The following is a 72,089-nucleotide window of genomic DNA, read 5'->3' as shown; positions in this document are numbered from 1 at the left end:
GGTGTTGTGGACGTGTGCAGAGGTGCGTTCTTGCCTCGAATTGAAGTGTTGAATCGTTGATGATTGAAGATGTCGTTTCATTCAGAGATTGATGAGCGTTATGAAGTTTCCCGATTGAGCTCTTGATGATCGGAGACGAATCGTGCGACGATTATTCAAAGTCGCGAGTGATGATCTCTGAAGGTTTATGAGGACTAAAACGCAAAACCAGGATCGATTAAGTTCTTGAGGTTTTCTTTTCTGCGATGCTCTTTCTCTCTTCCTCTTCTGAATTATTACTGTGTTCCCTCTTTCCGAATTCTTTATGATGATTGCAGCAGAACAAGAAGGATGATGATACCAGTGGCGTGAGGAAGCGGTGAAAATTTGCAGAGGAGAATAACGAATGTCTTCAGGTGAATTCCAACTTCTTCTTTTCTTTTATGTCGATTTTTGTTCTTTTCTGTTATCTTCCTCCTCTGAATTCTATTATGCTTTTCCTGTTAGCTTCTTTTCTGATGATCATCGGATTGGAGTGTGAAGAGGATATGTGATAAGGGTGGAGATTGTAGAGAGAGTTGAAGAAGGTTGAAGAAGTGTGGTGAAGAAGATGGAGAGAGGTTGAGAGTGATGAAGAGTGAAGTCTTTTTCTGGTATGGTGGTGAATTGAAGATGAAGATGAATCGTGTTTGTAAGCAATGGTGCAGATGATGAAAGTGCAAGGTTCAGAGCCCCTGAAGAGTGAAGGAGATTCTGATTTATAGTGATTGAAGGTTAGTTAAAACTCCTTGATCTCTTTTCTGAATTTCTGTTATCTATCTGTTATAGGTTTTTGAAACTGTTAGAAGTTTGTTACAAAATCTGGTTAGATGGTGAAACTGAGTTAGTTTTTGGTTTCTGTTAGCTGTTTGTGGATTTATGGTAGTTATGGTAGTTAGGTATTGTAACTGATTTTGGAGGTTGTTAGGATTGGTGAAAATTCTGTTATGGTTTTCTGTTAGTAATTGTGGAGGTTAACTGTTAGTTCTGTTAAGTGAATGCTGAGTTTTGGTTATTGTTTCAGAATGCTGGAGGGCTGTTTGTGAATAGGGTTGATATGTATGTGTGTATGCTGCTGGGTTTGATTGCTTTGTAATGCAGGGGCCTGTTTTGTGTGTATGTAAGCATGTAGTACGTGGCTTGGATAAATGTTGAATGTTGAACCGGTTTTAGTGTGGCTGTGTTTGAATGTTAGAAAATTCTGTTTTTTGCTGTTAGTAAACAAGTGGTTAGGGGTTTTATGGCGGGGCTTTTGGTTTGATGAAAAACCGCCAGCGTGTTTGTGTTTAGGTCTTAGAATTAGGGGAATGGTTGTTTGGTAGGACTGTTATGGGATAGGTTTTTTCTATGTAGGCGATGTGTATGGTGCTGTTGTAGGTTAGCACTGGGATTCATGAACTGATTGGAACTGGTTTTGTTGTATGCAGGGCTGACCTTGGTTTTTTTATGTGCAGGTGGATTGAGCATGAGCTTGAAAGCTTGAAGAAGTGTGGTGTTATTCAAGAGAAACATGGTGACTTGAAGTTAAGGTGTGAAAGCTAGGAAGTTGATGAAGAATAAAATTAGTATGAAGAAAATCCTATGGAGGCTTGTCTTTCTTTTTGTGATGATAGGGATGTACTAATTCTCATAGTTTGTGTTGTTCATTATGTGGAATGTATGTAATTTGGGATTTTTTTTGTTTTGTAATAGGATGATGGTTGGATAGTGTAATGAACAAAACTTTTTCTCTTTGAGTGAATTCCCATATTTTCAGAATTTGAACTTTTCATGCTTCGGTGTTTGATATTCAATATGATCCCAATGCATCTCAAAAGAAAGCGATCATAGTCCATCTTGAATGAGGAAGTCAACATGACTTGGTCAACAAAAATCAACATTCCAAGGTTGACTTGTTTATGAAAAGTCAACTTATGCCCAATGAGATCATCTTTAATTTTCTTTCTTGTTCCAAATTTACACTTCTCTCCATGCTTGATATCAATAGAACTTGCACTTCAAACTAACCATTAATCCCATGTATTGTGTTAGAAGAAACAAAATTCGAACAATAACTTTCGCCAAGACTAAGTGAAACTTTCAATTGCTTCATGACCCTTGATCCCATATTTTTAGCTGTCTTATTAAGTGGATGAATGCACAGTTTATGCAAATGACCTAATGGAGAGTATGTACATGAATGCAAAGCCTAAGTCAGTTAGAAATAAAGGGGTAGGACAAATTTGGGGTATGACACACAGCACCATTCATCTTTGGTCTATATGGAGAAGAATTATGGTGCTTGATGTTGAACTGTGTGCAGAGCTCAGTAATCATCTTGTTGTTCAGATTGGTACCATTGTCTGTGATAATCCTTTCGGGGATGCTGTACCGACAAATAAGATTGTGCTTAATGAATCGAGCCACCACATTCTTGGTAACGGAGGCGAATGAAGCAGCCTCTACCCATTTGGTGAAGTAATCAATGGCCATGAGGATGAAACGGTGTCCATTGGAAGCGGTAGGTTTGATTTCTCCGATCATATCAATGCCCCACATTGCAAAAGGCCAAGGAGCCGTCAGAACATTCAGAGGAACTGGAGGTACGTGTACTTTGTCGGCGTATATCTGGCATTTGTGGCATGTTCTAGAATGTTGGTGACAGTCAGTTTCCATAGTGGACCAGTAGTAACCCGCTCTTAGAATCTTTTTAGCCATAGTATTTCCACTAGAATGGGTTCCAAAGGTACCATCGTGCATGTCTTCCATGATCTCTTCAGCTTCCTTCTTGTTCACACAACGAAGCAGGGTTGAATCATGATTGCGCTTGTATAAGGTTCCATTGCTCAGAAAGAACTTGGATGCGAACCTTCTTAAGAATTTCTTGTCATTGATGGATGCCCCTTTAGGATACTCTTGAGTCTCGAGGTATCTTTTTACTTCGTGAAACCACGGCTTTTCTTCAACCTCGTCGGTAACTATTTCGTAACAGTATGCTGGTTCGTCATATCTTTCAATAATAACTATAGGAGCCTCGTTGTCCCATCTGACCTTGAACATGGATGACATAGTAGCTAATGCGTCTGCCAGTTGATTCTCTTCTCGGGGAATATGTTCAAAAGTACTCTCTTCGAAGTGTGGAATTAAAGATAGCACCAAATCTTTATAAGGCATGAGATTAGGATGCTTCGTGTACCATTCTCCTTTGATCTGACTAATTACTAGGGTTGAATCCCCATATACTTCCAAGAACTTGATTCTTAAGTCGATAGCAGCTCTGAGTCCCAAGATACATGCTTCATTCTCAACCATATTGTTGGTACAGTCGAAACATAGTCTTGCTGTGAACGGGGTGTGTCCACCTGCGGGAGAGATAATTACAGCGCCAATACCATTACCAAGTGCATTCGAAGCTCCATCAAAAACCATAGTCCATCGGGATCCTGGTTCAGGTCCTTCATCCGGGCCAGGTTGTTCATAATCAGTAACAAGCATAACATCTTCATCTGGGAATTCAAAACTCATGGATTCATAGTCGTCCACAGCTTGTTGAGCCAAGTGATCTGCCACTACACTTCCTTTGATTGCTTTCTGTGTTGTGTATTGGATGTCATACTCTGTTAATATCATTTGCCATCTTGCTATTCGTCCAGAGAGAGCGGGTTTTTCGAACACGTACTTGATAGGATCCATTCTAGAAATCAACAAAGTGGTATGGTTCAACATATACTGTCTCAGTCGGCGAGCAGCCCATGCCAAAGCATAGCAAGTTTTCTCGAGCCGTGATTATCTTGTTTCACAGTCAGTAAACTTTTTGCTAAGGTAGTATATTGCATGCTCTTTTCGACCAGACTCGTCATGTTGCCCCAGTACGCACCCCATTGAATTCTCTAGTACAGTTAAATACATGATTAGAGGTCTTCCTTCAACAGGTGGTATCATGATCGGAGGTTCTTGCAGGTACTCCTTTATTTTGTCAAAGGCTTCTTGACATTGGTCGTTCCATTTTACTACTTGATCTTTCCTCAGCAACTTGAAGATTGGCTCACAAGTAGCGGTCAGATGGGAAATAAATCTAGCAATATAGTTCAGACGTCCCAAGAATCCTCTAACTTCTTTCTCGTTTCGTGGAGCAGGCATCTCTTGTATAGCTTTTACCTTTGCAGGATCGACTTCAATACCTTTACTACTAACAACGAAATCCAGCAGCTTACCAGACCTTACGCCAAAGGTGAATTTGTTCGGATTCAGTCTCAACTTGTACTTTTTCAACCTATCAAACAATTTCTGCAAATGGTTTAGATGTTCTTCTTCAGTGTTGGATTTTGCAATCATATGTCGACATAAACCTCTATCTCTTTGTGGATCATATCATGGAATAGAGCTACCATTGCACGTTGGTATGTTGCCCCAGCGTTCTTCAACCCAAACGGCATGACCTTGTAACAGAAGGTGCCCCAAGGCGTAGTGAAAGTTGTCTTCTCCATGTCTTCGGGTGCCATCTTGATCTGATTGTAACCTAAGAAACCATCCATGAAAGAGAACACCTTGCATTGTGCAGTACTATCAACTAGAATGTCAATATGCGGTAGTGGGAAATCATCTTTAGGGCTTGCTCGATTCAAATCTCTATAGTCTACACACATTCTGACTTTTCCATCTTTCTTAGGCACGGGTACTATATTGGCGATCCATGGCGGATAACTCACAACTTTTAGGAAACCACCATTGAATTGTTTTTCAACCTCTTCTTTGATCTTTTGAGCCATGTCAGATCTGCTTCTTCGTAACTTCTGTTTAACCGGAGGACTATTTTCTTTGATCGGTAGACGGTGGAGCACAATATCAGTATCGAGCCCAGGCATATCTTTGTAAGACCAAGCAAAGATCTCAACATTGTCTCGTAACATCTGAATTAACCTCTGTTTGACAACATCTTCTAATTCGGCCCCTATCTTGATTTCTTTCTTTTCTTTGTCAGTACCTATGTTCACAATCTCGATTGGCTCTTCGTGCGGCTGTATAGTATTCTCTTCTTGCTCTAGTAATCTGGCAAGTTCTCTATGCACTTCACAATCTTCCTCACCTTCATCCTCAGCTTGGTAGCTCGGATTTTCAAAGTCATATTTAGCAATAGCAGAGTCGTTATCAATAGGATCCAGAGTGGATATGGATCTGCAGTGCATTATGTGGGTGTGTGTGTGAGAACGCATAGCTATAAAAGTAAAGAAAAATAAAAGCGAGCACACAATTTGAATACAAAACGTCCAATGCTTTATTGAATGAAAATATGCTTATGAAATGACAAGCCCTAACAATGGACCATTGTGCCTCGGGCGGGACACACGGCTTTAGAGTTTATTGTTTATTGAAGTACAGAATTTAAAATTGGAAATATAAAGGAAAGCAAGAAATAAACTAAGAACGGCAATTACTCCTGACTATAGGAGATAGAAACAATGTCTTCAGTCTTCCAGTTGTCCAACCCTTTGTCTGATGTAGGGAAGATCCACTTGTCCAGGTTGTAATTATCTTCATCTTCTCCAATGGCATTGACTCCCTTGCTGATGAAATGATGCTTCAAACCTTCTGGACGAGGATGTTGTTCTCCCTTCTGATCCTTAGCGGTGCAGCCTAAACCCCATTTGTTGGACTTGTATGGAATATCAGGTAATTGCCCCCAGATTGTGCAGCCACCTTCTTCTACCACAGCCCTAGCGTCTTTCAGAGAAGCCATTGTAGGAGGAACCCTAGTAACTTTAGGAGGAGTGTAGACATGCTTAGTCTCAGGAACCACTTGAGGGACCAATTCGAACGCTTGACGGGGAGATTTAAAAGCTTCTCCAGTGAATTCAACATACTTGGTTTCATCTATGAAGCTCACCACATATTCTTCTTCACCATACACAGTAACAATCTTGCCTTTTACTGGATATTTCAGTTTCTGATGGAGAGTTGAAGTTACAGCATTTGCCCCATGTATCCAAGGACGTCCAAGTAGACAGGAATAGGCGGGACGAATATCCATCACATAGAACACAGTGTTGAAAGTCTGGGAACCTACTCTGATCGGGAGCTCAACCTCGCTATATACAGTACTCATTGTACCATCGAAAGCTTTTACTATCACATCACTGGATTTCAGCTCGATTCCGTCAACATTGAGTTTGTCCAACACCAGCTTGGGTAGTACATTCAAAGATGAACCATTGTCCACCAGCACATGGGCCAGAGTGGTGCCCCCACATTCAATGGATATATGCAGCGCTTTGTTATGATTCTTTCCACTAGGACTCAGATCGGCATCAGAAAACCCAAGGTAATTCTCTATCGTCAGGTTTGCAATACAATTCTCGAGTTGTGTGACAGAAATCTCTTGTGGCACATGTGCGGCCTCTAGAAACTTCATCATAGCTTTGGCGTGAGTCTTGGAACAACTCAGGAGTGACAGCATAGAGATCTTAGAAGGAGTATGCCTCATTTGTTCAACAATGTCATAATCACTCTTGCGGATGATCTTCAGGAACTCATTCGTTTCTTCAGATGGTGGATTTTCAGTGACGGTCTCAGGTTCATGCAACGGTTTTTTACCATGAGCATCAACATTTGGAGTAATAGTAATAGCAGGTGAAGCAGTGTTCGGAGAGATCTCTGGAGAAAACACCCTTCCACTTCTTGTCACTTTACTAGTTCCAGCAATATTACCTACGTCAGGATTGGCGTCTTCAGAAACTTTATCAGATTCAAGTTCTTGCTTTACTCCACGAACATAGACTTTGGCACCATAATTCCAAGGGATAGCTTTATCAGAAGAATATGGCATCGGACCAGGTTTAGTAATAATGATCGGAGCCACACGGGGTTTAGCATAAATTTTGAAAGGAGCCTTGGTAGGGATCTTCAATGGGACTTTGGAGATGACGGAGACATCCTCGATTTTCAGGCCACGAGAGAAACCTTCACACAAATCTTCAATAGAAGGGGTCTTCTCAAATCTAATAGTGCCACGATCCATCCAGCCTTGGATACCTCTTTTCAGATTCTCACAACCATTAGGTAGGGATGCACAGTAATAACAACCTGGGTCGCAACCTGGAAATAAACCAGCTCGCAGTAGCTTTCTCTTGATGTCAGGGAGAGGTGTTGATAGATCTCTCACATCATAAACATGGATGGTGTCCATGATAGTATTAACGGTCTTGTCATGTTTTGGCATAGGAGCAGTGATGACATTAGGAGTCTCTGGGGCGTCGAACTCGATTTCGCCAGCATCTATCATGTCTTGGATCTTATTTTTCAACGCCCAACAATTATCAACAGTGTGTCCAGGGCTATTAGAGTGATACACACATTTTGCATTAGGATCATAGTTTGGAGACGTAGTGGTGATGTTCTTTGGAGGATCTCTTATGGTGATCAGATTGGCTTTCAATAGATGTTGCAGGGCCTGAGATAAAGGCATGTTGATTTTAGTGAATTGCCTTCTAGGTGCGTCTGGCCTACGCTGATATCCTTGTCTAGGAGCTTGTTGAGGTGTTGGCCTAGAGATGAGGACAGCTCCAAAAGATTGGTTCTGATCATTCTTATTACGGCCCCTCTGACTATGAACAACATTAGACTCGTTTCTTCCATGATATGGCTTCTTTGCAGTACCAGAAGATGCACCCACTTGAATCTTCCCACTTCGAATACCATTCTCAACACGTTCTCCAGTCAAGATAAGATCAGTAAACCCAGACGAGGAACTACCCAGCAAGTGACTATAGAACGACCCAGTTAGCGTGCCCATGAACATGTCCACCAACTCCCTATCAGTCAAGGAAGGTTGGACTCTTCCAGCTAGATCTCTCCACTTTTGCGCATACTCCTTGAAACTTTCCTTGGGTCCCATAGACATGCTTTGTAGTTGCATGCGAGTTGGTGCGAGATCGGAATTATATTGGTATTGCTTGTAGAAAGCAACAACCAAATCTTCCCAAGTATGGATGCTAGTACCCTCCAGTTGATAGTACCATTCGAGTTGAGTTCCAGATAAGCTTTCTTGAAAGAAATGGATCCAGAGCCTCTTATCAGCATTGTGAGGCTAAATCTTCCTTACATAAGACCTCAAGTGCATCTTGGGACAGGAGACTCCATCATACTTAGCAAAGGCGGGAGTTTTGAATTTTGGAGGAATAACGACCCCAGGAATGAGTCCCAGCTCTTCAAAATCCAGCCCAGGTACCTTCTGAATTTCCACGCTTCTCAGACGCTCTTCCAGTAGCCTATACTTCTCATCAGAATAATCCTCGTCATGAGGATACTCTTCTTCTTCTTCTTGACCATCAGAACCTACATGGCTTCCATGGTTGTTCTTGACACTGAAATCATCTTCTTCCTCTTCCTCTTCCTCGTCTTTAGGAATCCCAGTTTCTTCGGCCCTCTTGGGACAAACTTTGAATCTTCTTCCCAGGTTGATCACTCCTTTGGTTTTCTTAGTCTTCGTCTTCTTAGTCAGAAGAGCTTTCAGTTCATCTTGCCCCTTGGACAAGTTCAGGATCAAGGCTTGATATGTTTATGCATATGCAATGTTTTCAAGGAATTAAAAGGATTTTAACACATACTGAAACAAAAGAAGAAAAAACATTATTATTAATTATATTACGAGCTTATAAAGTCATAATCCTTTGGTTACCTCAGAATGAAAAGAAATAAATAATAATAAATAAAAATAATAAAAGTCTAAGCTCTGGTAATCTTGTCTTCTTGACGACGCCTCCTTTTCAGAACTTTAATTTCTTCATTGTGTGCCTTGATCATTTCTTCTCTTTCTTGAACAAGCCTTGAAATCTCATTTTCCCATGAGTTAATCTGATCCGGGGAAACAAAATCTTCAATCTTCCATTTACGAGAAAAGTAATCAAGTAAAGTCTCTCGCTCTTTAGCATCTTGTGTCATCACCTCCTTTTCAGCTTCAGCTTTTAGCAAGCGTCTCTCAAAGTCATCCCTTTCCCTCTTTAGTTGGTTAACGGTTGCAACAAGATCTTCATTTGGAGCAGGAACATATGGCTCAAATGCAACTGGGACAGCAAGAAGAGCTACCCTCGGTACTATGGGCGTATCAGAAGGGTAAGGCATCCCAAACTCCATAACTCGATCATAAACCCATTGGAAGTACGGGTCCCATGGCATGTACTTTCTCTTTCCTATATCTTTTGCACCAACTTTCTTTACTTTCGACCAAGCTTTGATGAAGAGATCTCTTTTCTTTGATTCATCTGAATCATAGCTGAAATATTCTGAACTGAGATACAAGGAACGTGGCTTATCTTTCAAAGCAAAACCAAACTGATGTCGAGCTAGAATAGGATTATAAGTTATTCCTCCACGAACACCAAGAAGAGGTATATTAGGGAATTCTCCACAACTATCAAATTGCAAAGTTCTTTCAAACTCCTTTTGGTACCAAATGACGTCGTCAAAAGAAAGCTTCATAATTCTTTGAGCCCAAGTTAAACCTTCTTCATTCTTTCTTACGGAGAGCGGTAAGTGCGAAATAAACCACTTATGCAATAGCGGAGCACATCCAAGGACACAACCTTTCCTTTTCGATACTCGAAAGTGAATAGAATGTAACAAATCACCAAGTAAAGTAGGAACGGGATTCTTACTGAGAAATATCTTGATAGCAGCCACATCAACAATTTTGTCATAATGAAAAAATAAGACTTGTCCATAAATCAAAAGAGACAAAACAGCTTCCAAAGCATCCATACTCGAAGCTTTAGCAAAAATCTCCGCTTTTTCATAAAGGAAATCAAGGGGTAATCCAGAATATTCTTTCTTACTAATCCAAACCTTCTCAATCTCTGATCTTAGCAAGTGTAGGGCAACAGCGATGACTTCCCACTTAGGATCTTCTTCTTTACCAGTATAAGGAATTTGATTGAGCACAGGGAGCCTCAGCAAGTATGAGAATTCTTCCAAAGATGGTACCAACTGAAAATCTCTATAAGTGAAGCAATGTAGTAACGGATCATAGAATTGAATCATGGTGTTGAGAAGAACTTCATCCACATTAGTTCGTACCAAACCGATAAGCATGTTGAGAGACTCACTGAATCTGAGAGAACCAGAAATGTTGTCGCAGAAAACCTTTAACGGTGTAGGTACTTTCTTGAAATTGAGGAAAAATGGTTTACGGCCTTTGGTTTCCATATTTCAAACAACCTACAAAATAACATACGGTTAAAAATCCCCAATTCCTTGAAATGGGTTAGTCATGCCATGTATGAATGATGCTCAAACACAAGTAAGTCCACACAAATCACACAATTTCCTTAGGCTTGGCTTGCATGGAGTTTAAATCATGTGAGATACCCTTCCCAAAGGTATTTCTAAGGATAAAGAGATTTCAGCAACGGGATTCTACCAAGTTACTCAGAATTATCAGTCCCCTCTAAAGCACCCTCGAACATGGTACATGCATACCACGCAATGATACTTTAAGAGAAAACCTATCTGAGTTGTAGTATCGGGTCGCGACCATAACTTGGCATGCACCAAGAAAAGCCCTCCCACTACGTTCCTAAAAGTCAGGATGGGTTAAAGGTGACTAAAGGTCCCTGAGCTCCGACGCACCCAAAGATACATGCATAAACCTCTCTCATGCAAAAGAGATATACAATAACCAGTGGAGGCCTAACTCAAGCGCGAACTTCATTTTGACCAACCCCAAGCATGCACAAGGGGGGTCTCCATGACTATGCCGCCCCTAATCTTAAGTGTTCTTGAATCCGGGAATAGGATTCGTCCTTTATTTATTTCCCAAAACAGCCCTGAAAAATAAAGCAAACAAAGCAAATAATAGAAAACATTTAAGTGATTCCTAAACTTTTAAGGTAACCCCTCTTTTAATCGAAAAATCCCCAGCAGAGTCGCCAGTTCTATAATACGGTGAACTGACTTTTATATCGAAATGTCGCGGTAAGCAAGAGTCGCCACCGACTTTTATTTTATCCAAATTAAATAGAAAGGCTAAAAGAACAGGAAAAACCTTTTAAATAAAAACTGAGTTTGGGGGGTAATTTATGCAAAGGGAAGGTGTAAGGCACCCTTTGCATCCATGGTTTTCCATGGGCTCTTAATTGCTTTGCTCTTTGATTTCAGAAATGTAGAAGAAGTGAATATGGACTTTAGCTCGTAAATGAGCGTAGCCATTTTGAAGGTTTATGAGAAAGAATATGAAAATGTTTTAGCCAGAGCAAGGCAATTAGGGGCAATTACCTTAATAATGTAGAAAATCATTTCTTTTAGCCTTTCAGGGTGAAAGGGTCTATCCATGCCATAAGAGGGCAGGAAGCCTTTCATTTGGAGGTTGAAGGGTCTTCGCAATATCATTCGCCATAAGATTATCCCATGCCATAGAGAGGCAGATAGTCTAAGAGAATGATCAGATTAGCCTTTCGTAGGCAACCAGAGGATACCTCAGCCTTTCGTAGGCAACTTCCGAGGGTCGAGATCATATTGGTGTATCGAAGGCAGCATCATTAGGGACTTATGATCTTAATCGAGGCAACATGGTTGAGGTATCCTCGTATTCGAGGGACATGGCTATTCTGCAAAAAAAAAAAATACAAGGCAACAAGGCAACAGGCAACAGGCAACAAGGCAACAAGGGGGGTCACCAAAAAGTGTGCGTGGGTGCAGCAATCACGTGATTAATTCAGATATTTATCTTATAAAAATTAAATGATCTAAGTTCAATTTCAAGGTTATCACTCCTTAGGGTTACTAACCACGCAATAGTATAAATAATATAATTAAAGCAATATGGGGAAGGGGGGAAAGAAACCAGCGGGGGGAAAGGGAGAATGAAACCAGCGGGTTTGACATAAGTAATAATTAGGCAAAAAATAAAAAAAAGGATTAGAGTTTAGGGTTACCGACTATTTGAGCTTTGGCGGTTGGCAAACCCTGAAAAATCAAAAAAGAAGAAATATACAAGAAGGAATGAGTGTCTTATCAATTCAAATAATAATTAGGGTTAACCCTATAAAAATCAAAAAAAGGGCAAGGAAAATAATAATAAAAAAGGTATGAAAAGGACTTAGCTCTTTGATTTGATCTGATATGGTTGGCAGTCGGAGGTAGCCTAGGGGTTAACCCTGAAAAATGGGCAAAAAAAAAATAAAAGACGTGAGTGCAAAAGAGTCCATTGACTTTCGAGGTTCTTACCCTAATAATTATTTTATAATGCAAATAAAATTTTAAATAAATAAAATAAAAGAAAATGGAGTCGGGACTTAGCTTCGTAAAAGGCGTGGCGCGTAATCGGGAGGTATTTGAAAAGTCAACCCTGAAAAAGACACAGAAAAAAAATATTTTTAGTGTAGGGCAAATTCTCATAGGGCATAAATTGAATAAAATAACACAAATCGATTTAATTAATTATTGGTTTTGCAACCTAATTAATTAAATCGGAGAAAGGGAAATAAATTAATCGGACAAAAAGCACTCTCCTAAATAGAATAAATATGATTTATTAATGATATTAAAATAAACAAAATAATGTAATTAGAACTAACTAAAATAATAAATAAACAAAATTAATACAAATAATAAAATAAATAATATAAATATTATAAATAAAAATAATTAATGTAAATAATGTAATTAATAAGTTTTACAAAACAAATAAATATTATTATAAAAAAAAATTGTTAAAGAAAAAACTAGTTTTATGAAAAGAAGAAAAAAAACTAAATAAAACAAATATATATAATAATAAAAATAAAGATTATATAATTAAAAAGAAAAAAAATTAGAAACTTAACGTAATTATCCAGTGTGGCGCATCTATGGTGGATCATGGTACACTGGCAGTTTTGATGCGTTGGATTGAATTAGATGAAGATCTCACGGCTGGATCAGAAGGGCCTATTGCAATTGTGTGAGCTGGGACACATTGGATCATTCCGTTCAAAAAAATCAAAAACGCGCGCACCCTGGCCAACAGTAGAACGCCACGTTGTAATCTTCTTGGCTGGGAATCTGCAATCTCCTTTTTACACCGCTTGTTTACAGAGGGCTATGAAAAGCTCGACCTTTAACACCTGTTCAAACCCAAAACACACATATGCGTACAAAAATAAAAGGTGAAGCCACCGTTGGCTTCGTCTTGTCCATGCGAACACACCTGTATAGGAATCGAGACCTGATTTTCCCTAAAACGTGAAGCCCTAATTGTAAACCCTACAATTCGTTCATGGCTAACATCATCCATCGGGCACAGTAATGCAATTAAAGCTCCAGATAGTATCAATACATCATTATGAATACAAATATGCAATATAAGTTCATGTAGGATGCGTAAAAGAGCGTAATCGAACGAAAGAAAATTAGTGCAAACCGTGGCTCAAGGTGCGTGATTCGTGATGTTCAAGGCCTTAAGTTTGATTGAGAAAGCTCCTTTGATGCTACCTGAACGTATTGGAATCAACAAAACAACTCGAATTGTCCTCTAATTCAGAATTGATGTTTGGAATTTTTTTGCTTTTTTGAACTCGGATTAGGGCTTCAATGGCTGCAAAATTTCGTCCCTTGCATCTGAATGTGTATGGTATATATATTGGATGGATTAGGGTTGATAGAAACATAAAAAATCTTGCTAAATCAATCAATGGAGATTTGATTAAAATGTGATTTTTTAAGTTTCTAAACATGGCCTTGATTGATTTTCTTGAACCTCAAGCTATGGGAACAAAATTTGTATGTTTTAATGAGGATATTTGATTGATATTTGGCTTAAAAACCAAGCAAAATCATATCTTTATTTAATTTATTATTTTATGTAGTTAAATCATGATTTAAATGTATAAAAATCATAAAATAATTAATAAAAATAATATAAAATTGAAGGATATGTTTTTTGGTGCGTGGACGGGCTTAGGATAAAGATTGGATGAAGAGAATATAGGCCCATTTGGAAATATTTGAAGTTTTGGACCTTTTTCTTTCATGTATACCCTTGAAAATATGTGAACTTGTGCCCCTTGCCATTTCCTCATATTTCAATATTTTTCCAAGTTCTTGGACTTTTTAGAAACCTTAGAGAGTCCTCTAACCAATGTTTTTGGTCTCATGTCAAAATGATTTTCCATGCTCCTTGTGTGTTCTTTTGAAAAAAATGTCTTTTGGTTGACTTTTGAAAAAGACCTATAATGTTTTGGTCCGTATCTCTCAAATGAGGCATTTTTAGACTTGGCATGTGAGAGACAAAGTTGTAGAGAATCAAATTTCCTTCAAAATGAGCTTTGGATGGAAAACTTCTGATGTTCCATGTGAGAGTTATTGCTGGTCAAAGTTCAGTTGACTTTCTCCTATACAAACCCTAATTTAGAAACTTTTTGAACTGTTGATTTTTTATCTTTCCTTGATGAACCATGATCAATTCTTGATCAAATGGTAAATGATACTTCAATGGAAGGATGTTGACAAAGAATCAGGAGTTTTGACTGTACTTTGACCACAATTGACTTTTAGGTCAATCTAGTCGACTGTTGACCTTCTGAACAATTGAGTGACCAATCCTTTGAGCTGAGACTTAAGACTTGTCATAGAGGTAATGTGAGACATCATAGACCATATGGAATGCCTTGGAGCTATTGATCCATTGATTTTCCTTGAGAATAACAAAACCCTAATTCTCTGATCTTTGCTTAGGAGAGTGTATCTTGGAGCTTTGTATCTTGATTTGACTTTTGAATAGGAGAAATAGTATGGACAAATTTTGGGGTATGACAGAATCGAACCATGTACCCTGGGGTTCAAGTACATGTTCATTCCATTCCCACTACCACTTGAGCTACTAGCTCAAGTGGTAGTGGGAATGGAATGAACATGTACTTGAACCCCAGGGCACATGGTTCGATTCCCACGAAAGGGAAAAACTTTACTAGAGAGGGGGTAGAGAAGTTCGTGAGGTAACAGTGTTGCGAACGCCGAAGGCTCGGGCTGTTACATTTGTGTTTTAGGGTTTTCTTGTACTCCAAACAATTGTCTCTTTGATGATTGTATTGGAATAGGGTGTCTTGAGTTGTAAGTTGTTTTTGTCACTCTAAGATTTGAAGCATGAGTGTTGTGTCCCTTGATTAAAGCTTTGAAGCAAATCAAGATTTTTTTGAAGTGTGTCTTCATCCAATTTTATTTGTCATTGATGTTATCACTGCTGTGATTGAGGGGGAGTGAGTGGGAACTCAGGTCTAGCACTAGATTGAAATTGCATTGGGTAGGTCTTAAGTGAAGAGTTGTTAACGAGGGAGTTTAGCTCTGAATTAATACTGCTTATAGTGGATTTCCTCCCTGGCTTGGTAGCCCCCAGAGTAGGTGTTATTTTACACCGAACTGGGTAAACAATCTTCTGTGTTCTTTACTGTTTTGTTTACTTTTTGCATAAATTCTATAATCAGTTCTGAAGTGGATGTCATAACATCCGACACGACATTGACCGTGAGTTACTAGAATTTTTAGGTCTTGTACAAGTCGCAAACTATAGTAAAATCTCTTTCATGTTGAAAGGGGACTGGAATACTCTCGGATTATGAAAGGAACCAGTATACATCACTGTGTTCTTTACTTTTCCGCATTTACCGCTTTCATCACAAATCAAAAACTAGAAAATAAAGAAACATATGTATAAACTCTTGCACCAAACCAGAAAAATAAGAACAAGTATTCTAAAACCGGATAAATTTTCAAAGTCCTAATTCACCTCCTCTTAGGCGCACTCTTAAACTTACAATATATTAAAATATACATATACATTTAAAATGAAATATTTAATTGTACCATATTTAACTTCACTACCATATATCCATATCAAATATTTAGTGAACTTCAGTATTATCTTAATAATAAAACAATGAAACCAAAGTGTTGTGAAAAACGATGTCAAGAACAAAATATAATAGGGAATTAGGGAAGATAAGAAGAACACAAGAATTGGTTATAACTGCTATTATTTTACTTTCTCTTAGGAAACAAGATTACAAGTTTACAACAATAACCAATAACCTCTCTCACCCTAAATTAGGATTTGCTATTTACAATGATGAGAGACTAGTATGCTATTTATAATAAAACCTAACATACTAACTAATGGGCTTTTTCCACAAGGCCCATTACACAAGCCAAATTAATAAACAAGCTAACTTAACAAATTAGGATTTAAACACTAAACCTAATTTAAAATGCTAACAATCCTAGCATCTTCGATACAAGCATGTGAACAACCTTCGACTTCATGCTTAATCCTATCGAACCAAGAAGCTACCCTTCGGCCATACTAGAGTTAGATCCAATATCTCACACAAAGAAAAAAGATAAGAATAAATTCAACATTGTCAAAGAATTCAACAATGTTAATGTTATATGAATTTGACAATATTTTGAATTAGTGTGCAGTTTGATTTGGACAGGTACTTCATACAAGCATTGCTTTTGTCACACGAGTTAGACCGTACAATCCTCCAATTTCATAAGAAAAAGAGCAGTAAGTATACATCATGATGTTGAACTTTGTGTATACCTGGATTATTAGAAAAAGTTCAACAAATATGTCAACATCACATGATAGTGTTTTATGCATGAAAACAAACGGAAAATCATAAAGTAGTAGTTATTCTTTGAAATAGTTGTAAAGTGTTACCTATGAAACATTGTGAAATACTTCTTTGAAAATTACATTATTTGTAGTTTTCAAACAATTTTTATCCTTGTCATGAATCGATATTTTGAGACCATCTTTGCTTTTCACTCTAGACATTGCAACATAAAGTTGACCATGGCTAAAAACATCTTTCGGCATGTATAGTCCAAAAAAGTCTAATGATTGACTTTGTAATTTGTTAGTATTCATAGCAAATGAGCCAACAATGGAAAATTGTCTCCTTACCAACTTGAATGACCAAGGTGATTGTGAAAGAGACATGGACGTCTGCGGAATGTAAATGATATTCCCAATATTTTTTCCTGAAATAATTTTTTCCTCGATCACTTGATTTGCAAGCTTGATGATAGTGAGTCTTGTACCATTGCATACCGATTGGTCTAAATTACACAACAACATAATAGTAGTGACAATTTTTTAACCTGATGTTTTAAGAGAATATAAGAATTCAAGAGTCAAGTGTTCAAATGCATCAAAGTCAGTGGATTCATTCCTGTCGATTGAATCACTACTTAGATATTTCTTTTCTTCTCCTTTAATAGAAAATCAATAATTAGTATGACATTCCAAAAATATACAAACAAATTAATGATTGATTTGATATATTAATAGTGAAATTAACTACATGGAATTAATTTTGTGATATAATCAATGGTATCATCAACTACTTCAATAGTTGAAGCCACCGTTTTTCTATTTTGAAGATAGCTTTAATATTTGTAGTTATCAATTAGATCTGGATAGGTACATGATACAATTGCTTCAAGAGGGTATGTAAAATTGGATATCAATAACTCACCTAAAATGGTACTGTCACCATAACCATCATTTGGCTATGAGATAGTTCCATCATCAATTTGTAATATCCATTCTGAGAAATTTCTGATATCTTCAGTGGTGGAAGATGAAAACCCATTTTGTAACATCATGTTCTTTGTAAGCTTAAGAACTTTGCAATGATCCTAAATATATGAAGCATTTATTGTTGCATGTATAATATCTGATATAGAACCTCTAGATATAACTAGAAGTATTTGTCTAAAATCTCCACCAAAGACAACCACTTTACCTGCAAAAATATTTTGACAAGCAATCTTGTCATCACTCATAATATCTTTCAGGCTTTTATCAAGTGACTCAAAATAAAACTCGTGTGCTATTGGTGCTTCATCCCATATAATGAGATTTGTTACTTTAAGTAAGTAAGTAAATTCATCCCTTTTCCCTATATTGCAAATGGATGTTTCAAGGATAGGAACCGAAATCTTAATTTTATAATGAGTCGTCCTTCCAAATGGTAACAACAAACTTGCAATGCCATTTGAGGCAACGTTTAAAACGATTTGTCTTTGTGATCGAAGTGCTGCAGAGAGAGTGTTCTAGATAAATGTTTTGCCAGTTCCACCATAGCCATATAGAAAAAACACACCACCTTTTTTTATTTTGAACGAATTCAATGATTTCATAGAAGATATCTCTTTGCTCATCTAAAGAAAGAGATATAGGAAGTATAATCAGTAATAGAAAACAACAATGTATATTAGAATAAAAATATAGATTAGTAATGTACCTGTCAGGGAGGTAAATAATCCTTGGAAAACGTCATTTTGTTCATTTGGATTATATTGTCTATCATTTGGATCATATTCTCTTTCATACCCTCATAATTTTTTATTCTCTTATTTTTAATTTAAGGGTTAAATATGTTTGGTGTCCTCCTAAATATCTCATATTTCACTTTTAGTCCTTCAAAATATTTTCTTCAAAGAATGATGCTCCTAAAATTTTTGATCCAAACTTTTGGTCCCTCCTGCTTAAACTGTCGCTAATTCAGTTGCAAATTAGTAAATAGTTGCTAAAAGTGTCACTAAATTTTGTTGCTAAGTTGTAGGAGGGACAAAAAAATGTTCATAAAAAATTTAAAAGGACCATTCTTTACAGAAAATATTTCGAAGGACTAAAAATGAATTATGAGATATTTAAGAGGATCACATACATATTTAACTCTTTATCTAATAACAACTAAATAATATATGATTTTAAAATAAATAAAATACAATTCTTAATTATATTCTATTCACTTATTCTTATATATAGTTATTTTAAAAAAATATCTTTAATATTTATTAGTAACAAACTTTATTATTTTTATTTCTATATGAAGTAAATTTAGGCTCAAATAAAAAGATAAATAGATTATTTTAAGCATATCATATTTAAATAAGAGGGAAAACCTGGTATACCAAAAAGAGAGAAGAGATCTTATAATTATTTACTAAATCAGAAAGAGAGAGGAGGTCTAAATTTTTTTTAACAACAATTAATGAGAATAAGTGATTTTCTTAAATATTTCTTATAAATGTAATTTTTTTTAAAAAATATAATTTTTCATAAATAATTATATATAAATAATACATCATTATAAAATAAAGAAAACATGATTCTAAATTATATTCTATTCTCTTATTCTTATATATATTTATTTTAAAAAAATATATAAAACCCTCATATTTTTAATAAAGTTTTATTTGTAACAGAGTTTATTTAAAATATAATATATTTTTAATACTAAGAAACATTTATTATTTTTATTTTCATGTGTAAATTTAGATTCAAATAAAGAGATTAAATATAAATTATTTTAAGCATATCATATTTAAAAAGAGAGAAAATCTGCTATACCAAAAAGAGGGAGGATGTTTAATAATTATTTACCAAATCAAGAAAATAATATATTTTTAACAAATATCAATAAATATCAATAAGAATCAAGTGATTTTTATAAATATGTCATATAAATATAAGAAATGTAAGATTTTTTTAACAAATGTGAATTTTTATAAATAATAAATTTATTTTTTGTATGAAATAAATATATGTATTTTTTTGTAGGAAATAATTTTAATTTCATACCCCCGTAATTTCTTATTCTTTATTTTTAATTTAATAACAACTAAATAACACATATTTAAAAAAACATGATTCCAAATTATATTCTATTCACTTATTCTTATATTATTTTAAAAAATATTTATTAGTAACAATATTTATTTAAAATATAATATATTTTTGAATACTAAGCAAAATTTATTATTTTTATTTCTATATAAAGTAAATTTAGACTCAAATAAAGAGATGAAATATATATTATTTTAAGCAAATTATATTTAAAAAGAGAGGAAATCTGATATATATATCAAATAAAGAGAGGAGGTCTAATAATTATTTAGCAAATCAAGAAAATAATATATTTGTAACAAATATTAATAAGAATCAAGTGATTTTTATAAATATTTCTTATAAATATGTGATAGGTAATATTTTCTTATATTCACTTAGTTTTATTAATATTTCTTAAATATTTTAGTATAAAGAATATATTTTTTTTAAACTTTAAACAAGTGTTATTATTACTGATTTTTAAATATTAACCAAATCAAGAAAATATTCAAAATTTAATGCAGCATAATAATATTGTATTAAATATAAAAATATATCCTTAAAAGTATAAATTATCATGAAGATGAAGGAGCCCAATGTCCAATTGTTCACTTTAGTGTAAGAATTTACGAGCAGCTGAGCTGGTTAGGATTAGGAACCTTTAAAGACATTCACTCCCGCTTTCATTATGGAAAACAACACGGTTTCCGCCGCCATTAACCGCCGAATCCCATCCCCCGTCTTGCCGGAAGTCCCATCGCCCGTCTTGCCGGAAGAACTGATCAGAGAGATCCTCCTGAGGATTCCGGTTAAATCTCTTCTTCAATTAAAGTGCGTGTGCAAATTATGGAAAACCCTAATCTCCCACTCGCATTTCGCAAAGACTAATCTTCAAATTCGCATGAACAACCCACGGTTGGTCTTTTCCGATTTAGAAACACCATACAAAATCGAATCTTACTCTTTGGATTCATTATTTGAGAACTCATCATCAACCCCAGTTGAACCAATTACCATGAGCTACGTGAAGAAAAACAAGAATTGTATTATAGGTTCATGTAATGGGCTGTTGTGTATGTATCATAGCTATAAAAATATTGTCAGACTGTGGAACCCTTCTATCGGGTTCAAATCCAACAAATCTCCAGAAGCTTTTTCGCCTGATTGGATGATCGTGCAATATGGCTTTGGATATGATCTAGTGAATGACAACTACAAGGTGCTAGTAGTTGCACAACATAAATATGATTCTAGTCAACTTTTGACCAAAATTTATACATTTGGCGAAAATTTTTGGAAAATCATTCCAAATTTTTCCTGTAGGCCCACTGGTCGGCTAGGAAAATTTGCGAGTGGCACTCTGAATTGGGTGGTTTATAAAATGGGTGTTAGTTCTAATCAAAATCAAAATGTGATTTTTTCCTTCGATTTGGAGAAGGAGACTTCGAGGGAAATATTGCTGCCTGAAACTAATGTTGACAATTGGTCGTTCACACAACGAATGCTATATGTTTTGAGTGATTGCCTATGTGTGTGTAAGTGTAACCGTTTTGGTGTTGTGTGGTTGATGAAAGAGTACGGTGTTGTTGAATCATGGACTAAATTGATGAGCATTCCTCAGAAGCACATCCATAATGAGTATTCTCCTATTGAACCCTTGTTTATTTCAAAAAGTAGTGTTGTTTTTATGAGAACAATGTATTCTAAAGTTAGCATATGTAACTCAAATGATAGTAGGAGTCAAACTTCTTTCGCTGAACCCTTGTTTTTTTTTAAAAATGGTTCTATTGCTCTTGGAGAAAAACCGTCTTCACAACTTTTCATATATAGTTCAAATAGTGGCCGGGTGGAACCGTTGATAACTAGCACGCTTGGGTCCAATCTACATATTTATCATGAGAGTTTGGTATCACCGCAGTGGTAAATTACATCGGTTGAATCTTCCTAATTTGCAATTGTGGAATCCTTCTAGTTTTACTTGCTTGAATTCTGATTACCTTATAGAACAAGGCCCTGATACTAGCTGTCTTGAGAGAATGTATATGTGTTTTTAAATTGATTGCAATCCCTCATGTGCAATTTCAGATTTTAGGGTATGTGCATTGTATGAAACAATAATAATATTTGTCTTATTATTTTTTTACATGAAAGTGTCATTGCTCATTAACTTAGATATATATATATATATATATATATATATATATATATATATATATATATATATATATATACATTCCTCATATTTACTATTTGAAAGATTGTTCAGTTATGCAATTTATTTACATAGTATAAATGTATAAATGTATAATGTAGTAGTTGTTCAAAGAAACTCCAACAAGCGAAACAATCCATCAAGTCTATAATATATATATATATATATATATATATATATATATATATATATATATATATATATATATATATATATATATATATATATATATATATATATATATATATATATATATATATATATATATATATATATATATATATATATATATATATGAAGGTTTGTTAGAATTACAGAATGATCAATTTACAAATGTTAACTTGTGAGACACCAAGGATATATTACATAAAAAAAAATCTGCATTATTTCTGCACAGAATAAAACTGCTTTAATTTTGTAATTGATGTATTTCTAGCAGCAACATTTCAACATTAAGACCAGTGATTGAAAAATGTATCATCTCTATACCAGACAATCCTTCACTTGATATTGAAGCCTACAGTTTTTTTACTATGAAACATTCAACCTATAGTTATAAAAGTGACAACCATTAGCCTTCTTCTATCTATAGCCTCATCTCAAAACTGCTATTTTTTTTTTTTTTTTTTTTTAAGCAAGAATTAATAAAAGAGAGAACTAAGGGTTCTCCAACCTTGATACACAATCCGGAATAAATCCGACAAAACGAAATTACAAACCAATTACAATTACACATAAAAGACAAAGGGTCTTTGCTAAAATCGTAAAAGCTACAATTTCAAAACTGCTACTTATTCCTGCTTGACATTACATTTCTTTTCATTAACTGTCTTCCTAGAGTGAATGTATCTAATAAAAATATAAAATATGCAATAAATTGTATTTAAGAAAATGCCATAAAAGACAATTATGTTATAGTATCTTTCATTAAAATAAAGAAAATAAATCAGTTTAAATGCATATTGATTAAGAGAATAAATAAATATGATATTAATTAATGTATAATTATAAAAGTGAGAAATTAAAAAAATTATTTTTAAATTTATTTGCAGCAGTATTGTTAAAATTTAAGGACAAAATGTGGTTCTTATTATTTTCCAATAAAAATATGACAAGTGTAAAATTTTCACTTACACGTATACAAATTTTTCCTATTTTCACTCAATAAATCATATTTGTCATATTTTTATTGGAAAATAGTAAGAACTACACCTAAAGAATTGTACCTAAGTTTTGTCCAAAATTTAATTTCTCAACCTTAAAATTTAAAGTGTTGTTTTATGAGCTATTGATATTTTTCTCTAATAACTGAAATTTAGTAACGGCAAAATAGAATAGATTATATAGAAAAGAAGAATAAATAAAAAGATTATAAGACTAAAAAAATTATATAGCATTTTAAAAGATTTTTATTTGATTAGTCTAAAATCAGATAATGTTGTCAACAAAATATTGTGAAACCAATAAATTGAAAAATGCAAAATAAATAGTGAAATAAATATAAAAAATGCAAAATAGAAAAATAGAAATAAATAAAAAAATGAAAAATATATTAACAAAAACAATTATAAAATAGAAAAATTCATGATAAATATAAAAAATAAATTTTAAATTTATTCGAGATAATAGTGCTATTAAATTGTTGGAAAAAAATAATGTTTAGTATAAAAGAAATATTTTATACATTAAAAGAAAAATAGTACTCCCTCCGTTTTTTATTATAACGAAGGATAATTTTGTAAAAACCTTCATACTTTCTCATTTTCATACAATAATTATTATTTTTCTTAAACTGTGTGAAAAGTCTAAAACGACTTATAATAAAAAACGGAGGGAGTAATATAAGAGAGAAGCTATTGTATAATTGTTTATTGTACCTTAACTTTATCATGTATAGGAATCATGAAAATGATTTTTTATTACATATTATTTCTATTATATTTATTATGTATTTATTAAATTATTATAAATTATGTTTTTATTTATCATAGAAATATAAAATCTGTAATCAATCGTTAGTTGATTCAGTGGTAATTGGCGCTGAATTTGGTAGAGAGGACCATGGTTCGATCTCCGCAACTGCGATCGGGAGGAGGTGAAAACCACTTGATGCCAAAACCAACCTCCGAACTGGACTATATCGATGATAATTAAGCTATATTTGTGAAGATAAAGAAAATAGATCAGTTTAAATGCATATTAACAAAAATAATAAATAATTATAAATACAACATAGAAAAATGCAAAATAAATATAAAAAATGATTTTTCATTACATATTATTTTTATTATATTTATTATGTATTTATTAGAAAATTATAAATTATGTTTTCATTTATCATAAACATATAAAATATGCAATAAATTTTATTTAAGAAAATGTCATCATTTTAAAAGACAATTATGTTATATTTTTCATTTAAATAAAGAAAATAAATCAATTTAAATGCATATTGATTAAAAGAATAAATAAATATGATACAAATTAACGTAAAACTATAAAAGAGAGAAATTAAAAAATCATTTCTAAATTTATTTGTAATAAGTATTGTTAAAAATTTAATTTCCCAGCCTTAAAATTTTAAGGGTCAATGAGTGTTATTGATTTTTGGGTTAATGAACTTTTTCGTCCCTTTAAATATTGCAGATTTTGTTTTTAGTCCCTCCAAAATTTTCCTTTAAGAAATCGTCCCTTCAAAATTTTTCTTCCGAACTATTGGTCCCTAACGTCGAATTTCGTAGCTAATCGGTGGCCAAAGCCGTAGCTAATTTCTAGCAAATTTGACGTTAGGGACCAATAGTTTAGACGAAAATTTTTTAAGGGACGATTTCTTAAAGGAAAATTTTGGAGGGACTAAAAACAAAATCTACAATATTTAGAGGGACCAAAAAGTTCATTAACCCTTGATTTTTTTTAGTAACTGAAATTTATTTAGTTACAGTAAAATAATAGTTAAATAGAATAGATTAGATAGAAAATAAGAATAAATAAAAAGATTATAAGACTAAAAAATGATATAGCATTTTAAAAGATTTTTATTTGATTTGGCTAAAATCAAATTATGTTGTCAACAAAATATTTTGTAATTTAATACATATAATAAATAAATGATCATATTTTAAATGGTAATTGTTAATGCCTTGAGTTATGTGATTGACATTTATGTTTGGTTAAAACATAGTAGCAGCAATATGTAATAGGATCTATAGAACTTGCAAATATAAACAAATACAAAACAGGTACAACAGCAAGATGTTCTATGGAATGTTAAGACATGTTCTGTGTGTGATATTGCGCCTGCTGAAGCTGGAATGTGAAGATTCAATATGTAATTAACAGATGCAGAATATTCTATGGAATATTATGCAATCCTTCCTATGTGGCGCATATTTAAAGGTCAAAAGAATCAAGTCATAATATTGAAGATTATATAGTTTCTAACTATGGAGACAATTTAGGAAACTTATGATTAAAGACCTTTCTTTTAGCAGAAGATTTCTGCTGATTTGTAACAGCAAATAAAGCTGTCATTGTAAGCCCAAGTCCAGTTGGAAATAGGTTATAAATAGGAAGCTTTGTAACCTAGTTTTTCTAGCAAGCCAGTTTTAGAAAGATGTAGTCTTTAGGGTTAGCCGTGTAAGTGAACCACCCGGTTTGTGGGATTGTCACTGATTTGTGCTTTGAAGCCTTTAGGTAAGAGGTTTATTTCACTCACTCAAAAGTTGTGAAGCAATGAGTGCAGTATTGTTCTTGGAGGAAGCTTTAAAGTAACTATAAGTTATGTTTGTCTGTGTAATTAAATTGTTGGCAAAGGGCTGTTGATGCAGTGACTAAGGTGTTGACTGCTAGGCATCATTGCGTGATTGGGAGTGAGAGGAGTTTCTCATATCTAGGGAGGACCTAGGTAGAAGGGTCATTGGGTAGTGATTAAGTGAAGAGTTGTAAACAGGGGGAGTTTAGCTTTGAATTGATAATGCTAATAGTGGACTTCATCCCTGGCTTGGTAGCCCCCCAGAGTAGGATTGTGAATCCGAACTTGGTAAACAATTTTGTTGTGCTTTTATTGCTTTCCAGCACTGTTATTTGTACTCCTACCTTGTCTATTTTATTATGTTAGATCAGATGTCAAGACATCCTTATATGATATCTGAGTCTGCTGTCACCAGAATTTCAATTGGTATCGATGCAGGTATCCTGTCTGTTTCTGGATGAGATCCATGGGGGATACTTTTTGGTTGTGTACAGGGTGGAAGATTGTTTGAACAAGGAGTTTTCATATTGTATGGTCCCTTGAAGTGGAGGATGGACCTATTTGTGGAAGATTAGACCAACCTGATAGAAGAATGAAGAGTCTGGCCTCAACACATAGAAGGAAGTCATCAAAACCTTCATACGGGAGTGAAGACATTGATAAGGTAATCCTTGTGTGTAATACGGTGAATTGACTTTTTATATTTAAGCAAGCAATGTTGCGGTAAGAAAGAGTCTCCACCGACTTTTATTTATCCAAATTAATAGAAAGGCTAAAAGAACAGGAAAAACCTTTTAAATAAAAAACTGAGTTCGGGGGGTAATTTATGCAAAGGGAAGGTGTAAAGCACCCTTTGCATCCATGGTTTTCCATGGGCTCTTAATTGCTTTGCTCTTTGAAAGAAATGTAGAAGAAGAGAAAACAAGGACTTTAGCTCGTAAATGAGCGTAGCCTTGAGATTGTTTTAGAAAAAGATGTAAGAAAAGATTTAAGCCAAAGTAAAGCAATTAGGGGCAATTACCTGGTTAGATGAAAAAATTTCTTTTTAGCCTTTCAGGGCTATCCCTACCATAAGAGGGTAAGGAAGTCCTTTGATTTGGAGGTAGAAGGGTCGTCGAATTATCGTTCGCCACAAGACTGTCCCTAGCCATAGAGGGGCAGGTAGTCTAAGGGAAGGATCAAAATAGCCATTTTTCGTTTAGGCAACCAGAGGATACCTCAGCACTTCGTAGGCAACTTCGAGGGACGAGATCATATTTGGAGAATCAAAGGCAGCATCATTAAGGACTTTATGATCTTTGAATGAACCGAGGGCAACATTGCTGAGATATCCTCGTATTCGAGGGACATGGCTATTCTGCATTTAAAGCACAAGGCAACAGGCAACAGGCAACAGGCAACAAGAGGGGTACCATAAAAGGTGCGTGGGTGCAACAATCATGTGATCAGATTCAGTTATATTATCTTATAATTAGGTGATCCTAATTCAATTCAGGGTTACCACTCCCTAAGTTACTAACCACGCAGTAATAATACAATATATCAAGTTTAAGTGCCTTCAAGGCCAAACAATATAACCTCGAAGCAGATATAGAATAAACCATGGGGACGGGGAGAAAAAGAACAAATTAAAACCCCAATAGGGTTTGGCATAAGTAATAATTAAAGGAAAATAAAGTAAATTGAGTTTCAGAGTTACCGACTGATCGAGCTTTGACGGTTGGCTAACCCTGAAATTTGGAAAAGGAAAACAAATACAAAGGGGTGAGTGTATGGCTAGTTCATTGATATTGAAAGGCAAAATAAATAATTGGAACTAAAAGGCAAAAATAATTAAATTAAATTAAAGGCAAAAATAAATATAAAAAGAAATAGAATCGGGGACTTATCTTTGATCTGATATGGTTCGTAGTCGGAGGAAACCCTAGTGCTAACCCTGAAAAACTACACAACAAGAGAAAATTTCAGTGTAGGTGTGATCTTCGTAAACCCTGATTAGGGTACGAAAATAAAATTAATAGAATAAATAATCGATTTAATTAATTATTGGTTTTTCAACCTATTTAATTAAATCGATGGAAAAATAAATTTTGGTAATATATATGCCCTTACCATAATTTTATATTAATTAAAAGAAATTAATTATGATTTTACAAAATTATTTGAGTAAAAGAAAACAATTTAATAACATAATTAAAATAATTAACATAAATATTTTATTATATTATTTGTAAAAGAAAAAGAATTTTATTAAAAAACTAATTTGGAAAAAAAACCATCATATATATATATATATATATATATATATATATATATATATCAAATAAAATAAATATGAGATCATGTAACTAAAAATAAAAAAATTTGCAAAAATCTTAACTTTTGATCCTATGTGGCACACGCGTGAGATCCATGATGCACCTGCAGGCTTTGGTCCATTGGATGAGATGTTGGCTAGATCTGATGGCTGGATCAGAGAGGCGTACCATATGCGGGTGAACTGAGAAGCAACAGATCATTCTGTTTAAAAAAACAAAAGCGCGCGCGGCTTGGCTTATAGGAGAAGGACGCGTCATCGTCTTCTCCACAGAACTTCTGTAACATAGTCTTTTATAGCGCTTTTTCTAGGAAAGCTGTAAAAAGCCTTCACCTTTTATACCTGCGAAATCATAGCACACACAAAACGCAACAGAAATTTGTCACGAACATACGAATGCGAGCGTCCAGTGTCACTGAACCTGAATATGGCTTTGATTTTGTCTAATTTTGGCTAAATCAAAAAGCCCTAATTTAAAGCTTTAAGATCCATCGATGGCGGATCCACTTTCCTACGTTCAAACTTCACCAAACTTTCCAGAATTCTTATATATATTCATACAAACATAAATATGCAATTGAATTCTACTGATGATGCGTGTATGATGCAAATCGACGAAAAATAAAGAATGACAAACTGTGAGCGATTTTGGATGTTTCTGAGTGTTCTTCTTGCGTGTGAGGATTGGAATCAATTCAGTGATGTCCAGGGAACGTCTTAGAGGCCTTGGATTGGATTGAATTCGTCCAAAACTCTAAAACCGAATCTCACTTTTCTTGAGATCTTTTGAACTCGAACTAGGGTTCTTGGAGGTAGAGATTTGTAACCCTTGCACTCTGACTCTCTTTGACACTTATAGGAGATGGATTAGGGTTGATAAAAACAGAAAAAAATCTTACTAAATCAACCAATGGAAATTGGATTGAAATATGATTTTTAAAGTTTCTAAATATAGTCAAATTGATCCAATCTCTTGCCAATATTCTTATGCACAAAATTTGTATCATATAAAGTGTAATTTGATGATTGAATGTGATTGGAACTAAGAAAAAACCAAATTTTTTCAATTCTTTTTCCTAATATTGATTAAATCCATGATTTTAATGAAATAAAATTCAAGTAAAATCAAATTTTAATCAAATTTTCGTGGCTTATGGTTTGTGGGCTCTTAATACCACAAGGATGGAGATTGGATCTAAAAAACATGGGCCCATTTGCAAAGAAATTTATTTTAAGGCCTTTTATTTCACATTTTTCCTTCCAAAATTAATCAACTTTGATAAGGCATATCTCTCTCAATTTTTGAGGTATGGAGGAGTTCTAGGACTTTTTAGAAACCTTGAAGAGTCCTCTAACCAATGTTTTTGTTTTCATGTCAAAATAATTTTTGTGTTCTTTTGAAAAAGATGACTTTTGGTTGACTTTTGAAAAGGACCTATAATGTTTTGATCCATATCTCTCAAATGAAGCATTTTGAGACTTGGCATGTGAGAGACAAAGTTGTAGAGAATTCAAAGTTTTGAGACTTGGCATTTTGGATGGGAAATTTCTGATGTTCCATGAGGGAGTTATGGCTAGTCAAAGTTCAGTTGACTTTCTCCAATGAAAACCCTAATTTAGAAACTTTTGAAATTGTTGATTTCTGATATTTCCTTGATGAACCATGATCAATCCTTGATCAAATGGTGAATGATACTTCAAAATAAGGATGTTGACAAAAAATCAGGAGTTTTGACTGTACTTTGACCACAGTTGACTTTTTAGGTCAAACTAGTCTAGTGTTGACTTTCTGAGCAATTGAGTGGTCAATGCTTTGAATCAGAGCTTGAAACTTTGCATGCGGATCCTTTGAGGCATATGAGAGGTTATGAGGTCCACTTGAATTGTCAGAACCTAATTTTTCTTGAAGAGAAGCAAAACCCTATTTGTGGGTTGTTTGTTTAGGAGAGTGTGCATCCACTTAGATCTTGAGCTGTTGAGCTTGAGTATAAAAATGTGATGGGCAAATTTTAGGGTATGACAACTTCCCATGTTCAATCTTCTTCAATCTGAAGATGTAGATTGGCATGTGTGCCTGTCGGAGTCTGAAGGTAGAAGAGGATTGAACACTAGAATACCCAGGAATTTGCCATAGCTGAAGTATGGACTTTTTGCCGGAGGTGGGCTTGAAGATGCCATACAGGAAGAATATTGTCGGAGATGGGCTTAAAGATGCCATCCAGATGTTGGGAGACTTGATTGAGATGGGCTTAAAGATGCCATCCAGTTTGATAGACTTGAGAGTTAGAATATGTCGTACGTTAGACCGTATCTGAAGAATATACTTAGGATGAGTCGTACGTTAGACTAGAGGATGGGTCGTGCATTAGGCCGGATCCAATTTGCATCGGTAGATGTCTGGAAAGCCGTGCGTTAGGCTGAAGGATGAGTCGTGCGTTAGACCAGATCCAATTGCATCGGTAGATGTCTGGAAAGCCGTGCGTTAGGCCGAAGGATGAGTCGTGCGTCAGACTGAATCCAATTGCATCCGTAGATGTCTGGAAGGCCGTGCGTCAGGCTGAAGGAAGAGTCGTGCGTTAGACCAGATCCAATTTGCATCAGTAGATATTTGGAAAGCCGTACGTTAGGCTTAGGATAGGTCGTACGTTAGACCAGGTTCCCTGTGTTGATAGTAGTCAGAATACACCATACGTCAAGTTGTATCCTAGGATGAGTCGTGCGTTAGACTGGATCCTTTGTATTGAGAAGTATTAGAATGAGCCATACGTTAGGCTGCATTTGAGCTTAGTGTGTTGAGAAGTGTCTATTGGATGTTGACTGTGGCATCACCGTTCGTGGTAAATGAGATCTTGGAAGGTTGATCGTGTCAGCACCGTTCGTAATAACTGAATTAGATCTTTGAAAGTTTGTCGTATCAGCACCGTTCGTAGTAACTAAATTAGACTTTGGAAAGATGATCGTGTCTACACCGTTCGTGATGATAGAATTAGATCTTTGAAGGTCGATTGTGTCAGCACCGTTCGTAGTAACTGAATTAGATCTTTGAAGATGATCGTGTCTACATCGTTCATGATGATAGAATTAGATCCTTGAGCGTTGACCGTGTCAGTACCGTTCGTAGTAACTGAATTAGATCTTCGAAAATGATCGTGTCCACACCGTTCGTAGTAACTGAATTAGACTTTGGAAAAGTTGATCGTGTCCACACCGTCTGTGATGATGGAATTAGATCTTTGAGAGTTGACCGTGTCAGTACCGTTCGTAGTAACTGAATTAGATCTTTGAAAATTGGAGATTTTGTTCGTCTTCTTGTACTTGTATCCTGAAAAAGGTAAAGTTAATCTTTATGTAATGTCATGATGCATGTATTATGCGACGAGTCTCTCAGAATAAATGAGAAGCTTGCGTGTTATGTATGAATTCATTATGAGGTAATGTATGCAATGTATGAATATGTTTATGACATATGATATGTGAATATGATTTATGCTGACTTGATTGAGAAAATAAATCTATATGTTCTTGTGATTTTGTTGTCTGATCTTGTCTTGATGATGCCCAGTTGGGGATTCATGATTTTTGCTTGGGGATGAGAGCCGTTTGGATGATTGATCTTGATGTGCCCTGAATGGGGCTAAGAGAGATGAATAACCTTGTTTGGAGAAGAGTCAAAGTGTCGGGGAACCGCCAATGTCGAAGATGTAAACTCTGTTGAGGAACTAAGTCTTTGTTGGGACGAGAAGATTTGAAGGTATCTTCTTAATAATTACTGTGGGGATATGACCTTGTGTAACCGGCTTTGTGGGAAGGCATGAATGCTTTGAATATCGCCCCCAGTGATTTATAGCTCTTGCCATTCCTGGACTTATATTGATTAGGACACACCACATAGTATTGATCAAGATGTCAAACTGGACTTGCATAGATTTGCCCCTGCTAATAGGGACTTTTGGAAAGATTCGCCTCGCGAGGACTTTATGAGATGTGCACTATGGGTGATATACCGCCAGTAATCATAGACTTAGGATGACGCCCCTTGTTGATTGGGAAGTAGCTGTAGACCCACTTGGGTGTATGCCCCTGGTTGTCTGGAATCTTGAGAGATTCTTGGAATCTTGACCTGATTGCCCCAGATTGATTGGCATTAATTGAGAGATTCTCGGAATCTTGACCTGATTGCCCTAGATTGATTGGATAAAGCACGTCGTGCCCCTTGTATTAATTGATTTCTAGTCAACTGAGTCAATGTAAGAAGTGTTGTTACTGAAGTAGTTTCGTCTGTCGGGATGAATTTTAGTCATTAGTCGTATCCTATGCAAATTCTTCCTGATCCTAACATTCGAAATTATGTAGCAAAATATGTTTAATACTGAGTTCATGAGATGCAATTCATATATCTGTCTTGAGTTTTTGAAGAACATTAAAACAGAAGATGTAAAAGCGTGATGTTTATAAAATCGTGATGTTTGTAAAAGACGAAATATCAACTCAGCATTTGTGGTAAACCTTAAGGAGTAAGGATACATTTTTGGTTACAGTATGCTTTCGAACTAACCATGCTTCAGTTAGGACTTTCAAGGGTTGTAACGTGGCTTGGTTCACGGTTTAAGAAACAAAGGATAATGGCTCAAAGTATATTTGTACCCATCCCAATCTTCGTGATGTTCTTCGATCCTACCCTCAGTTAACTTTGCGTTTTAGCTTTAGCAAAGCTTAAAGTATTAACATTGATGTTTGATGATGGTTGAAGCACCAGCAGTTTGTTTGGACAGTCAGTCATCCTTCTTTGTAATTCTTTTTGCTTTTATCGAGGATTTGTAAAGACTTCTTTTTTGACTTTGTTGTCCCTAATTTTTGCCTGAACTGTTTATTTTGAGATTACAGTCAGCAGGATGTTTTGATTTTTGGTAAGTCTCCTTCATAGGTTTTGACTTAACATCTTTTTTCTTTTTGGTGGATATTGACTGCATGACTTCCTGGTTGCGGGAATCCATCATTATTTGTATAAACAAAAGCTAGTATAATTGAGTTAACTAAGTAACTACCCTGCCCCAGGTTGTGATTAAGGGTTTAATTTGTATGAGAAAGAAACCTCTACTCCTTAGGCTCAACGGGGTTGACGAGGGATTAACATCCTTATATATCCACTGTTTAGGAATTAAAACAATGCATGTACACCGTCAACACAGTTAGTTCAAAAGCATATTGTATGAGGTTGCGGTATCGCTTTCGTCATCCTCCCTCAAAAGACTTACAGCTTAGCCGGAGTTAAATATCACAAAACATATGCAAAGTAAAGACGCAATTTAAAATGAGTGATAGCGAAATGATTAATTCAAGACAAACATATGCAATGCACTAATGATGATTATTAAAACAGATAATGTCTATCATAAGTCGAATGTTCAAACAAACAGGAAAGAAATTGCAAATGAAAGTAAATCTAACGATCTTAAAAGTTCATCCTTTTAGACATTAATCAATCTTGTCGTGATTAGGCATGGGAGCAGTGATCACTACAGGAGTCTTGGGATGGCTGAATTCGATTTCCTGAGCATCAATCATATCTTGGATCTTGTTCTTCAATGGCCAACAATCATTCGTATCGTGTCCAGGGCTATTGGAGTGATATGCGCACCTCACATTGGGCTTATAGCTAGGAGCGGAAGTGTTGGGCTTCACAGGAGGATTCCTCATAGTAATCAAGTTAGATTTCAGCAAATGTTGTAATGCCTGAGCCAGTGACATGTTGATCTTCGTGAACTGTCTTCTAGGCGTGTTTTGCTTGTTTTGCCGACTTTGTTGTGGTACCGGTGTGGAGATCAGAATTCCCTTATCCTGTTGGTTGCGTTTATTTCGACCTTTCTGGTTGTGCACAACATTAGCCATGTAAGGCTTCTCAGGTGAGTTGAAGTCAATGATCTTTTCATCAATTAAGTCTTGAATTTTGTGATTCAATTGCCAACAATCTTCTGTATCATGACCATGACTATTCGAATGATAAGCACATCTCGCATGGTACTTATACCCAGGAGTGGGATTGGTAGGAAATGAATATGGAGGTAATAGAGTTATCAGGTTCTGATTGAGCAGTTGTTGTAGAACTTGAGACAACGGTATGTGTAACGGAGTAAATGACCGCTTAAGCTTGGTTTTTTGATTATCTTGACCACCTTGATGCTTATGTTGATTCTTCTCCTTCTCGATTAGAAGTGCCTTCAATTCTTCTTGCCCCTTGGCCAAGTTAAGGATTAAAGCTTGGAATTCAACATTCTGAGCTTGGAGATTCTTGACAGATTGTGATGTGATGTTTATGAATGGTATGATTATGCGTATGCAATGTTTCCAAGAAATTAAAGGATTTTAACACATATTGAAAAATAAAAGCAAAAATATTAATTCTCTTATAAAAAAGTGTTATGAAGTTAATAGTTACATCTGAAAGTACTGAAAATAATGTAAAATAAAATATAATAAAAATTAGTCTTCGAGTCGGCGCTTTCTCTTTAAGCTTCTGATCTCCTCTTTGTGAGCTTTAATCATCTCATTTATTTCTTGGACGAGTCTATCAATCTCTTATTCCCACGATTATATCTGTTTTGGAGAGACAAAATCCTCAATCTTCCATTTACGGGAGAAATGGTCAAGCATACCATCTCGCTCTTTGGCATCGGCCACTAACACTACTTTTTCAGCCTCAACCTCACGTAAGCGCTTTTCAAGATCATCCTTTTCTCTTCTTAAAGAAGCAACGATAGCAGCAAGGTCTTCATTTGGAGCGGGAACATAAGGCTCCAAAACCACTGGAATGACCGGAGGGGTAACCCTTGGCACAACAGGGATATCAGATGGATATGGCATACAATACTCAACAACTCGATCATAAATCCACCTAAAATAAATATCTGAAGGGATGTAGTTCGTTAGTCCCAATTCTCTCATGTATACTTTACCTTGGACCAAGCTCTAATAAACAACTTCTTCTTTCCGGTTGTATCTGAATCATAATCAAAATTTTTCGCGCTAAGGTATATGGAGCGAGGCTTGTCTTTCAAAGCGAAACCAAACTTTTGTCGGGCTAATATGGGATTATAAGTTATTCCTCCTCGGGTACCAAGAAGAGGTACATTTGGGAAATCTCCACAGCTATCAAACAAATGGGTTCCTCCAAACTCTTTTTGGTTCCAAATGATATCATCGTACGAAATCCTCATGATTCTTTGAACCCAAGTCTCACGTTCTTCATTCTTTATTACGGAACGGGGTAAGTGAGAAATAAACCACTTATGTAGAAGAGGTGCACATCCAAGAACGCAACCTTTTCCTTTAGTTGATCGATGATGGATGGAATGCAACAAGTCACCTAATAAGGTAGGAACGGGATTATTGATGATGAAGATCTTAGTGGCAATCACATCTACAATTTTGTCGTAACGAGGAAATAAGACTTGCCCATAGATCAGGAGAGCGAGGACTTTTTCAAGAGCATCCATACTTGCAGCATTAATCAAGATTTCAGCTTGACTATACAAGAAGTCAATAGGCAAACCAGTGTAGTCTCCTTTGTTCACCCAATCCTTTTTAATTTCTGATCGAGGCAAATGCAATGCAGCAGCAACATCTTCCAACTTAGGAATCTCTTCTTCACCAGTGTAGGACATCTGATCAAGCACAGGTAATCCTAGTATAGATGAAAATTCCTCTAATGTGGGAACCAACTGAAAGTCCCTATAAGTAAAGTAATGAAGGAGAGGATCATAAAACCGGATCATTATGTTGAGGAGCGTTTCACCCACTTTGGTCCATATCAGGCTGATTAATCTATTAAGAGACTCGGAAAGCACAAAAGCACCAGAAACATTATCACAAAGAATCTTCAGAGATGTAGGTACTCCGTTAAAGCTGAGGCAGAAAGGTTTACGAACTTTGATTCCCATGACCTACAAAACAAATTATGGTTAACAATCCTTTAACTCCTCAGAATGAGTTAGTCATGATATGTATGAATGATGCATTGATGCATGAGTCACAAACACAGATAAGTCCACGCAAATCACATAATTTCCTTGGCTTGCATGAAGTTTTGACCAGGTGAGATACCCTTCCCAAAGGTACTTCTATGGATAAAGAGATTTCAGCAACGGGTTATACCAGTGACCCAGAATTGTCAGCCCCCTCTAAAGCACCCTCGAACATGATACATGCATACCACACAATGATACTTTAGGAAGAAACCTATCTGAGCTGTAGTATCGGGTCGCGACCATAACTTGGCATGCACCAAGAATAGCCCTCCCACTACGTTTCTAAAAGTTAAGATGAGTTAAAGGTTGTCGCACGCTCGCGAAAAATGAACAGAGTCGCCACCAATATATTTATCCCATAAGGGAAAGGAATATCAGAAAACCTAACAAAGGAAGGAACAGGGTCTTGCGACCAGAGAATCAAGGTACGGGAGTCGGTTACGCAAGGGGAAGGTATTAGCACCCCTCGCGCCCATCGTACTCGATGGTATCCACCTATGTTTGTTTCTATCTAAAGGGTGTGTACTATGTCTATCTATATGTGAATGAATGCAAAAGAAATACGGGGAAAAGAAGGAATTATTTACAAATGTGCTCGTTCAAGCCCCGCGACTTGATGCCTACGTATCCTTTTCAGGAATCAGAGCGCCGTAGTTCGGCTCCATAGTTTCTGTTTGTTTTTGTGTTTTTTAGTTGGGCGGCGTTAACGCTCGCGCTCTTGCATAAGGGATCGACCTAGGATGCAATAGAGTGGAGATAACGGTGCCCTTAAGTGAAAGAGATGAGAGAGAGACTTTGAGCGTTTCGAGGAAATCCCTTAAGCAAGGGAAACTCGAGTTACTCTTTGGTTGATGTTTTTTAGAAGTTGGGAACTTACGCCTGAATGGGACCCTTAAGCAAGGGAGATCCAAGCACTCGAACATTCCCTTAAGCAAGGGACGTTTCAAGCTTCCATTCCCTTTTTAAGAATTTTCACTTTGATTATTAGTGTTTTAAGTGTTTTCTTTGTATTTTTTATGGGGATTTTATTCAAGTATTTATTAGATGTTTTAGTATTTGAAAAGGAAAAGAATGAAAAGGGGGAGACTAGCCTAAGAATTCTAAGCCTAATGTTGTGTTGTTTACAAGTCTAAATCCTAATGTTAACATGGTAATGGAATCCTAAAAGAAGCATTAAAATGGTATTAACAAAATAGGCCAAAATATGGCCAAAATCACATAACAAAATCATACCAAAAATTTGAAAAAATGATACAAAAAATAAAAGGAGCAATTCAAAAGTTAACCTAAAATATCTAAAAACAATTTTTATGCATTTTTTTAGTTATTAAAAGAAAATAGGAAAAATTCAATTAAAACCTAAATTTACTAATTAAACAAATGGAAACAGGGGGTGCAAACTGAAATTACAGTGATGATTAGCAGATGGGCGTAGGGCCCAAAGAGGAAGGCCCAAGGGCGCTTTTTGTTAGTTTCTATTTGCCAGAAAACGGCAGTATGGGCCCAGGGGAGTGTAATGAGCAGCGAATCAGGCCCATAGCTTGTTTTTGTTTCTTTATTCACAAACTTTTATTCTATGCCAAAAATGGTGGTGCGTGGGCCTCTATGAGGGGTATGATTCAGTAATTTGGCCCAACGCTTCTTTCTTACTCAATTATCAGAAAATAAAACAAAAATCAAAAATAAAAAAAGGGGGAAACGGTGCGTTTAGAGTTAGGTCTTAGTGACCTTTGAAATCTCATTGCATAACGTTACTCTCTCTACGCTCTCGTCCCACTCTCTCACCGGTATCCATCTCCGCCGTGCCGGAGGCAGCGGAGTATTTCCAATCTCCCAACCAAAACCACATTCTATACCGTCTTTCTCTCTTCTACCCGAATCCCTGACTCAAAACAACCAACGATTGGCGTAAGGGCTTCAAATCGTGAAGCCCTAATTCGAACCCTATGACGGGAAATCACTATTACAAAACAACAATTGAATTGTGAAGCTTCGAGTTTATGATCCGTGGATGCTCAATCTACACAGAAGCACGAAGGGGACGAAGGATGAATGAAGATGAATGGAGTTCCAAGGCTTACCTACCGGAGACAAGTCCGGTGCCTCTTGAATTTGGAGATAGAGAAATTGAAGTCCAGAGAGGAGAATTCTACGAACGTCTGTGCGAAACCATCTCAGGGAAGCACGAGTATCTTCAGGTAACGTTCTTGGATTCGCCTCTCAATTTCTGCTTCTTCTTCCCTTCTATTCAATCGTTTTCTAAGTGATGTCGCTGCTGAGTGATTGTTGTTGTGCGTTGAGAGAGAGTGCCGAGGGAGATGATGGAGATTAGGCTTAGCACACCTTCATTCAGAGTTCAAAGATGGAACTCTGATGAAGATTGGTGGTTGTGCTTTGGTGAGAATGGAGAAGCTGTGGTTGCAGAGAGTGAGCAGAGAGAAGATGAAGATGATTGGTGAGTGTGATGAATGAAGCGTGTGTGTTGGTGAGGAGCAGAGAAAGGTGAAGGTTGAAAAATGGTGATTATGGCGTGAAGATGAAGATGAATGAGTATGGAGAAGATTGAAAAATGGTGGAGAGATAGTTTATATAGAGTGTAGGTTTGGGAGAGTTTTTTGGCTTGGAGATAGGTTCGGTTTCGGTTAGATAGGTTTGGAGTGAGGTTAGGAGATGCTGACTAGGAATGGAGGAAACTGAATTAGTTAGAGGTTTGGAAGTTAGTTTTTTTCTGTTTTGGAAGTTTGCTGAGCTGGCATAGTTAGTTATGGTCAGTTGAAGTTAATCACAGTTGAGAAGATCTGAGTCGTGGATTAGAAGTTGGTTAGAGCAAATGAAGGGCTTAGATTAATTCGTCCATGGAGTGGTGGAAAGTTTCTGTTAGCAGCTCTTTTAGGAATTATGTTGGAGCCGTTATTGCCGTATCACTGGTTGTATATGCTGTGATCAAGATTGTTTCAGTCAGTAGGTTGTTTTTGTATGATTGGAAAATATAGTTTGAATTTGAATGTGGCTTTTTCTCTTTTGCTTTTGTTCTGAATTATGTATGCAGGCTTTCATGGTTTTTTCCTTGTAGTGAATATGTATGCCTACTCCCCCTTGTATGTTTGTGAACTGTCTTGAACTGCTGTGAAGTCATGTATTAAAATTTTTCGAATCTGCTTATGATTCTGATGTGTGATGTTAGTGTGAATGCAGGGCTTTAGTTTGGTATTAGTTTGTATATGGTAGGTTATTTTGGATTTAAATGAGGTATGGAATGTACTGCGAACTGATGCTATGGATCATTTTATGATGGGGCTGATTTGGTGAATGCTTGAATGTAGGTATGATGAATGTGTGGTACTGATGTGATTGGTTTTTTTGATATTTGGTGTAGAAAGTCTTTGAGTTCTGTGCTGACTCAAAATTTCAATGGTGCAGGTGGTTTTGATGAAATCTATTAGAAGAGTTGAATGATGTCCATGGCAGCCCAGGCTTGTAATATTCAGAACTAGAGAGCTGTTAGTTCTTCGAGTGTATGGTTGTTAGCGATTAAAGGTATTAGGCTGCTGGTACTTAATGATGGCAGGTCTGAGTTTGGTTAGAAGTTTATGGTAAATGTGTGTTAATATGTTGTGGTTTAGTTGGTTAGAAAACTGTTAGAGGGAGTTAACTGGTAGTTATAGTTTGTTTGATTGTTAGTTAGAAATAAGGCTGTTATTGTTTGGGAACTGTTAGGAAATGGGTTTAAAGAATTTTGTAAGGTTGAATGGAGATGATTATGATGTTGTCGTGAAAGGTTTAAAAAAATGGTTTAAGTTTGATTTCGGGACTGCTGTTTGGTATGATATTTGGTAATGGTTGTAATGTTTGAATGCTGTTTTTGTTTTGGTTGGTTATGCCGCACATCTACGCAGCAGGCTTGTGATGTTTCTTGCTAGATATATATGCGTATTTTGTTTTGTATCCTGATGCAATGACTGATTTATTTCAAGCCGGTTAGGATTTAGTTGATGATAACAATTGCGAGTTACAGTTAAATGGGAATGTTAGAAAGCTGGTTGTTACAAGTAGTTAGGAGTTTAGAAAGCAGTTGGAAAACAAAATGTTATTTATAAGAATGAGAGTGTTATGGATTTGTTGGTTTTTTGAAACTGAATGTGTATGTTGAATTGTCTGTGTATTGTGATTTATTTTTGGATGAATGATGGTTATAACTTGAAATGTGAACTTATGATAGTGAATAGAATCATACTGATATGGACTAGTTTATTGCAGGTCAGTAAAGGATATACTTTTTTTGGTGATCTACTTGCTGGATTGGCGCTTCATGGAGATACATTTAGAGTTTAGAGACAAAGATGGTGGCGCATTTAGAATAAAGAGGTGAAAAAGAATTGGAGGGAATCGGGATAGAATTGCATTGAGAATAGGTCACATGAAGTCAAATGGAGATTGGTCAAAGTCGGTCAATGGTTTGACCTGGTCAACAATTGACCAGAAGTCAAAGTTGATTTTTTTTGTTGTAATTTTCTTGACTTCATATTGTAGATGGTAGTGGACTCTTGCTCTTTGTAATGAAATCTGATCTTATTTTGAATAATGGAATGTTGACCTTTTTCAAGTAAATTTGAATTCTATTCTTTTATCTCCAATGCCTTTATTCGAATTTCCAATCTTTCTTCAATATTTGCACTCAATCTTCAATAGCGGTCATGCCATGACTCAAATAGGTCCCTATTCCAAACCGCAGTGCCATGAATGTCGTTTGGTGAAGTACATATGAATCCCACTAGCCTTGATGTGAGATAACAACATGAAATTGACTGGTCACCAAAAGCCTCAAGGCACGAACATTAATCCAAAGAGTCTTATCCAACAGAATTAGGGAAATAAACCCTATGCCAAGGAATCCATGTGCGTAGAAACCATCCAATCAAATGTCTTTTAAAAGGACCTGAACCAATCACAGTCTTGATCAAGCGCAAGACACCATCTTTGAGGGAATAAATAACCTTTGGCGAAGACCTTATGTGACACTCCAGCTTGCTTCGTGGTTCTTGATCCCTTGCAATTTTTTTATATGTTTTATTTAATGAATAAATGCGAAGCTATGCAAATGCCCTAATGGAGGTATGTAGATGAAATGGAAAGTTTAAGCCAGACAAAAGTAAAGGGGTAGGACAAATTTGGGGTATGACAGCTGCCCCTATTTAATCGTCTTAAACCTGAAGGTGAGATTGGCGCTAGCCTTTCGAGCATTCAAGGTAAAAGAAGATTAAATATCAAAGTACCAAAAATTTGTCCCAAAGAGAAGATGGTGTAAATGTTATCCTTATTTTTATTTTGATATCTGCTGGGGAAAGAGAATTGTTTTTTTTTCTAGTGAGTAGTGGTCGGATGGTGATAGCTTGTAACGTGGTAACGGTGCCAATACAGATTTTTCAAAGAGAATGGTTGTATGAAACAATTACTGAAATGATAAGATCTCGTAGCGATCTATGACTCAACATCGACTCGACACCAGGAGAAGACCTAAGCATAAACTTCAGGACTGAAAGAATAAGATCTCGTACGATCTATGACTCAACATCGACTCGACACCAGGAGAAGACCTAAGCATGATCTTCAGGACTGAAAGAATAAGACCTCGTACAATCTATGACTCAACATCGACTCGACACCAGGAGAAGACCTAAGCATGATCTTCAGGACTGAAAGAATAAGATCTCGTACAATCTATGACTCAACATCGACTCGACACCAGGAGAAGACCTAAGCATGATCTTCAAGAATGAAAGAATAAGATCTCGTACAATCTATGACTCAACATCGACTCGACACCAGGAGAAGACCTAAGCATGATCTTCAGGACTGAAAGGAAATAGACCTCTTGCGATCTACGACTCAACATCGACTCGACATCAGGAGAGGATCTCGTACGATCTTTAGGACTGAAAGGAAATAGACCTCTTGCGATCTACGACTCAACATCGACTCGACATCAGGAGAGGATCTCGTACGATCTACAGGACTTGAAAGGAAAAGATCTCGTGCGATCTATGACTCAACATCGACTCGACATCAGGACTGAAAGAAAAAGGATCTCATACGATCTACAGGACTTGAAAGGAAAAGATCTCGTGCGATCTATGACTCAACATCGACTCGACATCAGGACTGAAAGAAAAAGGATCTCGTACGATCTACAGGACTTGAAAGGAAAAGATCTCGTGCGATCTATGACTAAACATCGACTCGACATCAGGACTGAAAGAAAAAGGATCTCGTACGATCTACAGGACTTGAAAGGAAAAGATCTCGTGCGATCTATGACTCAACATCGGGGTTTGGAGAAGGGAATTGGTTTTGAAATGGTTTGCCAGGTTGGAAACTGGGTTTTGAAAAGGTTTGCCAGGTTGGAAACTGGGCTTTGAAAAGGTTTGCCAGGTTGGAAACTGGGCTTTGAAATGGTTTGCCAGGTTGGAAACTAGGCTTTGAAAAGGTTTGCCAGGTTGGAAACTGGGCTTTGAAAGGGTTTGCCAGGTTGGGAACTGGGCTTTGAAAAGGTTTGCCAGGTTGGAAACTGGGCTTTGAAAGGGTTTGCCAGGTTGGGAACTGGGCTTTGAAAGGGTTTGCCAGGTTGAGAACTGGGCTTTGAAAGGGTTTGCCAGGTTGGAAACTGGGCTTTGGAAGGGTTTGCCAGGTTGGAAACTGGGCTTTGGAAGGGTTCGAAGGTCGGAAGGCCAAGGGTTCACAACACGGGGGTTGGACTTGAAAAGTTTTCCCGTACGGGGGAAGGGAACACGGAGACTAGTGACGACTAGACTCGAACATAATCACGAAGATGTTGATGCTTGCGAAGCATAAGAATTACATCAATCCCTCAGGCCAAAGGCGGGGTGTAACTCTTCAAGAGCGGCAATCGTTCAAATTGCCACACACTAAGTATGATTATTCAAACGACTGAAAAATGAGATGGGTTGAATGCCCACCCTCATTCGCACTCTAATTTGCACGCAGCACACGGGAAATAACCTCGGAGACAACGATTCTGACGAAGAAAGACGTTGCATCTGATCCATGTTGGAGAGAGAAAATGAGACTTCTTTTGGGAATTAAGGATACCAGGTATCGGCACCGTGGCATAAGGAGATTTGTAATGTAGTAGCTGATATCAACCGGAGTTTGTAAGGACAACTTTTTATGTGGGGAAGTATCGTCTTCTTGATTGAGTGTTGATTTGTATTATCTGGCTTATGCTTTGTATGCATGTTTGAATTTTTCTATGGAGTAATGCTCCATTTTGATGGATATGTTACGCTTTTGAGGATGCAATGTTATATGCAGTGAATACTATATGCAGAGTGCCAAATAAAGGCATTAGTGAGGTAGACACCAGGGAGAATCCCCTTAGTGTTAAGGACCATGTGGAGGTGCCAATAAATGTTGGACCTTGATTTGTAAGATGCCCCTTCTGGTTGTTGGCTTGTAGAGTGTAGAATGACTTCTGACCTCTCACCATGTGCCACTGCTTGGAGGATTTTCAGCTTGAGGAGATTCCCTCGATTCACCATGTTGGGGATGAGAAATCCAGATAAGGAGACCGAATTGGGGAAATGGAGCAGCTCCTAGGAGAAATAAACTCCCATGCTTGAAGAATGGAACAAACTCTCAGGAGAAATAAACTCCTATGCTTGGGGAGAGACTTTTCTAGGAGAAGCGAACTCCTATGATTGGGGAGAAACTTTTCTAGGAGAAGCGAACTCCTATGATTGGGGAGAAATGATACAACTCATAAGATAGTGCCCCAAGTTTTACGACCCATGAAGGAATTTTCCCTAAAGGATCCTTGGAGAGATTTGTCTAATCTCGACGTAACTGCCCCATATTGGTTGAACTCAAGAGAGATTCCTCGACTTGATTGCCCCAGATATGCTGAATTTGAGAGGTCAAACCTCGATTCAATTGCCCCTGATTAGGTACATCTTACTAGAATCCTCAAGCCTTCATTGTTTTGAAGTCAAACAAACATGGAAACAACTTTACCACGGTCAACGGAGTCTTCAAACTCTTCCCTTCAAGGTAATCAAGGAAAGCATTAACTGTTCATGCCCAACGGAGTTCTTTGGATAACTTGCCCCTTGATGGTCAACATTTGAGATGATTAGCTTTTCCTCCTCGGAGTTCTCAAGTTTCTTGTACTTTGACATGATCAAGTTACTCACTGATTCTCATCCTTGAAAATTTCTTTGATGTTAAGCACATATTTTGCATGCAAAAGAATGTTAATTCTAAGAATGATAATTCTAATGCAAAGCCTATGTTAGTCTTGAAGTTTTAAAACTTTTTATGAAATGAGGTTGCGACCTCTTGTGACTGAATCACTAGTTGTCACAACCTCGATTTTTGCATATGGAAGACAAAGCAAGCGTATGATACCAACATGGATACGAGTCTCGCTTCATTGGGAGTCAGTTAAACGCTATCTCTTAGGAGTGTGCTTTCAAAATAAACCCCACTTCAATTAGGACTTTTAAGGGTTGTAACTTGGCCGGGTTCACGGTTTAAAGAAACAAAGGTTATTTAGGCTCAAAATTATTTGTACCCACCCCCTTCGTGATGTTCTCCAGTCCTATGTTCAGTTAACTCGACACGAGTGTTCATCCCTCACAAGGAATTTGAAAACAGTTGAGGAATCAATGAGGTTTTTTGGACATGGCGGTCGCTCACCTTTTATTCTTCTGATTCATTGTCACACGACTTTGTTCTTGCTTGGCAATTTCATCGTCTTTTTTTTTTCTTTTGCCATTTTTCTTTTCATCATTTTCTTCTTATTATTTTTTTTGCCATTTCTTTTTTGCTCTCTTTTTTTTTTGAACAAGTTGTGTGACCGCGCATAGTCTTTGATTCGTTGGAGGTGATTGCGACTGCCTCACTCCTTTGATTTGATGAAAGATTACCATTGTGGTATCGTTCTCTCTTGATCTCCTGATGGAATAGGGATAATCATTGCGGTTTTGACATTCCTCAACCTTTTGGAGGATAACCATTGTTGTATCCTTAGATGCATGCCCTTCTGGTGAGTTTTGAACACTCGATCAAGTTAAATGAACACTACCCTGCCCCAAGGTTAAAATAAGGGTTTTTTATGGTTAGAAAAGAAACTCCTACTTCAAGGCTCAAAGGGGTTGACGAGGGTCTATCTCCCTTATATCTCCGGTGTTTGGGGATTTGAAATAATGCCTGTACATCCTCAGTAGGGTTTTATTCAAAAACACACGATTAGAGATTTTGCATTTTTATTTTTCGTCACTCTCCCTCAGCTTCTTGCCTAAGCAAGCGATTAGTAAAGTTGGTATCGTAATGCCAAAAACATTTTATGAGTGAAAACGAATGGATTACTTCAAGACAAACATAAATAGTGTATTATGATTTTCATTCAGAAATTAACAAGTTTTTACATGCTATAAATGCTTAAACAAACAATGAAATGTTACGAATGAGAATGCAATGAAGAATTGAATGGATGCCATTGTTGAGGAGACTTGACTCCGTCTGGACTTATTGCTCTCGGATACTTTCTGCAATTTTGAGACCTCATAGGGGCTTCAATTTATGCATGAACCTCTTGGAGTGAACGACACACAATCCTCAGTCGAATGGTTTTGTGCTCCAGCATGGTAGACACTTAGCATTATCATGTGTTCCTTCCAAACACTTCAGATTACTTCAAAAGAAAACTCCAACGAAGTCACCCAAGAGTTGTAAATTTTGTCTCACTTTAGGGATTCGAGCAATGCGAGTGATGCAATGCTCAAGATAAGAGTACGTCTTGCTTATCCCTCGATCGAGAGCCCCAAGTATAGTTGCTAGAGTAGTAGTTGCCATCACAAATGGAAAGAATCTTGTATGGTCATTAAACTCAGGAGAGCTACTTGCGGTGAAGAAGGCCCAATACTCGAATCTTAACCAACTGAAATTCCAACAAACAGGGAAGCGAATGGGCACAAGGCAATAGAATCATATCCATTTGTTTCTCATATTCTTCTCGTCTCTGTTAACAAGCGGAGGCCAATGAGAGGGAAATTCCGAGAAAAGGCAGCTGGGGTATGAAGCAAAACCTTGAGAAAGAGAAGCGTTGTGTAGAACACTCTTGATTACCACATGGAAAAAGATTCTGACGATGTCACGCAGGAATTTGTAATGCTTTTAGGGATTCGAGAAATGCAAATAGTACAATGCTCAAGATAAGAGTATGTCTTGCTTATCCCTCGATCGGGAGCCCCAAGCATCTTCCACACATGTATAAGAGATGATTACCAATTTAGCTTCGATATCCATCATTAGGAGTGAGAGTGGATGATCCTTGCATTTCTTGATATCGTGCATTAGGCACAAACCAACAACATCCGAATCAGTGGAGTCACAACTTTTTTATGGATTTCAATCTTTTCTCCAAGAGGTGAAACCTTTTGTCAAATTCAATACTTGGAAACTTGAAGACTTCAATGATGTGAATTCTCCTCACCAAGAATAAGAATCTCAACATTGTTTCAAACATTCTGATTCATAAGACCTTCTCTTAGGCCTCTGAGGAACATGTCTCAATTCTTCTTGTAAAAGAGAAAAGGCTTGAATAACCTCCATACACTGATTCATGTCCGTCTTCATTTCTGTTCTCATCTCATTTAAAATCCACAGAGTTGTTCCAATATCAACATTTGAGCATGTAACAATGAGAAGTCAATTGTGTTGCTGAAATCAGAATTTAAGTAGAAAAGGCCCCCACAAGTTGCTGATAGAACCATGAAATGCATGATAGTATGAATGCATGTTTCATTTCCAAGGGATCCTAAAGTCTTTTCACACACTTTTTTTGTTTTTTCTTTCTGGACTCAAAGCTTTGTTTTATATGAAGTATATTTTCTTTTTCTCTTCTTTTTTCTGATTTTCTATTTCCTTTTTCTTTTTCTTTTTTTTGGAAATAGACTTTAGGATCCCCCATAAATGAAGTGGATAAAGCAATGACGTTATGCAATGCAAAAACATGGGATCAAGGTCCAAATAATCTTGGAAACCACTGCACAATCCTCTGAATAATTGATGTAGGTCAGATGTCACAGGATCAAAGGTTCGACGCCTTTTTGAATACCAGAATATCAAGCACCATGAGAACAGACCAAATAAAGGTCCAACCTCAAATATGAAGAAGCAATGGTATGTAGGAGTCAAGGTTTCCTGTCCCACCCCAATCTCATGGGTATGAAGTCTAGACACGGACAACTGGTCCCTAATGCTCACTACTGTCTACAGTTCCCATGGGGTACAAAGTGTTTGAGGCAACAAGCGTGCCAGACACAGTGTTCCATGAAAGAACCTCGCCCAGTTGTGGTACCCCATGTCAAGCTCGATCGTAGCAAGAGCCACGGGAGTCAACATGAGCATCCACGCTAATCCTATGTGTCACTGGCTTGGGTAGTGGGCCTTTTACCTTACAAAAACCCCCCACCTGCAAAACAAAGCAGAAAAATATGTGGCCCCCACGGGGACCCATAATATAGTCCAGATGCATGATGTGCAAGCAGGAATAAACATGATATGCAAGCAGAAAATAAACATGCAAACATATATACAAGATATAGACATAAAACAAATAAACACCCAATAAAATAAAACAAACAAAGGCTAGGATCGACTTGCTTAGGTAAGTCCCCAGCAGAGTCGCCAGCTGTCGCACGCTCGCGAAAAATGAACAGAGTCGCCACCAATATATTTATCCCATAAGGGAAAGGAATATCAGAAAACCTAACAAAGGAAGGAACAGGGTCTTGCGACCAGAGAATCAAGGTACGGGAGTCGGTTACGCAAGGGGAAGGTATTAGCACCCCTCGCGCCCATCGTACTCGATGGTATCCACCTATGTTTGTTTCTATCTAAAGGGTGTGTACTATGTCTATCTATATGTGAATGAATGCAAAATAAATACGGGGAAAAGAAGGAATTATTTACAAATATGCTCGTTCAAGCCCCGCGACTTGATGCCTACGTATCCTTTTCAGGAATCAGAGCGCCGTAGTTCGGCTCCATAGTTTCTGTTTGTTTTTGTGTTTTTTAGTTGGGCGGCGTTAACGCTCGCGCTCTTGCATAAGGGATCGACCTAGGATGCAATAGAGTGGAGATAACGGTGCCCTTAAGAGAAAGAGATGAGAGAGAGACTTTGAGCGTTTCGAGGATATCCCTTAAGCAAGGGAAACTCGAGTTACTCTTTGGTTGATGTTTTTTAGAAGTTGGGAACTTACGCCTGAATGGGACCCTTAAGCAAGGGAGATCCAAGCACTCGAACATTCCCTTAAGCAAGGGACGTTTCAAGCTTCCATTCCCTTTTTAAGAATTTTCACTTTGATTATTAGTGTTTTAAGTGTTTTCTTTGTATTTTTTTATGGGGATTTTATTCAAGTATTTATTAGATGTTTTAGTATTTGAAAAGGAAAAGAATGAAAAGGGGGAGACTAGCCTAAGAATTCTAAGCCTAATGTTGTGTTGTTTACAAGTCTAAATCCTAATTTTAACATGGTAATGGAATCCTAAAAGAAGCATTAAAATGGTATTAACAAAATAGGCCAAAATATGGCCAAAATCACATAACAAAATCATACCAAAAATTTGAAAAAATGATACAAAAAATAAAAGGAGCAATTCAAAAGTTAACCTAAAATATCTAAAAACAATTTTTATGCATTTTTTTAGTTATTAAAAGAAAATAGGAAAAATTCAATTAAAACCTAAATTTACTAATTAAACAAATGGAAACAGGGGGTGCAAACTGAAATTACAGTGATGATTAGCAGATGGGCGTAGGGCCCAAACAGGAAGGCCCAAGGGCGCTTTTTGTTAGTTTCTATTCGCCAGAAAACGGCAGTATGGGCCCAGGGGAGTGTAATGAGCAGCGAATCAGGCCCATAGCTTGTTTTTGTTTCTTTATTCACAGACTTTTATTCTATGCCAAAAATGGTGGTGCGTGGGCCTCTATGAGGGGTATGATTCAGTAATTTGGCCCAACGCTTCTTTCTTACTCAATTATCAGAAAATAAAACAAAAGTCAAAAATAAAAAAGGGGGAAACGGTGCGTTTAGAGTTAGGTCTTAGTGACCTTTGAAATCTCATTGCATAATTTTACTCTCTCTACGCTCTCGTCCCACTCTCTCACCGGTATCCATCTCCGCCGTGCCGGAGGCGGCGGAGTATTTCCAATCTCCCGACCAAAACCACATTCTATACCGTCTTTCTCTCTTCTACCCGAATCCCTGACTCAAAACAACCAACGATTGGCGTAAGGGCTTTAAATCGTGAAGCCCTAATTCGAACCCTAAGACGGGAAATCACTATTACAAAACAACAATTGAATTGTGAAGCTTCGAGTTTATGATCCGTGGATGCTCAATCTACACAGAAGCACGAAGGGGACGAAGGATGAATGAAGATGAATGGAGTTCCAAGGCTTACCTACCGGAGACAAGTCCGGTGCCTCTTGAATTTGGAGATAGAGAAATTGAAGTCCAGAGAGGAGAATTCTACGAACGTCTGTGCGAAACCATCTCAGGGAAGCACGAGTATCTTCAGGTAACGTTCTTGGATTCGCCTCTCAATTTCTGCTTCTTCTTCTTCCCTTCTATTCAATCGTTTTCTGTGTGATGTCGCTGCTGAGTGATTGTTGTTGTGCGTTGAGAGAGAGTGCCGAGGGAGATGATGGAGATTAGGCTTAGCACACCTTCATTCAGAGTTCAAAGATGGAACTCTGATGAAGATTGGTGGTTGTGCTTTGGTGAGAATGGAGAAGATGTGGTTGCAGAGAGTGAGCAGAGAGAAGATGAAGATGATTGGTGAGTGTGATGAATGAAGCGTGTGTGTTGGTGAGGAGCAGAGAAAGGTGAAGGTTGAAAAATGGTGATTATGGCGTGAAGATGAAGATGAATGAGTATGGAGAAGATTGAAAAATGGTGGAGAGATAGTTTATATAGAGTGTAGGTTCGGGAGAGTTTTTTGGCTTGGAGATAGGTTCGGTTTCGGTTAGATAGGTTTGGAGTGAGGTTAGGAGATGCTGACTAGGAATGGAGGAAACTGAATTAGTTAGAGGTTTGGAAGTTAGTTTTTTTCTGTTTTGGAAGTTTGCTGAGCTGGCATAGTTAGTTATGGTCAGTTGAAATTAATCACAGTTGAGAAGATCTGAGTCGTGGATTAGAAGTTGGTTAGAGCAAATGAAGGGCTTAGATTAATTCGTCCATGGAGTGGTGGAAAGTTTCTGTTAGCAGCTCTTTTAGGAATTATGTTGGAGCCGTTATTGCCGTATCACTGGTTGTATATGCTGTGATCAAGATTGTTTCAGTCAGTAGGTTGTTTTTGTATGATTGGAAAATATAGTTTGAATTTGAATGTGGCTTTTTCTCTTTTGCTTTTGTTCTGAATTATGTATGCAGGCTTTCATGGTTTTTTCCTTGTAGTGAATATGTATGCCTACTCCCCCTTGTATGTTTGTGAACTGTCTTGAACTGCTGTGAAGTCATGTATTAAAATTTTTCGAATGTGCTTATGATTCTGATGTGTGATGTTAGTGTGAATGCAGGGCTTTAGTTTGGTATTAGTTTGTATATGGTAGGTTATTTTGGATTTAAATGAGGTATGGAATGTACTGCGAACTGATGCTATGGATCATTTTATGATGGGGCTGATTTGGTGAATGCTTGAATGTAGGTATGATGAATGTGTGGTACTGATGTGATTGGTTTTTTTGATATTTGGTGTAGAAAGTCTTTGAGTTCTGTGCTGACTCAAAATTTCAATGGTGCAGGTGGTTTTGATGAAATCTATTAGAAGAGTTGAATGATGTCCATGGCAGCCCAGGCTTGTAATATTCAGAACTAGAGAGCTGTTAGTTCTTCGAGTGTATGGTTGTTAGCGATTAAAGGTATTAGGCTGCTGGTACTTAATGATGGCAGGTCTGAGTTTGGTTAGAAGTTTATGGTAAATGTGTGTTAATATGCTGTGGTTTAGTTGGTTAGAAAACTGTTAGATGGAAAAATAAATTTTGGTAATATATATGCCCTTACAATAGTTTTTTATTAATTAAAAGAAATTAATTATGATTTTACAATATTATTTGTGTAAAAGGAAACAATTTAACAACAAAATTAAAATAATTAACATAAATATTTTATTATATTATTTGTAAAAGAAAAAGAATTTTAGTACAAAACTAATTTGTAAAAAAAACCATCATATAAACATATATATATATATATATATATATATATATATATATATATATATATATATATATATATATATATATATCAAATAAAATAAATATGGGATTATGTAATTAAAAATAAAAAAATTTGCAAAAATCTTAACTTTTGACCCTATGTGGCACACGCGTGAGATCCATGATGCACTTGCAGGCTTTGGTCCATTGGATGAGATGTTGGCTAGATCTGTTGGCTAGATCCATGATCAGAGAGGCGTACCACATGCGCGTGAACCGAGAAGCAACAGATCATTATGTTTAAAAAAACAAAAGCGCGCGCGGCTTGGCCAATAGGAGGACGACGCGTCATCGTCTTCTCCACAGAGCTTCTGTAACATAGTCTTTTATAGCGCTTTTTCTAGGAAAGCTGTAAGAAGCCTTCACCTTTTATACCTGCGAAATCGTAGCACACACAAAATGCAACAAAAATTTGTCTCGAACGTACGAATGCGATCGTCCAGTGTCACTGAACTTGAATATGGCCTTGATTTTGTCTAATTTTGGCTAAATCAAAAAGCCCTAATTTGAAGCTTTAAGATCCATCGATGGAGGATCCACTTTCCTGCGTTCAAACTTCACCATACTTTCCAGAATTCTTATATATATTCATACAAACATAAATATGCAATTGAATTCACTGATGATGCTTCTATGATGCAAATCGACGAAAAATAAAGAATGACAAACCGTGAGCAATTTTGGATATTTCTGAGTGTTCTTCTTGCGTGTGAGGATCAGAATCAATTCAGTGATGTCCAGGGAACGTCTTAGAGGCCTTGGATTGGATTGAATTCGTCCCAAACTCCGAAACTAAATCTTACTTTTCTTGAGATTTTTTGAACTCGAACTAGGGTTCTTGGAGGCTGAGATTTGTAACCCTTGCACTCTGAATCTCTTTGACACTTATAGGAGATGGATTAGGGTTGATAAAAACGGAAAAAATCTTACTAAATCAATCAATGGAAATTTGATTGAAATATGATTTTTAAAGTTTCTAAATATAGTCAAATTGATCCAATCTCTTGCCAATCTTCTTATGCACGAAATTTGTATCATATAAAGTGTAATTTGATGATTGAATGTGATTGGAACTAAGAAAGAACCAAATCTTTTCAATTCTTTTTCCCAATATTGATTAAATCCATGATTTTAATGAAATAAAATTCAAGTAAAATCAAATTTTAATCATATTTTTGTGGCTTATGGTTTGTGGGCTCTTAATACCACAAGGAAGGAGATTGGATCTAAACAACATGGGCCCATTTGCAAAGAAATTTATTTTAAAGCCTTTTATTTCACATTTTTCCTTCCAAAATTAGTCAACTTTGACAAGGCATATCTCTCTCAATTTTTGAGGTATGGAGGAGTTCTAGGACTTTTTAGAAACCTTGAAGAGTCCTATAACCAATGTTTTTGGTCTCATGTCAAAATAATTTTCCATGCCCCTTGTGTGCTCTTTTGAAAAAGATGACTTTTAGTTGACTTTTGAAAATGACCTATAATGTTTTGATCCATATCTCTCAAATGAAGCATTTTGAGACTGTCATACCCCAAAATTTTCCCATCTCATTTCATCTGAAGGGTACAAGAGATTACAGGTCCTCCAAAAGTCAACGTAAAACAACTTTTAGGTCAAAGCTCATAACTTGAACATGGAAACTTCAATGGAGATGAAACAAAAGAGAGTGTTTAGAGGACTCTTTGAGCTTTCTAAAGAGTCCAAGAATACTTTCATATGTCAAAATTGAGCAAGATACAAGTTGTACAAGTTAGGCAATTTTGAGGAAATGCATGAGATGCAAAGTGAGCAAGTTTGATTATTTTGACTAATGGGCCTATAAATTTCAAACGTGATCCCAAGCTCAAGAAAGGCCCATTAATCATAGGAATTTTATTTATGATTTTTATTTCATTTATATTTGATTTTATTCATTTAAAATCAACTTAAATCAAAATAAAATCACATTTTTATGAGATAATCTTGTATGATTCATTCTCTAAATATTTGATCAAATAAAATCTCATCCAATGGTTCAATTAAAAGGAATTATGCAAGGGATAGAATGGGGCCAAGAATAGAAGTATTTGGAGAGATTTGCATTCAAAATCTTTTTAAATCTCCACATCACTAATGAATATTTTTATCCTAAAAGAGATCAACCCTAATTCTAGTCATATAAAAGCTCTTCTTATTCAATAGGGGAGGGAGGCCGAAAAAGTTTGAGGGGTGGAATCCTTATTCCTCCTAAAAGCTCTTCTTATTCTGACCTACACATTGTATAGAGACCACTTTTCTACATAATAAGCTCTTCCATTCACACAGTAAAGACAGATATATGTTTCTATCCGGATGCTGATTTTTTTTTCTGGAATCTTGAACATATACTAATTGTTCACAATATTTACTGAAAATCGCAGTTCCCGTACCAGTCCCATATGCCACATGAACCTTGTATCTATTCTTTAACACTCTAATTCTCGTGTAAGTAAGGGCATTCAACAAACCTCATCCATCTACAAAACCACCACACAGCGGTTTCTCCATACAGCAGAAGCGCCGCGGCCACTCTGAACCACCGCGCAAAAGACCTTCGTCAACAAATCCGACTCCAACGCCACGACCAGCCTTGAATCACCGTCGTGCAGCCATCGGTTTGTCAGCTTCAATCATCATCAATTAACGAAATCACTCTCACAACGCCACCGGAGAATCTCCTCGACAGACCCACAACCGCCGCAGCCTCCCGATTCCGACCTAGTCCACGTATTGGTCGACGATAACAGCACCTGGGCTATTGATAAAACGGTGTTCGATTGGGTCACGGAGGTTCACGATGATGTTTCGGGGTTAGTGATGGAATCGGCGGAGAGTTGTTTGTTCAAACCAAAAGGAGGATTTGGGAGAAGATGTTAAAGACGAGTATTGGAAAGATCCAAAGGGAATTGAACATGGAAAAGTTGCTCAGTTCACGTGTGGGGAACAAAATTTCTCTGATGGGAGATCTAAAGGGTTGTCTATCGCTTACTACTAATGCTAGGTGTAGGAGAACAAAAAAGTGACGTTTCTTTATCCAACAGACGAGATATATTAACAACAAATGGAGGCAGCGCAGCTGGCAAGGATGTTCTTAGTGCAACCATAACATCCTGGGTTCGAGTCCAGGCTCAGACATAATTTTTCCATTTAATTGTAAACCAATCTAGTGCGCGCTGACTACAAAAGTCTCCTATGCATCCTCATAAATCCACCAATGGATGAACGAATCATCAGATCCAGCGCACCAGGATGGACAGCGCATCATAGACCTTCATAGAGCCCATGCACTGGAGTATAAGCCAGGTTTCTATATATTCATTTATTTAATTATTATTATTAGATTAAATTGTTATTTTAATTAGGTTTAATTCAAATAACTTTTTTAATCAAGATTAGAATATAATTAGGATTAGGAAATTAAATTAGGATTTAGGATTATTTTTCCGAGTATTCGATTATGTCGATTATTTGACTTAATTATTTAATTAATTTCAATTAATTATAAATCACAAAAACCCTATAAAGGTGTAAGTATTAGGATTTGCCCAATCCCACTGCCATTTGGCAAAAATATTAATTTAATTAATTCTTGAATAATTCTCTCCTCGACCCGACTAAAGCTATTAGTCGCATTAGACCAGAGATAAAAGAATAATATTAATTTAATTAATTCTTGAATAATTCTCTCCTTGACCCGACTAAACCTATTGGTCGCATTAGACGAGAGATAAAATAATAAAAATATCAAATCTAAAATACATTCAATTTGCTGCCTGCGACGATCAATCCATCGATTTGAGTAACCAACAATGCCCCTTAATCCGTTAGCAATACTGACCAAATCTATTGGTCATCGCATCTAACGGTGCCATATCAAACCAGGGTTGTACGCCCAAACATCAAAAACACACCCAACCACAAACCAGAGATTTTCATCTATTGGATACTGCGAAACTACGAAGGTAATTTAAAATACCTTTTCAAAACTGCGAAACGGTAATTCAAAATACCGTCAACACACTCATATCAAATTCTAAGGCGTACAACCTTGTGCCCGAACTACGTTGACTCTGATCCTCCATAAGGAGGTACGTAGGCACTTGGTAACAAGGCGAGTCTCCCCCCTTAAAATTTCAATTCTTTCTTAAATTGTTTTTTTTACCCTTTTCAATTCATTAGCCATAAACCTCATAATGCCATAAACCTTATCTTTACAATGTTAGCCTTTAGGAAAGGGTTGAGGGTGCCTAACACCTTCCCTCAACCTGATTATAATAACTTACCCTGAATCTCATATCTGCGTAGGGTTTCCTATTCGCCCTTCAGAATAGGTGGCGACTCTAAAACCTTCGATTTTAAGGCAGGTTGCTACAGCTGGCGACTCTGCTGGGGACAAATCATCAATGGTGAATTATTATGCTCCTAAGGCTTGGCAGGGTTTAGGTTTGATAAATTATTTAGGTTTGTGGCTAGCTATTAGGGTTTGGCTAATTCATCATTTTAGGGTTTATGGTTTATTGTAAATATTTAAATTTTATTTATTTATTTACTTGCAATTTCAATTATTTACTTGCAATTTCAATTATTTACAACAATTACATTTATTTACAGTAATTTAATTAAATATTTGTTTACGTGAATATTTGCTATTTTACTGCACTTTTTGGGTTATATATAAATTGCGTTAAACCTAAGCGTGGGAATTATAATAATGACCAGAGGGGAATTACATCGCCTACGAGTCTTATTATAATTCCACTCAGAGTGGGTTGAATATCCGGAAAGGTCTGATACGAGGCTCGACCTTGTTGAGGGCTGGACTTGGTATTTGGCTGATCTCTCTAGGAACCTACCCCTAAAATTCGAACCTCGTGGATAAAATGAGTTGTTCTAAAATCCAAAGAGACAAAAAGTCTCGGCAACTACGAATGAACCCATGAGACCTTCTAGAACATACCAATGCGAAGGGTAGGCACCCTAAGCCGTTACGTCGAACCTATGAACCTAGGGCTTATGTGCTTACGTGCTTATTATATATGTGCAGTTTATATATTGCGAATGCCTTGCATTTTAATTTTTGCAGGTACCCCTACGCGTTCCCTGGCCTGCAGGGACTCTATTTCCAAGACCATGTCCTTCCCGCAAAGGGCATCTACATTTATGCACGTTGATTGGCCTCGCGATGGCCATGAGACCTAGTGACTGTCATGAACGGTCACTCTACGCTTGCATCTACACACTCCCTAACCTGTGGGGAGTTTCCTTTTATATCCTTGTATTTTACAACTACGTGTCCTTTCCACGAAGGACATCTTCGTTTACGCACGTCGATTGGCCTCTCGATGGCCATGCGATCCAGTGACTACTTTGAACAGTCACCATGTGCTTACGTCTATGCGTTCCCTAGCCTGTAGGGATTATATATTTTTTTAAAAAATCGCATCCTTCGTACGAAGGACATATTTGTTAGCATATGTCAATTGGCCTCCCGATGGCCATGCGATTCGGTGACTATCTTGAACGGTCACCCAGTGCTCACATCTACGCGTTCCCTAGCCTGTAGCGATTATATTTCTAAAATCGCATCCTTCGTACGAAGGACATCTTTGTTAGCATACGTCAATTGGCCTCTCGATGGCCATGCGATTCAGTGACTGTCTTGAACGGTCACCCCGTGCTTACTCCTACGTACTCCCTAGCATGTAGGGATTTTCTTTTACATCCATGTATTTTCACAACGACGCATCCTTCCCCGAAGGACAACTTCATTAGCATGCGTTCGATTGGCCTCTCGATGGCTATGAGATCTAGTGACTGTCCTAAACGGTCACTCCATGCTAGTTCCTGCGCACCCTCTAACTTCTGGGGTTTTGGATTCCCATCTCTACGTCTTTCATCCTTAGCCTGTGGGGATTTCACTTCATTCGATATCATCCTTAGATAGGCTGTGTTCCGCATAGAGAACCTTCCCACGAGGGACAACTTCATTGGTACACGTTGATTGGCCTCTCGATGGCCATGAGACTTGGTGACTGTCTTGAACGGTCACCAGCCGCTACCTTCTCCATACTCCCTAATCTAAGGGATTTCCATTGGCGTGTCATAACGTCTATCTTGCAAAGATTCCACGAGGGTCTAATGTCGCCTCTAAGGTTATCCCTAGGATCATATGTCACACGTTTGCGTTGCACACAAGGAGTCATAATACAAGGAGTCTCTCGCATACACATGCATTTGCATTTTCATGCATTCATACATTTACATTCGCATCTTCGCCCACATCCACCCGTTCCGTGCTAGCCGATTTCCCGAAATTCCCGAAGAAAATCAAAAGGATCGTAGACTATGGAGAAAGGAGGATAAATTATCGAGAACGAACTTGATCTCACAAGGAGGAAAAAGGATGCCTTTCGCCATGCCAGCCGCATGTCCATGCCTTGTCATAACAGGATTATAAATACAATAAAGGTTGTCATCGAGCAAGGATTAGTTCAACAAAGAGTTCCCTCATAGATACACTCAAGATGTATCTAGTCATAAAGGGGTTCATCTTAGAACATATCAAACTTACAAGGATGCTCTACGATAACCTAGAGGCAAGGACTAGTCCAACTGGGGCAAAATCCTGAACAATGATGCATAAATACGATGGAGAAATGCGACGTGTGTTAACTCCGCGCCAAGGGGCAAAAGGGTCATAGGCATTCTCTCTATCAATCTACAAACTTTGAAGGTTGCAATGGTGTGATACTATCCTTAGGGAAAGCAAAAGAGGTTCAGTCAAATGAAATTCATGAAGTTCCGATACGACGAAAACCCACCGCTAACAATTTATTCTCTAAAGGTTTGACGCGCCCAAGGAAAATTTAAGGTTACCCTTACTTCTACAAGTATAAAGAACTAAGGAGTGAAACAAGGTCAGTGGATCTACAAAGGAGATTATCCCTAGGATCAATAAGTGTTTACCATGCTCACAATTTCAACCCTTACGACCGCTAAGTGTTACTCGGGATAGAAGTTGTACCTTCGGATTTAGAAATTCTAATGGGACGACCATGCAGGTTTTTGAATCAATTCATTCGCTTCATTCGCTCACCACTATGACTTTCCACTCACACGCTTCTATTTTCAATTTCAAATCTAAGAGTATTAACAAACTTAAGGGAGAATGACAAATACAAATAACTAAGACCAACTAAACATATGCTTTCAAGGTAAGACCGAGCCGAGGATGTACAGGCATTGCATCAATTCCCAAACAGTGGAGATATAAGGATGTTAATCCCTCGTCACCCCCTCGAGTCAGGAGTTGGAGTTTGTTTCTACTTTTCAAATAAACCTTGATTTTAACCAGGGGTAGGGTAGATTTCAATTAATCCAATGATGTATTTTGGTTGTCAAGAGAATCAATCAATCCAAGCAAGGGTTCAAGCAAAGGTTCGAGCATAAGGTTCAAGCATATCTTCTTCCTCGCATTCATCCAAGATTGAGGAAGCAATGTAGATAACATTCACAACATCTTCTTCCTCAAATACATCATTCAAGATCGAGGAAGTATCAAAATCGAAGCTTACAAATCAAAGTCAACATGACAGTCACAATATTCAAAATCCAAGGATCAATATTTCCAAAGGAGCATTCAAAATAAAAAGGAGGAAAGCGCCCGCTAAGTCAAAATGGAAAATTTTCATGAAAGAAAACAAAAACGACCTAGGAAAAAATTAGGGCATCCCGATGAATCAAATTCAAAAGAATTAGCTCATGCAAAAATAAGGGATAGAAGAAAAACAAAAGCAAAATACAAAGTACAATCTTGTGACTGCTAAATCTTCAAAGCTTCACATCAATGCTTGGATCTCTTCAATATTTTCATCAACGCTTGGGTCTTTACTAAAGGCTTCTGCTCAACATCAAAACTGATTTTCTTACAAACAAAGCACATTCATTGGATTAGGCGAATTTTTAGGATCTGGAGAACATCAAGGAGAAAGGGGTGGGATAAATAAAATTTTGAGCCTTACATCCATTGTTTCTTAAAACATGAACCAGGCCAAGTTACAACATTCAAAAGTCCTAATTGAGGCAAGGTTAACTACGAAAGCATATTAAGCAGGATTTGTTATACTGACTCCTATGTTTGTTAAAACTACTTCTAATCACTACGCTTCTTCAAGAATTCATTTCTAATCATCCAGTCCTAATTCATAACGGACTTCGAATTCAAAACTTGCATACACATCGCATTGGAGTTACTTCTCAAAGGGTACAACGTCATCCACGAATATACACTTAGCATCGAAGAGATCTCGAAATGGGTTAATCAAAGGCGATCACTTCTAATAAAGACTCTGGAATAGGGGAACCACATCTGGGGGGTTCTCCTAAACAGGGGCAAAATTTCAAGGGTCGCAGGGGCATGCAATCAAACATCCTATTAACTAGGGGCATTCATCCTAAAGGTTCAATAGACTTGGGGCACATCTCGAAGCAACAGCAAGCAGGGGCATGTCAAACACAGGAAGAATTCGAATTCAAAAGGATAGAATACTATGGACAACCCTCCATATCCTGGAAACCAGGAGCACGCCTTTCAATCTAAACGTCGAAGCATATGACAAGGTTATTTCTCGGGGCACTTCCTTCATGGTTTGGAGATCATGGGCACCTTTTCCGCGCTAAACACTGAGGCATTGGATATCAAATCCATAAGGTGAACAATTCAAAGGTTAAGGTGTGGAGAATCTCTAAGGGTTAAAGGTGTGGAGAACCGCCAAAGGTTAAAGGCATGGAGAACCTCAAAAGGTTAAAGGCATGAAGAATCCCGAAAGGTGTGGAGAATTCCAAAGATAGGTGAAGGTGTGGAGAATCACATAAGGCGAATAATTCAAAGTTAAAGGTGTGGAGAACCCCCAAAGGTTAAATTTGTGGAAAACCTCAAAAGGTTAAAGACGTGGAGAACTTCGAAAATAATCAAAAGGCGTGGAGTAACTCAAAGGGTCGAATCAGAGCAAAGCGCATAGCAAAAGGAAAAGGCATCGTCACACTTTACAAGATTGAGCAAATCTTTCTCCTGACTACGATCTTCAAAAACAGGTATCGGGGAATCGCGCTAGCATCACACCCCACCTTATCAAACAAACCTGCTACTCCAGCGAGTTATATACGCTTAGGTTATTAACAACCTATCATCAGAGTATCATGCAAATACATACAAATACATGCATTACATACGTTACATACATTGGTCGATACATTACACCATACCTTTCCAGGTAATCTTCTTTAAGATAAACCTTACGATCCTTTCTAGGAACCTTTTTCAGGCAGTCTTCTTTAAGACAAATCTCACGATCCTTTCTAGGAACATTTCTAGGTAGTCTTCTTTAAGACGATCATCATCATTTCCAAGAACCTTTTCAGGTAGTCTTCTTCAAGACATTTCTTTTTCTAAGTACCTTTTCAGGTAGTCTTTTTCAAGACATTCCTTTTTCTAAGTTCCTTTTCAGGTAGTCTTCTTCAAGGCAAATTTCTATCTATTCTAAGAACCTTTCCAGGTAGTCTTCTTCAAGACAAACATTCACATCCATTCCAAAAACCTTTTCAGGTAGTCTTACAGAAGACATTACTTCGTTCCACTAATTACATCAACCAAACATACGCATGAGCATAAGCATTACCCGCATACATAAACATTACAAAGCCGGCATAAGCATAGTCGTGGTGTAGGTGCAAATATGGTTTAAACAAATTCAATAAGGAGATAAAATCTTGGGATCGACACCAGCATCAACACACATACATACGCATTAGCATACGCATATCATCTAGTGCATTTACATACTACAAAAGCCCAATTTCCAATCCTCGTGTTGTGATAGGTGTATTTTCCGACCCACGTGTCGTAAGTTTCCAACCCTCGTGTTGTGATAGGTGTGTATTCCGACCCTCGAGTCATGAGTGTCTAAACATATCGTTTCCTTGCCGACCCTCGAGGCCCGAGAATCATCTTCATACATTTCAGGATACCGTCAAGGATTTTACATGGATAAACTTGCTAGCACTATAGCAAGTGAATCTTTTTCATGCAGGTAAATTTCCTAGAACTATAGCAAATGGATCATCTTATGCAGGTACGCTTGTCAGAACCATGGCAGGTAATTCCTTCGATACAGGTAAGTTTTCTAGAACTATAGCAAATAACCCCTAATGGTGCAGGTAAGCTTGTCCGAACAAGGGCAAGTGACCCCTAATGGTGCAGGTGAAATTTGTCCGAACTAGGGCAAATAATCCTAATGGTGCAGGTGAACTTGTCCGAACCAGGGAAAATGATCCAAATGGTGTAGGTGAAATTTTTCCGAACCAGGGCAAATGATCCAAATGGTGTAGGTGAAATTTGTCCGAACCAGGGCAAATGATCCAAATGGTGTAGGTTAAATTTGTCCGAACCAGGGCAAATGATACAAATGGTGTAGGTGAAATTTGTCCGAACCAGGGCAAATGACCCAAATGGTGTAGGAGAAATTTTTCCGAACCAGGGCGAATGATCCTAATGGTGTAGGTGAAATTTGTCCGAACAAGGGAAGATGATCCAAATGGTGCTGGCGAGCTTGTCAGAACTATGACAAGTAATCCTATTGGTGTAGGAACCTTTCCAGGCATTCTTCTTTAAGACATATTCCATCCTTTTCAGGAGCCTTTCCAGGCAGTATTCTTTAAGCCGTATTCCATCCTTTCTAGGAGCTTTTCCAGGCAAACAGGGTTTTACAAAGAATTTTACAAAAAGGATCTACAAAAGGGTTTCTCAATTGGGTTTCCTATCACGTTAGTCCCTCGGCAGTGATATCTTTCAAAACATCATCAACAACTATCAAAGGTGTTATCTTTCTTTTCATAGTTACTAACATACTTTAATTAACATAACTAACAATCATGCATCATTCAACTAACATACCTCATTCATACATAGTGCATATAAATACATGGCTCTCATTTATTTTGGGAAGCTCACTGCATCATACATCGCATGCATCATAACATTGCACAAAACTCAGGTTGCCTTTTTAGGCCGTACTACAATCAAAGCAAGTGATTCCTTTTGAAAGTATCTGCTTCACATCCTGAGAAATGGTATTTACCTTGGGTGGCATCTATAAGCCTATCTCCCACGAAGTTTTTTCCAACGAACGCAAATTTCAGGGCATTTCAGTGTCCAATCATCTTCTACCTTTAGATCACGATAGGCAGACGTGCCTATCTGATTCTTCAGGTTCAAGAAGATTGAACAGGGGCAGCTGTCATACCCCAAAATTTGCCCATCTCATTTCATCTGAGGGGTACAAGAGATTACAGGTCCTCCAAAAGTCAACGTAAAATACCTTTTAGGTCAAAGCTCATAACTTGAACATGGAAACTTCAATGGAGATGAAACAAAAGAGAGTGTTTAGAGGACTCTTTGAGCTTTCTAAAGAGTCCAAGAATACTTTCATATGTCAAAATTGAGCAAGATACAAGTTGTACAAGTTAGGCGATTTTGAGGAAATGCATGAGATGCAAAGTGAGCAAGTTTGATTATTTTGACTAATGGGCCTATAAATTTCAAACGTGATCCCAAGCTCAAGAAAGGCCCATTAATCATAGGAATTTTATTTATGATTTTTATTTCATTTATATTTGATTTTATTCATTTAAAATCAACTTAAATCAAAATAAAATCACATTTTTATGAGATAAATTTGTATGATTCATTCTCTAAATATTTGATCCAATAAAATCTCATCCAATGGTTCAATTAAAAGAAATTATGCAAGGGATAGAATGGGGCCAAGAACAGAAGTATTTGGAGAGATTTGCATTCAAAATCTTTTTAAATCTCCACATCACTAATGAATATTTTTCTCCTAAAAAAGATCAACCCTAATTCTAGTCATATAAAAGCTCTTCTTATTCAATAGGGGAGGGAGGCCGAAAAAGTTTGAGGGGTGGAAATCTTATTCCTCCTAAAACAGTCTCCACGTATAAACTTTTATCCAAGAAAACTCTGACCTACACATTGTATAGAGACCACTTTTCTACATAAGAAGCTCTTCCATTCACACAATAAAGACAAATATATGTTTCTATCCGAATGCTGATTTTTTTTTTGGGATCTTGAACATATACTAATTGTTCACAATATTTACTGAAAATCGCAGTTCCCGTACCAGTCTCATATGCCACATGAACCTTGTATCTATTCTTTAACACTCTAATTCTCGTGTAAGTAAGGGCATTCACCAAACCTCATCCATCTACAAAACCACAACACAGCGGTTTCTCCATACAGCAGAAGCGCCGCGGCCACTCTGAATCACCGTGCAAAAGACCTTCGTCATCAAATCTGACTCCAACGCCACGACCAGCCTTGAATCACCGTCGTGCAGCCATCGGTATGTCAGCTTCAATCATCATCAATTAACGAAATCAGTCTCACAACGCCACCGAAGAATCTCCTCGACAGACCCACAACCGCCACAGCCTCCCGATTTGTAACATCCCAAAATTTCTAATTTAATTAGTTTAATTTAATTTTAAATTAATTAATTTGGATTAGCATTTTATTGGAATTATGTGGAAAGAAATATAAAATGTTAAGTTGTTGGGCCTTATGGTGGGATTAGTAATATGGGGGTGTAAGTGTAAGGGAGCCCATCTCTAATTTTATGTTTTCATGAAATAAGGAAAAACAAGAGGAAAAAGGGTTAGAACGTGAAAAACAAGAAGTTGTGAGAAGAGGAGCTGAAGAACATGAAAGAGAACCAAGAGGGAGAAGACCCACTCAAGGATTTGACTAAGGTAAGGGGGGACTTCTCTGATTATCATCTATTATCGGGTTAGGGGTTAATAATATTGAATAGATGTAGGATTCGGGTCAATTGAGTCATATGATAGGTTTAGGGATTGAATCAAATTGTATGATAATTGATCTTGTGTATGAAATCTATGATATTGTGTGATCATGGCTTTGTTTGATGTGTAATTGATGCATTGTGATGTGTATTTCGTGGTATGTGTGCATTTCATTTCCTATTATTCGAATTGGTGTAATTGGAATGAGTTGGGAATGGTTGGGATGCTGTTTTCTGCAGAATTTGGGGTTGCAGGTACGCAGTAACCGGTTACTGGGAGCAGGGTAACCGATTACTGCAGTGTAAAAAGGGAAATATTGCTGGCTGGGAGTCGGTAATCGGTTACTGAAAGCAGGGTAACCGATTACCCATACAAAAAACAGGGGGATGTATTTTCTGGAAGTCAGTAATCGGTTACTGAAAGCAGGGTAACCGATTACCCATACAAAAACCAGGGGGATGTGTTTCGTGAGTCAGGGTAACCGGTTACTGGCCTTTGGGTAACCGATTACCACTGAAGGTTTTTGAAAAATGCAGAATTTTGTAAAATGCATAACTTTTGAACCGTTGGTCCGTTTCGCGTGCCGTTTTTAGCTAAACGAACCTTATTAAATAATCTATGTGATAATTAATGATGTGATTGTGATTGAATGATGCATATATATATAAACATGCTTGATGATGATGATGATTATGATGAAATGGGTATTTTGACGATGTTACTCATAGACTTGACGATGGTATAAGTATGTTCATATATGTTTGCATTCATTCATGTTCATTGGTGATACTGTATCCATAAGGGTGTGTTGGATCAGTGAAGGGCATGATTCCCATTGTGTGGAATCTGTGCCGGCAGGGCCGTATCTTGATGATGTTGGATCGGTCATGGGTTATTCCCATTTGATGATGTTGGTACCACATGCATAGCGTCAGTTGCATTCATATGCGTGACTTTTATAACATGATTGGATGCATTCCAGTGTTATAAATATTGATGATGTTGGTTAATTGCTTTGTGATGATGAAACTTGTCTGAATGTCTGTTTGTGAAACAATTGGGTGAACAATACAGCTATGATGTGTTATTGCCTTATAGCCTTATAACATTTGTTAATTATGATGAAGACTCACCCTTACATGTTGTCATTTTCAGATTGAGGATAGCGGCTATTCGACTCGGTGAGGATTAGCTCATGAGTCAGTTGTTTGGTTAACGTCAGGTGTCATGCTCTGATAGTTGTAACACTGGGGACGCGAATGTTTAGAGTTTAAGTTTGATAACTCTAGTTTTGTTTTTATGTTTAAAGATTGGTTTGAAAATGTTAAACTTAATTTGTTGAACTATTTCCGCTGTGTTGACATGAATTGTTTTGATTTATAAGAATTGCCTCAGTGAATGCATGACATGACTGAATGATGTTTTAATTTATTTTGAAATTGTGGCACCCTTATTTCATGTACTCTGAATAAATTTATTTAACTTGCCGCGGGGTTTAGAAGGGTGTTACAATAGTGGTATCAGAGCATAGTCGGTCGTTGTGACCAGAGTCTTAGTGTCAGTCTTTCCTGTGTATGCGACTCGTACTAACTGACTTGTCGATACTTTTATTCTGATTAAATTAATTGTGATTTAAGCAGAGCAATGGCTGGAAGAGGAGGAAGAAACGACGATGCTATCGCTGAGGCTCTGGGCATGATTGCTGGTGTGCTGGGAGGAAATGCTGGAGGAGCAGGGATCGGTGCTGACAGGCAACTGGGGAATTTTCAGAGGAACAATCCTCCGTTGTTCAAGGGTACGCATGATCCAGAAGGTGCTCAGAAGTGGCTGAAAGAGATCGAACGGATTTTCAGAGTCATTGATTGTGCTGAAAATCTGAAGGTGAGGTATGGTACGCATATGTTATCCGAAGAAGCTGATGACTGGTGGATGGCGACCAGAGCTGAACTAGAGGCTGATGATGTGGGTATTTCTTGGCCTGTGTTCAAAAGAGAGTTTTTGAGAAGGTACTTTCCTGAGGACGTGCGAGGCCGAAAGGAAATTGAATTTCTGGAGTTGGTTTAAGGTAATATGACAGTGCCAGAATATGCTTCGAAGTTTGTTGAGTTGGCAAAGTACTACGTTCACTACAACAACGATGAAGCTAGTGAATTCTCGAAGTGCATCAAATTTGAGAACGGTCTCCGTGATGAGATTAAGCAGGGAATCAGGTACCAGAGGATTCGGAGATTTGTTGATTTGGTAGACTGTAGCAGGATCTTTGAAGAAGATAACCTTAAGCTGAAGTCATCTCACTCTCGCGAGTTAGTTGACAGGAAAGGTAAGAAGCCTATGGAAAAAGGAAAACCGTATGGTAGAGGTAATCCAAAGATTGGTGGTTGGAAGAGGCCTAGTGGGGGAGACTCCAGTGCTATTATCAGGTGCTATACCTGTGGTGAGGTCGGTCACCGTAGGAATGAGTGCAAGCTGAACCAGAAGAAGTGCTTCAAGTGTGAAGAGGTGGGTCATGTTGCCGCTGATTGTAAGAAGAAGACGGTGACTTGTTACAATTGTGGTGAAGAGGGCCACATTAGCCCACAGTGTCCTAAACCGAAGAAGAATCAAGCTGGAGGAAAAGTTTTTGCCTTGACTGGCACAGAGACTACTCCAGAGGATAGATTAATTAAAGGTACGTGTTTCATTCATGGCACACCTTTGGTTGCAATTATTGATACTGGAGCAACTCATTCTTTTATTTCCTTGGATTGCGCTAAAAGGTTGAATTTAGAAATATCTGAAATAAATGGAAGCATGGTTATTGACACTCCTGCGTCGGGTTCAGTAACTACTTCATCTGCTTGTTTGAATTGTCCTGTTGATGTTTTTGGTAGAGAATTTGGAATGGACTTAGTGTGTCTTCCATTGAAACAACTCGATGTCATCCTGGGAATGAACTGGTTGAAATTCAACCGTGTTCATATAAACTGTTTTACGAAGACGGTAATCTTTCCCGAAGCTGTTAATACTGATATCTGAACATGACGGCTAGACAAGTGAAAGAATCCATTAAGGACGGTGCGGCAGTGTTCATGTTGTTCGCAATGATGGACCTGAAAGAAAAGGTGGTGCGTAGTGAATTACCAGTAGTGTGTGAATTTCCGGAAGTTTTTCCTGAAGATGTGAATGACTTACCACCGGAAAGAGAAGTAGAGTTTACTATTGAATTGATTCCGGGAACTAGTCCAGTGTCGATGGCACCATATCGTATGTCACCATCAGAGTTGGCCGAGTTGAAGAAGCAATTAGAGGAGTTGCTTGAGAAGAAATTCATTCGTCCGAGTGTTTCTCCGTGGGGTGCACCGGTATTGTTGGTAAAGAAGAAAGAGGGTTCCATGAGACTTTGTGTAGACTACCGACAATTAAACAAAGTTACTATCAAGAATCGGTATCCATTGCCAAGGATTGATGACTTGATGGATCAGTTGGTTGGAGCTTGCGTGTTTAGTAAAATTGATCTGAGGTCTGGATATCACCAGATTCGAGTGAAAGAAGATGACATTCAGAAGACGGCGTTTAGAACAAGGTATGGGCATTATGAATATTCGGTGATGCCATTTGGAGTTACGAATGCACCTGGTGTTTTTATGGAGTATATGAATAGAATCTTCCATCCTTATCTTGATAAATTTGTGGTAGTATTTATAGATGATATTTTGATATACTCCAAGAACGAAGAAGAGCATGCAGAACACCTCAGAACTATGTTGGAATTATTGAAGGAGAAGAAACTTTTCGCAAAATTGTCAAAGTGCGAATTTTTGTTGAATGAGGTTAGTTTCCTTGGACATGTGATTTCTAAGAATGGTATTGCTGTTGATCCTACGAAGATAGAAGCGGTATCTCAGTGGGAAGCTCCGAAATCAGTGTCGGAAATTCGTAGTTTTCTTGGTCTTGCAGGTTACTACAGAAAGTTTATAGAAGGCTTTTCAAAGTTAGCATTGCCGTTAACTAAATTGACCAGGAAGGGTCAGACTTTTATCTGGGATGCAAAATGCGAAGAGGGATTCCAAGAGTTGAAGAAGAGGCTGACGAGTGCTCCTATCTTAATTTTGCCGAATCCGGCAGAATCCTTTGTTGTTTATTGCGATGCTTCGCTGATGGGTTTAGGTGGTGTACTGATGCAGAATCAACAAGTGGTCGCATATGCTTCGAGACAACTTAAAGTGCATGAAAGGAATTATCCGACTCATGATTTAGAGCTGGCAGCTGTGGTTTTTGTCTTGAAATTGTGGCGACATTATTTGTACGGTTCGAGGTTCGAGGTGTTCAGTGACCACAAGAGCCTGAAGTATCTCTTTGACCAGAAAGAGCTGAATATGAGACAGAGGAGGTGGTTAGAATTCTTGAAGGACTATGATTTTGGTTTGAATTACCATCCTGGTAAGGCAAACGTAGTTGCTGACGCATTGAGCAGGAAAACTTTGCATATGTCTATTCTAATGGTTAGAGAATTGGATTTGATTGAACAATTCCGAGATTTGAGTTTGGTATGCGAAGGTACTACTACTAGTATTAAATTGGGTATGCTGAAGCTGACCAGTGGTATTCTTGAAGAGATCAGAGAGGGTCAAAAAGCTGATGTTGAGTTGATCGATAAGTTGACTTGGATAATCAAGGTAAAGGAGGTGAATTCAGAGTTGACGAGAATGGTATATTGAGGTTTGGAGACAAGGTTTGTGTTCCTGATCTTGCTGAACTCCGGAAGAGTATTCTAGAAGAAGGACACCGTAGTGGATTGAGTATTCATCCTGGTGCTACCAAGATGTATCATGATTTGAAAAAGCAGTTTTGGTGGCCTGGAATGAAGAAGGAAATTGCTGAATTTGTATTCTCTTGTTTGACGTGTCAGAAGTCAAAGGTTGAACATCAGAAGCCATATGGATTCATGCAACCGATGTTTATTCCCGAGTGGAAGTGGGATAGCATATCAATGGATTTTGTTTCTGGGTTACCAAGGACCGTTAAGAATTATGAAGCTATCTAGGTTGTTGTGGACAGGTTGACGTAGTATGCACATTTCATACCAGTGAGGATGGATTATCCAATGGAAAAGTTGGCTCAATTGTATATTGAGAAGATAGTTAGCCTACATGGTATTCCTTCGAGTATCGTGTCAGACAGAGATCCGAGATTCACGTCGAAGTTCTGGGAAGGTTTGCCAAAGGCTTTGGGTACTAAGCTGAGATTGAGTTCTGCTTATCATCCACAGACAGATGGACAGACTGAGAGGACGATTCAGTCGTTAGAAGATTTGTTACGTGCTTGTGTACTAGAAAAAGGAGGTGCTTGGGATAGTTATCTGCCTTTGATTGAGTTTACCTACAACAACAGTTTTCATTCGAGTATCGGTATGGCTCCGTTTGAAGCTTTGTATGGTCGGAGGTGTAGGACGCCTTTATGTTGGTATGAGTCCGGTGAGAGTGTTGTGATTGGACCGGAAATTGTACAACAAACTACGGAAAAGATTAAGATGATTCAAGAGAAGATGAAAGCGTCTCAGAGTCGTCAAAAGAGTTACCATGACAAGAGGAGGAAAACACATGAGTTTCAAGAGGGAGACCATGTGTTTATGAGAGTTACTCCTATGACAGGAATTGGTAGGGCGTTGAAGTCGAAGAAGTTGACTCCGCGTTTTATTGGACCTTTCCAAGTTTCCGAAAAAGTGGGAGAAGTAGCTTATCGTATTGCTTTGCCGCCAATGCTTGCAAATTTGCATGACGTATTTCATGTATCGCAATTGAGGAAGTACGTTGCAGATCCATCCCATGTGATTCAAGTAGATGATGTGCAGGTGAAAGATAACTTGACCGTTGAAACCTTACCTGTGAGGATTGAAGATCGGAAGCTGAAACAGTTGCGTGGCAAGGAAATAGCCTTGGTTAGAGTAGCTTGGGGAGGACCAGCTGAGGGGAATGTCACCTGGGAGTTGGAAAGCCAGATGAAAGATTCCTATCCGGAACTATTTGCTTGAGGTATGTTTTCGAGGACGAAAACTCTTTTAGTGGGGGAGAGTTGTAACATCCCAAAATTTCTAATTTAATTAGTTTAATTTAATATTAAATTAATTAATTTGGATTAGCATTTTATTGGAATTATGTGGAAAGAAATATAAAATGTTAAGTTGTTGGGCCTTATGGTGGGATTAGTAATATGGGGGTGTAAGTGTAAGGGAGCCCATCTCTAATTTTATGTTTTCATGAAATAAGGAAAAACAAGAGGAAAAAGGGTTAGAACGTGAAAAACAAGAAGTTGTGAGAAGAGGAGCTGAAGAACGTGAAAGAGAACCAAGAGGGAGAAGACCCACTCAAGGATTTGACTAAGGTAAGGGGGGACTTCTCTGATTATCATCTATTATCGGGTTAGGGGTTAATAATATTGAATAGATGTAGGATTCGGGTCAATTGAGTCATATGATAGGTTTAGGGATTGAATCAAATTGTATGATAATTGATCTTGTATATGAAATCTATGATATTGTGTGATCATGGCTTTGTTTGATGTGTAATTGATGCATTGTGATGTGTATTTCGTGGTATGTGTGCATTTCATTTCCTATTATTCGAATTGGTGTAATTGGAATGAGTTGGGAATGGTTGGGATGCTGTTTTCTGCAGAATTTGGGGTTGCAGGTACGCAGTAACCGGTTACTGGGAGCAGGGTAATCGATTACTGCAGTGTAAAAAGGGAAATATTGCTGGCTGGGAGTCGGTAATCGGTTACTGAAAGCAGGGTAACCGATTACCCATACAAAAAACAGGGGGATGTATTTTTTGGAAGTCAGTAATCGGTTACTGAAAGCAGGGTAACCGATTACCCATACAAAAACCAGGGGGATGTGTTTCGTGAGTCAGGGTAACCGGTTACTGGCCTTTGGGTAACCGATTACCACTGAAGGTTTTTGAAAAATACAGAATTTTGTAAAATGCATAACTTTTGAACCGTTGGTCCGTTTCGCGTGCCGTTTTGAGCTAAACGAACCTTATTAAATAATCTATGTGATGATTAATGATGTGATTGTGATTGAATGATGCATATATATAAACATGCTTGATGATGATGATGATGATTATGATGAAATGGGTATTTTGACGATGTTACTCATAGACTTGACGATGGTATAAGTATGTTCATATATGTTTGCATTCATTCATGTTCATTGGTGATACTATATCCATAAGGGTGTGTTGGATCAGTGAAGGGCATGATTCCCATTGTGTGGAATCTGTGCCGGCAGGGCCGTATCTTGATGATGTTGGATCGGTCATGGGTTATTCCCATTTGATGATGTTGGTACCACATGCATAGCGTCAGTTGCATTCATATGCATGACTTTTATAACATGATTGGATGCATTCCAGTGTTATAAATATTGATGATGTTGGTTAATTGCTTTGTGATGATGAAACTTGTCTGAATGTCTGTTTGTGAAACAATTGGGTGAACAATACAGCTATGATGTGTTATTGCCTTATAGCCTTATAACATTTGTTATTTATGATGAAGACTCACCCTTACATGTTGTCATTTTCAGATTGAGGATAGCGGCTATTCGACTCGGTGAGGATTAGCTCATGAGTCAGTTGTTTGGTTAGCGTCAGGTGTCATGCTCTGATAGTTGTAACACTGGGGACGCGAATGTTTAGAGTTTAAGTTTGATAACTCTAGTTTTGTTTTTATGTTGAAAGATTGGTTTGAAAATGTTAAACTTAATCTGTTGAACTATTTCCGCTGTGTTGACATGAATTGTTTTGATTTATAAGAATTGCCTCAGTGAATGCATGACATGACTGAATGATGTTTTAATTTATTTTGAAATTGTGGCACCCTTATTTCATGTACTCTGAATAAATTTATTTAACTTGCCGCGGGGTTTAGAAGGGTGTTACACGATTCCGA

General features: G+C 37.3%; 1 protein-coding gene across 1 annotated transcript; it reads right to left on the bottom strand.

Annotated features, from left to right (window-relative positions):
- Nucleotides 1-34,513: 34,513 nt before the first annotated feature.
- Nucleotides 34,514-35,862, bottom strand: LOC131594338 (uncharacterized). Its single transcript, XM_058866441.1, has 2 exons — nucleotides 34,874-35,862; nucleotides 34,514-34,817 (listed from the first exon to the last, which is right to left on the bottom strand). The coding sequence occupies exons 1-2, from the start codon at nucleotides 35,860-35,862 to the stop codon at nucleotides 34,514-34,516; spliced, it is 1,293 nt and encodes a 430-aa protein (XP_058722424.1).
- Between the last annotated feature and the right edge of the window lie 36,227 nt (nucleotides 35,863-72,089).

Source organism: Vicia villosa, linkage group LG1 (genome assembly GCF_029867415.1).
Source record: "Vicia villosa cultivar HV-30 ecotype Madison, WI linkage group LG1, Vvil1.0, whole genome shotgun sequence".
Lineage (NCBI taxonomy): Eukaryota > Viridiplantae > Streptophyta > Magnoliopsida > Fabales > Fabaceae > Vicia > Vicia villosa.
This window is presented reverse-complemented; position numbering and strand designations above follow the sequence as displayed.

What these genes read in the sequence shown, in the direction of transcription:
- LOC131594338 (XM_058866441.1), bottom strand. Translation starts at nt 35,862, where the DNA reads ATGGGAATCAAAGTTCGTAAACCTTTCTGCCTCAGCTTTAACGGAGTA. An exon ending in AGAGCTTGGTCCAAGGTAAA is followed by an intron (nt 34,818 to 34,873) that starts GTATACATGAGA and finishes TATTTATTTTAG; the next exon opens with GTGGATTTATGATCGAGTTG.